Source organism: Musca domestica, unplaced genomic scaffold (genome assembly GCF_030504385.1).
Source record: "Musca domestica strain aabys unplaced genomic scaffold, Musca_domestica.polishedcontigs.V.1.1 115, whole genome shotgun sequence".
NCBI classification, from domain to species: domain Eukaryota; kingdom Metazoa; phylum Arthropoda; class Insecta; order Diptera; family Muscidae; genus Musca; species Musca domestica.
The window spans coordinates 17,731-89,819 of NW_026712145.1; positions in this window are offsets into that span (position 1 = coordinate 17,731).

Consider the following 72,089-nt stretch of genomic DNA (forward strand, 5'->3'; position numbering starts at 1 on the left):
AGCCAAGGTGCCAAATAAAGGCCAAATCAGTTGAAAAACGTGGCCAAGACCACGGTCATAGCTGAAATCAGGGATACATTCATATGAGGGTTACACCAAAACGTAGCCCAAACAAATATTTTCTTGGGGGTTACAAATTCAATAGAATACAAAATTTTCTTTTCTGACCACACATTAGATGTGAGAGTGGACTCATACGATGGTTATATAAATATGAAATCCGTGAGTTATAATTGATATCAAGACCTGCAAAAGCGATTTAAGGCATCTTGAATGTTTGGTAAGAATTTCTGGAAGGATAGAAATCCTTTTCTTACTAAGAGTCCCATTCGCTCTACTAATTTGTACTCTTTAAATTTGGTATTTTACTGATTGTACTCCCAAAGAATTTTGCATTTTGAGCTCTCATTGGACGAATTATTGTCACATGAAAGAAGTAGATCCACGCTTTGAAATGAGCCCCATTTGGCTTTTTCGGTCATTTTTGTTTGTTTAAATGTGTTCGCATCTTCCAGCTGAACCACGATGTAGGCCCTGGAGTTGAAAGGTAGGTGTCAGTTAACATCCTATTTCGCACTTATTTCATTTTTTGGTGAAAAATTGTATATAGTGAAAAATTATTCTTTATTTCGTTCACAAAAAGTTCACTGAATTCAATATAATAATACAAATTGAAAAAAATTGACAAAAAGGGAAAAACAAACTGAAAAAATCTTCAAATTGCTCGCTGATTTTTTACGGCAAATGTTTAAAGATCCTTACAAAGTTTGTCAATAGAATGTACTTTTATTTTAAAATTCGATTCCAATAGAATTTCGATTTTTTCCCGATTTGAAAATTTTTGCAATGAGATCACTTTTTCGTGATTTTTAAGCGATTTTGAAAAAGTAATTATCTTTTAACTTTGGTGTGACCGCGTTAAATTATTTCGATATCATCTATTCCGTTTCGCTACCACATAATTCGGTACTACACTTCAATGTAACCCGCCTTCAATTTCAGTTCAAGAAATCAAGTCAATTAAAAAAATTGGTATAAATATTCGAATTCAAAAATAAAATATAAAAAACACTACAAATGTACATTAGAAAAAAGTAAGTCAAAATTGAAAAAACTCATGCGAAATAAAACATTACTATTGTACATTTCAAAAGTCAAAATGAAAATGTTAATATATCACATTTTTACGCGATTTTTTTTGGATATTATCCTTTTCGGACAGTAGACAATTCAGAATTTGTCTGAATCGTTAAAATCAGATCAGCGATTCCTGAGTTATAAGCGTAGTAACTAACACAACTTTCTTTTATATATATAGATATGTGCCAATTTTTGGAAAATGTGGAAATATGCGTGAGGCACTAGATATAGCGGACCGAAATATTCCATTGTCATACTTCATCTAATACAGATATAAATATTGTTATGTGCAAAATTTGAAGTAAATCAAACATTTATGTCAAATTTTATGTGGAATCATTAATTCCGATAAATTATATATTCATATCAAATTTTTTGTTAAGATAAATATTTAGATATAGCAAGTTGAAAAGAATCGCCGACTTGTATCGCACGATATGGCAGTTATAAGCATTGGAAATTGTGACAATTTGTGTGTGAGGTACCAGAAGGGGTTGGCATATATATATGCCATAATCACAGCAGATCTTGCGTTAGAAAAAAAATATTTAGGTATATAAAATTTTAAGAGAGTTGGATGCTTATTTATTTCTCTTTCTTGGAACGTTTTGTTTATCAAAGTCTTGAACCCTATGTGGCGGAAGTACCAGAAGAAATCGCACGATATTATATAAAAACTATTGTGTTGATGAATCGATGGAATGGAATCGGATGTTAATTTCGCGTTTTATAAGCTTCATGGTTACTCTAAATGTTGACCCCTTGTGGAGGAGGTACCAGAAGGAGTGGACCGATGTTTGCCATCTTCACATCAGACCTTATATTGTGTATGTGTGTGATTTGAAGAGAACCGGATGATTAATTCGGATTTTGTAATCGTTTTGGTTTCTCAAAACTTTGACCCTTTGTGGGGGAGGTACCAGAAGGAATGGTCCGATCTTTACCATATTTAAAACTGATGTTGTCTAAATGGAATCTGGTTTTATGAGCTTCATAAATATTCAAAATTTTACCGTTTGTGGGGGAGGTACCAGACCATTTTCGCACCTGACCTAGTACTGATGCAAATATTCGAATTTGCAAAGTTGCAGCAAAATCGGATGATCCTTTCTCTTTCTCTGCTCCGAACTCGACCTAAGTTTGATAATAATATCACGATGCATCATGTTTTGACGAAATCGGATACTCTCTTCGGATACTCCAGACTGACATAGTTTAATCGACTCCAAATGTCCTGAAACGGATTTGGCCCAAAGGGACTTAGGGTCTAAAATCGTTATTTCGATCAGGCACATTTTGGCCTATCAAATGATATAGACCCTCTGTAGCCATATGGCTATGGGTATAAAAAGTTAAAAAGTATCAATCGGATTCTCGACATATATATACCATCAGTATTTGAATATGTATTTATGTATACTTTTATCGGGCTATACCATAAAGATTGGACCTACCCATCCCATCTTCATATAGGGTCCACCAAATAACTTTTTCATTTTGTGAAACTCGAGTATAGCTTCGGGACCAAACTGTGACGCGTATTGGGTGCATAGGCATTTCAATGTTTGTGTGCGAGAATTCGGCGCTTGTGATAGTTGCTTCAAAAGTCCGCAACCATTCTGCAACATCTCCATGATTTTCAAGGTGATGTCACAATATTTCCCGGCGTCGTTGAATCATATACGCAACCATATTCGTTCAGCCAAAGGATACAATAAATTGAAAACAATAAAGTTAGATGGCGGACGCTTTCCTTAATCGAATGTTAGTACAAATCGTACAAAGCGCAAAACTTTGAAGATAGCTGGGATATATGTTTGAATTTTACATCCGCATCATATCTACCATTTGGACAAAATGGGCATATCGATTCGGATGTTGTGTTATATAGAATTTTGACCCTTTTGGGTCAATCTTAGAGTTAGCAATGTTCAAAAAAAATAATCGGATGATCCTTTCTATTAGGTATATTATTTTCTAGAAAAACTATTATGGGTGAGGTACCAAAAATATGGTCTGATATTTCCTACCTTCGAACTCGATCTTAGTATGATAAATGTTCAAAGTTTGGACCAAATCGGATAATCTCTTAAAGAGTTATCGTGCGCACCAGTTAGACAAACAAACAGACAGGTCGGGCACCCCTAGATCGACTCCGGAGACGGGTTTCGGCCAAAGAGACCTAGGGTCTACAACCGTTTTTCCATGAGGCACGTTGCAATCATATTCAAGGATGTATACCGTCCCAAGTCATATGGCTGCGGGTTTTGTCATGGCCTTAAAAAATCCACGAGTTTTTTTAGGATAAAAAAAATCTACCATTAAAAATCTACCATTTCCGTAAAAGAAGATTTTGAAAAACTGTTCTTAAAAATCTACGATTTATGTCGAATAAGGAAGTCTTCGAAGAATATTTTTTTAAAATTCATATTTTATGACCTGGATTATTTAGCGATCCACCGTTATATCCCCGAGAGTCCATGAAAATATATACCACCCAAAAATATGAAAAAAAAATTGGCATTGACCTCCTGATTTTTGATGTTTTAGTTACAACATTTTTCTGAACATTTCACACAGGCCACGGGTAAAATCTCTCCTTTCAAGAGATTCACTATTGGGCCCTCCATTGAAATAAATTACCTCACCACTGTTAATCATGAGACAAAAAAAAAAAACAATATCGTCTTCACGGCCATTCCATTAAGGAAACGTAATAACCTATGAAAAGCGTGCAGTGTTTGAAACCAATACGGCATTAATAAATAATAACAACAACCACAACAACAACATTGTCACCATATGTAATGCCAAAAATAACAACAACAAGGAAGATCCACAACCACTTCTCATAAAAATATGCGGTGACACATTACTTCCATACTTCGGTTGCGGGTCGTTGAATGCGCATGCGTGTCGTGGCTTTTCGAGGACCAAAGGTGGTTTATTAAAAGCTTTTATCTTTCTGCTTGAATTGGTTGGTGTAGTTTCCTGTCCATTTCTTGGAGGATCGGCGTAGCGAAAGAAGATGCTGGCAGGGAAAAAATGAAACTTGACTTTTAATATGAGTTACATCTCTTAACACCATCTCAGTTTTAGGCGCAGATTTCCATATAAAAAATGATCTTTATTGATAGTAGGTGACAGCAGCAGGACAGTGGTTCGAGGGGGGAAAATAAGTAATAGAGGGAAAGAATGAAACAGTAAAAAGTGAATAACTAAAAATTGAAAGTTCGTCGGATCGCAAAATGCAGTTAAAAAATTAAATTATTGAAAACAAGTTTCAGGGTGAAGGATTCCTCCGGGGGTAGACTTATTGTAGAACTTTAATATTAATGATCCAAGAGCGAATTATTGGTCTTTACTTTATATTATGCCATTTGTCCCTCCATTTAGGCGGAAAACATTGCATACAATTAATTTTATGCAAATCACAGTCCTTACTCACCCTACCTTAAGTCAAATTTCACCCAAAAGTGATTGTGATGGCTTTCCATTTTCTCCCCAAACCCCCTCACCCACCAACCAAATGATTCATATAAATTCACTGACACCGCATTTTTCTCAATCATAAAATTGTTAGGAGAAATACCGCCAAAATAAGCCAGTGTAAATTTGTCTAGTTTCCCATCAACGAACGCACTGAACCCCCAAAACTTCAAAATCTTCAACAAAGTCGACAACAATAACACCGGCCAGTGAAGTGAACAGCTTCCGAATATTGTTCGCAAAAGGTTAACATTTTCATATTAATTCGAAAAGTTCATTTATCACCGCCGCAGCAGCGAAATAGAAACGGTGACCGGTAAAGCAACTAACCAGCAAAAATGCAAAGTGAAATTTTTAACGTCATGTTCCTTTTTTTTCCGGGGGAGGAGAAAGAGTAAAAAAATCATCGAAACAATGAATAAAAAAACAATTGGGGGATGGGATGAATTTACACTGAGGGAAAAAAGGAGATAATTTTGCCAAAAAAGGCTAATAGGTCTGGTTATTTTTAGAAAAGACCACGAAGGACGAGGAGGGCTTCTCACAGAAGAGCTAGAGGTCTTCGCATAGAAGAGCCGGAGGTCTTCTCATAGAAGAGGCGGAGATCTTCTCATAGAAGAGCCAGAGGTCTTCTCATAGAAGAGCTGGAGATCTTCTCATAGAAGAGCAGGAGGTCTTCTCATAGAAGAGCAGGAGGTCTTCTCATAGAAGAGCAGGAGGTCTTCTCATAGAAGAGCAGGAGGTCTTCTCATAGAAGAGCTAGAGAAGGTCTTCTCATAGAAGAGCTAGAGAAGGTCTTCTCATAGAAGAGCAGGAGGTCTTCTCATAGAAGAGCAGGAGGTCTTCTCATAGAAGAGCAGGGGGTCTTCTCATAGAAGAGCAGGAGGTCTTCTCATAGAAGAGCAGGAGGTCTTCTCATAGAAGAGCTAGAGAAGGTCTTCTCATAGAAGAGCAGGAGGTCTTCTCATAGAAGAGCAGGAGGTCTTCTCATAGAAGAGCAGGAGGTCTTCTCATAGAAGAGCTAGAGAAGGTCTTCGCATAGAAGAGCTAGAGAAGGTCTTCGCATAGAAGAGCTAGAGAAGGTCTTCGCATAGAAGAGCTATAGAAGGTCTTCGCATAGAAGAGCTATAGAAGGTCTTCGCATAGAAGAGCTAGAGAAGGTCTTCGCATAGAAGAGCTAGAGAAGGTCTTCGCATAGAAGAGCTAGAGAAGGTCTTCGCATAGAAGAGCTAGAGAAGGTCTTCGCATAGAAGAGCTAGAGAAGTTCTTCGCATAGAAGAGCTAGAGAAGGTCTTCGCATAGAAGAGCTAGAGAAGGTCTTCGCATAGAAGAGCTAGAGAAGGTCTTCGCATAGAAGAGCTAGAGAAGGTCTTCGCATAGAAGAGCTAGAGAAGGTCTTCGCATAGAAGAGCTAGAGAAGGTCTTCGCATAGAAGAGCTAGAGAAGGTCTTCGCATAGAAGAGCTAGAGAAGGTCTTCGCATAGAAGAGCTAGAGAAGGTCTTCGCATAGAAGAGCTAGAGAAGGTCTTCGCATAGAAGAGCTAGAGAAGGTCTTCGCATAGAAGAGCTAGAGAAGGTCTTCGCATAGAAGAGCTAGAGAAGGTCTTCGCATAGAAGAGCTAGAGAAGGTCTTCGCATAGAAGAGCTAGAGAAGGTCTTCGCATAGAAGAGCTAGAGGTCTTTTCATAGAAGAGCCGGAAATCTTCTCGTAGAAGAGCCGGAAATCTTCTCGTAGAAGAGCCGGAGATCTTCTCGTAGAAGAGCCGGAGATCTTCTCGTAGAAGAGCCGGAGATCTTCTCGTAGAAGAGCCGGAGATCTTCTCGTAGAAGAGCCGGAGATTTTCTCGTAGAAGAGCCGGAGGTCTTCTCGTAGAAGAGCCGGAGGTCTTCTCGTAGAAGAGCCGGAGGTCTTCTCATAGAAGAGCCGGAGATCTTCTCGTAGAAGAGCCGGAGATCTTCTCGTAGAAGAGCCGGAGGTCTTCTCGTAGAAGAGCCGGAGATCTTCTCGTAGAAGAGCCGGAGATCTTCTCGTAGAAGAGCCGGAGATCTTCTCGTAGAAGACCTGGAAGAGGTATTTTCATAGAAGACCAGAGGTCTCCTCATTGAAAACCTTGGGAAAGTCTTTATATAGGAGACCTGGAGAATATCTTCTCAACCAAGACCTGAAGAAGGTATTCTCATAGAGGACCTAGAGAAGGTATTCTATTAGAAGATCTGAAGATTGCCTTTTCACAAAAGACCTATAAAAGGTAGTCTCATAGAAGACGTGTAGAAGATCTGATCAAAGAAGACCTGGATAAGATCTGCGCACAGATCTGTGAAAAAGGTAGGTCATCAGAGGAGACCAGAAGGACTTCTCAGAAGAGACCAGAAGGACTTCTCAGAGGAGACCAGAAGGACTTCTCAGAAGAGACCAGAAGGACTTCTCAGAGGAGACCAGAAGGACTTCTCAGAGGAGACCAGAAGGACTTCTCAGAGGAGACCAGAAGGACTTCTCAGAGGAGACCAGAAGGACTTCTCAGAGGAGACCAGAAGGACTTCTCAGGGAAGACCAGAAGGACTTCTCAGAGGAGACCAGAAGGACTTCTCAGGGAAGACCAGAAGGACTTCTCGTAGAGGATAAGTAGGTCCCCCCATAGAAGATCAGAAGGTCTTTAGGCAATTAAATCTTCCACAAGAAGACTAATTTGTCTTCTAATTTTTTCCATACCACAGATCATTATGCCCTCTTCTAGAGGTCTGTGTTCTCATTACAAACCTCATGTTCACAATTTCTCCCAGTGCAGAAAATTAGCGACGTTGTTAACAGACCACTACTGGGTTCATCAGCTACTCTGAAATTCTGACCATGGCTTGTCGCACCATCCATCAACGATAGCTAGACAAACGTTCCGGCACTCTGGCTTTACCACCTGTGAAGTATGACTGGGCCTTTCAGACACTTCAGGGACGACAGGCACTGGTCAAATGCACACTTCCCCTCCCACAAGAGCAGCACAAAAACCTAACAAATGCCTGGCTCAAACGGCATCCTTTCGGTTTAATGTGGATTTTGTTGTTGTTGTTGATGTTATGCTACGCTTGTAAATATCTACCAGTTACCGTTTTGAAGAGATAGTACTTGCAATGTGCCCTCCTTCCCCAGGTACCCCTCTTTCCCATAGTCTTACACATTTTTTAATGTTGACCGCTTCTTGTGAACACCACGGAAGGTGGTGTGTGTGTGTGTCTGATTATGGAATGAGTGTCAAGGGGGGAGTGGGGAGGGGGGTTGGAGGATATTTCGTTCGAAAAGTTATTGCAACATTGCCGATGATTAATTGTCTCTCAAAATTGCTGAAATTGCTAATTTTTTATATAACGCCAAAAACCCCGGCTCTCGCAGTTGCTTGCTTGCGGTGGACGCTCGTACCCGACGTTCGTACCTTTGCCGTAATTAATCACCGCGCACAACAAATGTGGCAATGAAGAAGCGCATATTTTCTGAGCGGTTTTGTCAGTTGTGCGAGAGGTGTGTGTGTGTGTGTGTGTTGGTTTGTCTGTGTGATGGTTCCTTTGTCGTGTTATTTTATTCGTCGGTCTTGTCCATTTACTTGCCATGTTCGGTTTGCATCCATTCTAGAACTAATAACATGCAAAGCTTGTTTCTGTGGTACCCATTTTTTGTTGTTGTTATTATTGTTGTTCTAAAAATACAACAACTTTGCCAACAAGAAAATTAGCCATTCTTTGAATAATCAAATTTGTAAATGTAACACGAAAGCCAGTGGCAGCCATTGGAGGAAATATTAACTGGGGAAATTTTTGGTGACCAAAAAATAATAAAAGGTAATGAGACTTAAATGTGAGCAACGGAAAATCAGAGAGTTCTGATAGTTCGATGATAATTTCTATAAATCTTGGACCATTCAATTTCGGAACCAATGAATAAAATGTCAATTCTGGAGCTTAGAAATTTGGTTCAGTCATTTGTGTTGATTATGAAAAATGGGCTACATCGGTTGGTTACCCCATGTGGTTGTCCTGAATTAGACATTTAATGCCTCGAATTTTGGTTAGAAGATCCAATTAATTAATTTACGGTCTTTAGGCATATTACCCTTGAAAAAATAAAAAAATAGATATTTGTGCAAGAGGAACTTAAAAAAAATATTATTAAGTCCTTAAAAAAATATTTTTTTAACATTTAACATTTTTTATCTAAAATTTCTTCTGAAAATCAAAATCCACGATGTCTTTGACATAATTTTCAAAAACCAGAAATGGGGCAAGGTCCAGTCCTTGAAAAGTATTCTTAAAAAACCATTACGTCTGCTCAAATTTTTACCATGGAAGAATCAGAGAATGCTCAGAATTAAAAAAAAAGTAAAGAAAATCTTAAAGTCGGACGGGGTCGACTTTATGATACCCTACACCACTTTGCTAATTTAGTTGAGCTCCACATAACAATTAAAAGTTTTTATGGGAGAATTCAATCATACACCCTAGGATTATAATTATAATTTAAAGTTCAAAAGACTCAATATGCCGAAGCATTTGTATCTCTTAAATTCGGACTTGTATTGCTCATTTGATGCACAATTAATTTGAAATCGGATAAAGATACATATAGGAGCTATATACAAGTCGGAACCGGTCTCGATACAATTTGGCAAAGATATTTCTGGGTTGTATTTGATATATTTCCCTGAATATCGTTGTTACGGAGTGCATATTACGGCTGTTGGTAACAAATATAAGAAATCGGATGAACAGTATATATAGGAGCTATAGCTATATATGAACCGATCTTCACCAAATTTGACATACTAGCTTCTAGACTCAATTCGGTCGTTAGTGCCAAATTTCATCCCATTTGGGCAAATATTAGACGTTTGGTTCAAAATAAAAGGTAAATCGGACGAATTTATATATGGGAGCTATATCCAAATCTGAGCCGATCTCGATAAAATTTAGCAAATGTATTTCTGAGCTGTATGTGCTATATTTCCCCAAATATTGTTGTTACAGAGCGCATATTACGGCTGCGGAGGACAAAAATGACATATCGGATGAACACTATATATTAGAGCTATAGCTATATCTGAACCGATTTTGATCAAATTTTGCATACTTATGTTCAGTCCTAATTTGATTATATGTGCAAAATTCCACACTATTCGGACTGATATTACACGTTTGGTGCACAATAAAAGGGAAATCGGACGAAGATATATATGGGCGCAATATCTAAATTTTGACCGATTATCTCCAATTTCAATAGGGTTCGTCCTTGGGCCAAACAAATGATTTGTGCAAAATTTCATCTCAATCGGATAATAAATGCGAACTGTACTTTGTTTACAAAAATACATGGACGGACTGACGGACATGCATAAATCGACTCAGAATGTGATTCTATTCAGATCATCAAAAGGAACTATGGGTCTATCTCGTTTCCTTTTGCCTGTTACAAACAAATGCACGAAGACATAATACCCTGACCACCTTGTGGTGTAGTGTATAAAAAACACTTAATATAGCCTTAATATACGACGACGTGGACCTGCACAGACAATTTTCTGTCATAGGCTGTAGTATCCATTACGAACATCATATGCAAAATTTGAAACAATTCCAGGGAATAATGTAGGTAAAATCATTGAAATACCGATTATAGGGACTTAAACCTGCACGGACAATTTTCTGTCATACGCTGTAATATCCATTACGAACTATGAATACCAAATTTGAAACAATTCCGGTGATTAATGTCGCTTAAAAAACTAAAATACCGAAAATTGGGAGGTACCATAATATGGGGACAATACAAAAACGTGGACCTACATGGCCCTTTTTAAATTCCAAAAGTCCTACAGACATAATATACATACGAGTAAAATTTTATCAAAATCATCAAAATGAATGCAATCTGTTCACACGTTCTTTAAAAATTGTTTATACAGGGTGAGCTAAAAAGCTACAAAAAAGTAAATCGCCATAATTTTTACAGTTTCTCTTAAATTTTATTGAATAAGAGCAAAAAGTGTCGGAAATAGCATCAAATTTTAGAATAAGTTTAAATTTGTTCGAATTGGTCACCTTTGGCACGAATTATGGTCTTCCAACGGCCAATGAAGCCGTGACACGCTGCCTAAAAATTGCTCTGCAGTATTTTGGCCCATTCCTGGCGAAGTGCTTGCTTGAGCTGATCGACACCTTGGCATTTTTTAGTGCCAACCTTGCTTTCCAAAATACCCCAGACACAATAGTCCATCGGATTGGTATCCGGAGATTTTGGTGGCCATTGTGCGCTGTAAATGAATCGAGGATCCTCACCTTTTGTAACCATTCTTGGGTGGCGCGTGCTGAGTGCGATGCTGCTGAGTCCTGTTGCAATGTCCAAGGTCTGCGGGCAAAATGTTTGCGTGCCCAAGGCTTTAATACAACCTCCAGAAAATTTTGCCGATAATATTCGGCATTTATATATTCTGATGCCACGGAGCAGAGAGCGACCATCGGCTGTTATGGCGGCCCACACCATCACCATGACCGGCGCTTGGGTTCTGGTGGCCAACCGAATGTGCACATTTTCAGCTGACCTCTTTGGCAAGTAAACACGATCATTTTGTTTGTTTACAAACTGCTGGACAACGAATGTTTTCTTATCGGAGATGGAGAAAATCAAATTCTGCAGTTCACCACTTTCGGCCAAGCGAAGCAACTCTTTAGCTCTTTTGAGTCCATTTTCTTTCCGCTGCTGTTTAAGTTCTCGCTCTTTTTGGAATTTCAATGGCTTTACCCAGATCTCATTTTTCCATATTTTCCGAATGAAATATTGCGATATGTTCAGCTCACGAGTCATTTTTCGGCCAATGCGACGCGGGATTCGATCAAGTCGCTTCCTTAATTTTCGAACCATTTCTGCTGATGTTGCTGTTTTCTTCCGTCCAATTCCTTGACGTGGGGCTACGCGACGTCACTGAGTGATGGTACGAGACACACAAGGTTTATTCACATTTAAATGCTGGGATGCCCTAACGATAGCCACTCGTGGTTTTCCAGCCAAATATAACGAAATCACACTATCACTCTTGAATTTCATTACGAATACGTTTTTTTCTGGAAAATTCTCGCCAAAATGCTTTTGTACGCTTGTAAACAATAGAATGAGCTGTCACTGGAATAATTTTAACAACTGTCAGACGAGTGGCTTAGAAATGTCAGCAGTCTGACTTTGGTTGCAGTTTTTTCGTTTCACTCTGTACTACTTTTCATTTTTCTTAGTATGTATTTTCAGATCCCCTGCCATATGTCAATCAAATCGCACAAAAAGTATTCCTAATGTTCCAAATTTAGTAAAATTTAGTACAGTTAGCACACTTCGAACAGATTTTCATATTCCAAACTTACTTTCCGAACTTGATTCTCATACCAAGTTTTTAGCTCTATCCGTTCAAAAAATACAAAATTGTACAGTTCTAGAAATTTAGTTCCAATTTAGATCTTTTCCTAACCTTAAAGTTTGAATTGCCAAAAACCCGTTGGTACATCTATACTGCACTACCTCAGTGACCATTATGCCAAATTTCAGAATTCCAGCTCATTCAGTTTGTCCAATGCAAAGTATTAAATTTTTAGTACATTTAAGTACTTTTTTAGTAATTTCAGTACGAATTTCCAGCCTTACTAACCAATACTGACCCTCGTGCAAAATTAGCAGATTCTAGAAATATTTGTATTATATAAAGATTACTTTGATCTGGCCTAAAAATCCTAACTAAAACCTTTGGCATTACATGCGCAAGGCGATTTTCTAAGCATTTCAACTTCTTGACATTTTCGTACAACTGAGAAGTTCATAGAGAAAAACAAGTAAAAAAACATTAAGTTCGGCCGGCCCAAACTTTTAATACCCTCCACCTTAGGGTAGGGAAACATTAAAAGAAATGTGGCAAAAACCATCAAAATACCGAATATCCAGAGGTACCGTTATATGGGGACTATATCAAAACGTGGACCTATACATACAATGTTCCGCCACACGAACTAGAACCCATTATGATCTACAACTACCAAATTTTAGACAAATCAGTGAAAAATGTGGCAAAAACCATCAAAATACCGAATATTGGGAGGTACCGTTATATGGGGGCTATACCAAATCATGGACCCATCCATGCAATATTTTGCCACACGTACAAGGACCCATTATGACCTACAAGTACCAATTTTCAGACAAATCCGTGAAAAAATGTGGCATAAATAATCAAAATACCGAATATCGGGAGGTACCGTTATATGGGGACTATACCAGAACGTGGGCCGATATATCTCATTTTCAATACCAACCATCCTAGACACAATACAAATAGCTCTGCTGAATTTTGGCGCTCTACGTCAAATAATGTGGGCTGTATCGTGATTTCAACAGAAAGACGGACAGACAGACAGACGGACATCGTTAAATCGACTTAGAATTTTATGCTGATTATGAATATATATACTTTGTGGGGTCTACGACGAATATTTAAGGATGTTGCAAATGGAATGAAAAAGTTAATATACCCCCCTTTCCAAGGTGGAGGGTATAACTAGAGATAGAGGAGCCTGAACAGCTAGAAAATCTTAATACTGATTAAGTTTATTATAATTATTCAGCTACCATTTTAACCAATCGGCACCGTCTCTGATACATCTCCTTCTTCACATTGCATATGGTCATAGCTGTCCTTTCAATATTTTCACATAATTTTTTTTTTGATTATTTTCATTATCATCCGTTTTTACCCCTGCCTATATGAGCACACCTCAGCCATATAATGACAACCCATTAAGGGTCACCAGACACCCGGTGTAACAAAACAACACCAACAACAAGAACTAACATGCTCCTAATTGCTTTATCTATTAAACGCTAATTGATTCCGTTTCACTCCAGACAACAATTCATCAGCCAGTGATCCACATGGCCGAACAAGGCCCGTCAGCTTCGCATTGTAATCCCAACCAGGAACAACAACTACAACAACACCGCCACCAACAACTATTTAATCGAATATTTGTAATTGACGAGGCCAAGCTAACCAGCCATCCCAAAACCAACTAAAGGCAAATTGATTGTTTCTGCCACCCAGACATGGAGCGGAACACACAACAACATCCCATCACATCCTTAAAAACAAATATCCCCAAAAAAGGAGAAAAAATGTCGACACGACACCAAAAAAATGAGTGTTCAAATGACACGAATCATAACAAATTTCCATTCGGGATTTTGGCTATTTTTGGGTGAAAAACGGATTTGGTGGTGTTCAATTCGAACTGTGGGGTAGAGTAGATGAGTGGTTGGATGGCTGGATGGTTGGCTGGCTTGCTGGCTATTTTGAATGACTGACTGCCGGCCTGAGCCGCAGCTGTAACAGGAGGCAGCCTTTAATCAGTGTGGCACGTTTTGTATAACGAGTTGCCAAATTATTTTCCAGACATTCGGTTGTTGTTGTAACTGTCTAATGGTTGCCAATTTCTGCTGGCGTTGCATTAGAACGGCAGCAGCTATCAACATTTCATTGTTTTTCATTTTAATACCCTACACCACAGAGTGGTAAGGGTATTATGTCCTTGTGCATTTGTTTGTAACATGAAGAAGGAAGCGAGATAGACCCATAGTTACTTTTGAGAATCTCCATAGAATCACTTTCTGAGTTGATTTATGCATGTCAGTCCGTCCGTCCGTCCGTCTGTCCATGTATTTTTGTGAACAAAATGCAGGTCGCATTTATTATCCGATTGAGATGAAATTTTGCAAACAACATTTGTTTGGCCCAAGGACGAACCCTATTGAATTTGGAGATAATCGGTAAAAATTTAGATATAGCTCTCATATATATCTTCGTCCGATTTGGCTTTTATTGTGCACCAAACGTGTAATATCAGCCCGAATAGAATGAAATTTTGCACATACAACCAAATTAGGCCTGAAAATAAGTATGCCAATTTTGATCGAAATCGGTTCAGATATAGCTATAGCTCCCACATATATTGTTCATCCGATTTGTAGTATTTGTTACCCACAGCCGTAATATGCACTCCGTAACAACGATATTCAGGGAAATATATCAAATACAGCTCAGAAATATATTTGCCAAATTTTATCGAGATCGGTTCAGATTTGGATATAGCTCCCATATGTAACTTCGTCCGATTTACCTTTTATTGTGCATCAAACGTCTAATATTTGTCCAAATAGGATGAAATTTGGCACTTACGACCGAATTGAGCTTCTAGACTCAATTGTGTCAAATTTGGTGAAGATCGGTTCAGATATAGCTATAGCTCCCATATATATTGTTCATCCGATTTGTAGTATTTGTTATCCACAGCCGTAATATGCACTCCGTAACAACGATATTCAGGGAAATATAGCAAATACAGCTCTGAAATATATTTGCCAAATTTTATCGAGATCGGTTCAGATTTGGATATAGCTCCCATATATAACTTCGTCCGATTTAACTTTTATTGTGCACCAAACGTGTAATATCAGCCCGAATAGAATGAAATTTTGCACATACAACCAAATTAGGCCTGAAAATGAGTATGCCAAATTTGATCGATATCGGTTCAGATATAGCTATAGCTCCCATATATATTATTCATCCGATTTGTTATTTTTGTCCTCCGTAGCCGTAATATGCACACTGTAACAACAATATTTGGGGAAATAAATCAAATGCAGCCCAGAAACACCTTTGCCAAATTTTATCGAGATCGGTTCAGATATGGATATAGCTCCCATATATAACTTCGTCCGATTTACCTTTTATTGTGCAACAAACGTGTAATACCAGCCCGAAAAGTGTGGAATTTGATACTTACGACCGAATTGAGTCTAGAAGCTAGTATGCCAAATTTGGTCGAAATCGGTTCAGATATAGCTATAGCTCCCATATATATTGTTCATCCGATTTGTTAGTTTTGTCCTCCGCAGCCGTAATATGCACTCCGTAACAACGATATTCAGGGAAATATATCAAATACAGCTCAGAAATATATTTGCGAAATTTTATCGAGATCGGTTCAGATTTGGATATAGCTCCCATATATAACTTCGTCCGATTTTACTTTTATTGTGCACCAAACGTCTAATATTTGCCCAAATAGGATGAAATTTGGCACTTACGACCGAATTGAGTCTAGAAGCTAGTATGTCAAATTTGGTGAATATCGGTTCAGATATAGCTATAGCTCTCATATATATTGTTCATCCGATTTGTTATTTTTGTCCTCCGTAGTCGTAATATGCACTCCGTAACAACGATATTCAGGGAAATATATCAAATACAGCTCAGAAATATATATGCCAAATTTTATCGAATCGGTTCAGATTTGGATATAGCTCCCATATATATTTTTATCTGATTTCAAATTAATTTTGCTCCAAGTCCGAATTAAAAAGATACAAATGCTTCGACATATTTAGTCCTTTGAACTTTAAAATTATAGTTATAATCATAGCATAATAACCCTTAATTGTTATGTGGAGCTCTACTAAATTAGCAAAGTGGTGTAGGGTATCATAATGTCGGCCCCGCCCGACTTTAGGACTTTTTTACTGTTTTTTTTTTTTTTTTTTTTTTTTTTTTGTTTTCGAGGGAATTTGTTGTCTGTGCTGCTCCATTGGCTGGATGACTGGCTGGCTGCTCTAACCGTTTAATGATAAACTCGTCCAAAATGTTGTTAATGTTGTTTGTCTGTTGTGTGAGCCTGGTCATGATACCGACCAACGGAACGTTCAACCGCCCACCCCTCACAACCGATAAACCCTGGATCAGATCCTCCAAAACGGAGGGTAACAATTTTGGATGCGGCCCCGTTTCTGCATGGTGTTGTGTTCTATGGTGTTGCTTGGATGTTGTGTGTGTGATCGTTTGTTTTGTTTGGCATTATTCTCCCCATGTTGTTGTTGCCTGCCGAGGTTTTGTTGACTATTTTTGGTCAGAAAAGCATGAATTTCGCCACGAAAAACCAAATTGGATGACAAGACAATTGTTTTTATGTTTTGTGGTATTTTTTCCGATTTTTTTTTTTTTTTTTTTTTTTTTTTTGGGTTCCGCAATGTTTTTTTGTCCCTGTCGCTGGTGTTTGGCCAAGCTTCACCCCTCCATTTAGCCTCGCTTTGGTTAGTCATCATCATCATCATCATCGTCGTCTTCAGCATCCTCGTCTCACTTGGGCATTCATTTGCAGACCATGATTGTGATTTACGCGGCCAAAGGTGAGTTCAATGTTGCGGCTGCTGCTCCTCCTGCAACAATAACAAAACTACCAAACAATTCGTTACAATAAACTGGGCAAAAACAGCAATTGTTGTTGTTGTTGTTTTTGTTTCCATTTGCTATTTTGGTTTGTGGGGTTAGGGATTTGTTGTTGTTGTCCTCATTGTGATATGGTGATATGTTTTTTTTTTGCCTGCTCTCGAAACAAGAACATGCATACAGACATACCGAACTCACATACTTTGGGAGAGGAGACACATCGCGAACATGTTCGTTGGCGGACTAATGCGGGTTATTGGGCCCCCAAGAGGCACAGAACTAAAAAAAATATTAGAAAAAAGAAGTGCCCGCTACCTCATCAGCGAAAAGTCCACCTTCAAATTTTAGATTTACCATTTAAATTTAGTACTCGAAATGCGAACATGTTCGTTTGCGACTTATGCGGGCTGTTGGGCCCTCAAGAGGTACAGATCTAATAAAATATTAGAAAAAAAACCAGTGCCCGCTACCTCGTCAGCGAAAAGTCCACCTTAAAATTTTAGATTCCACCAGTTCGTTTTAGTACTCGAAATGCATAATTTGTTCATCAAATTTCAGAAATTCAGCTATGTAATTTCCCCCATTACCAAAATTTAGTACCATTTAGTACCTTTTGTACAATTACAGGGTTGCCCATATTTGACGGACCCATCTGGCAACGACATAACTTTTGACAGAGATGTCACATCGCTTAATGACATACCGCGTTTGAAGCGTCAGTCCAAGCAGATTTTTACCATGAACCAGTACACGCCACGCGAGCGCTCTGAAATTTACAAGAAGTCAATTGTGAAAACTCAACGTGCTTCTAAAACATTAAAAAATGTGAGAAGTGCGCCTTCTAAGAACACCATTAAGCGTTTATACGAAAAATGTTCGACTGGTAAGGCTCTTTCTAATCCGAAGAGGCCATATAAAAGTCGACCAAGGCGATCGGCCGAGAATATCGCTGCCGTACGAGCCAGTGTTGAGAGGTCCCCAAGAACATCCCAAAAACGCCGTTCTCAGCAGTTGGGCATGGCTCGGTCCACTTTACAACGGATTATTCGCATTGATTTGCATTTGTTCCCGTACAAAATTAAATTGATGCAAAGAATGTTGCCTACGGACAAGCCTCGTCGTTTGGAATGGGCCCAAAGAGTCATGGGTCCGTCGAATATGGGCAACCCTGTACATACTTTCATAACCACAACGACCACATGAACAGCGACCCTAATATAAAGTTTCAAACTGCAAGAACTACCTGTTCACCCAATATCAAATTGTACCAAATATAGTACCATTTAGTATATTTCGTGCACTTGTAGGATGCCTCTTTAAAACAAATATGTCACCAATAGGGACCTCAATACCAAATTTGAAAATTCCTGCTTCATCTGTTGAGCCTAAACATAACTGTTAAAAATTTTGTACCATTTAGTACATTTCGCACACTTAGTACTCAATACCAAAACCACCTATAATATATAAATTTATAAAAAATATATTTTCCAACCTTGATTCTCATACTGAATTTTTAGCTCTATCCGTTCACATAATACCAAATGGTACCATTTCAGAAGTTTAGTACCATTTTCTAAATTTTCGTAACCTTGAAGTGCGAATTTCCAATAAACTTTGGCACATCTATTCATCACATCTATTCATCAGTGATTCTCATTCCAAAATTCAGAATTTCAGTTCTATCGGCTCAACGCAATTCCCATTTGTACCAAATTTGGTACCATTTAGTACACATAAGTACAAATATCCATAAAAACCTGCATCACACAATCCAATAGAAATCTTATTTCCCAATTTCCGGATTCCAGCACTATCGGTTACCATAAATCCAAATTATATCAAACTTAGTACAACTTAGTATACAGGGTGAGATAAAAAACTGCAACATATTGTTTATTGAAGCAAAGTAAATAAATGTCGGAAATAGCATCAAATATTAGAATAAGTTTAGATTTGTTCGAATTGGTCACCTTTGGCACGAATTATGACCTTCAAAAGACCAATGAAACCGTCACACGCTGCCCGAATGTTGTTCTGCGGTATAATGGCCCATTCCCGGCGAAGCGCTTTGCTTGAGGTGATCGACAATTTGGTATTTTTTAGTGCCAACCTTGCTTTCCAAAATACTTCAGACACAATAGTCCAACGGAATGGTATCCGGAGATTTTGGTGGCTGTAAATGAAGCGAAGAAGCTCATTTTGTAACCATTCTTGGGTGGCGCGTGCTGAGTGCAATGGTGCTGAGTCCTATTGGAATGTCCAAGGTCTGCGGCCAAAATGTTTGCGTGCCCAAGGCTTTAATACACCTTTACATACACGATCGATTAATAGGAGCGAAGAGCTGTTATGTCGGCCTACACCATCACCATGAACGGTGCTTGAGTTATGGTGGTCAACCGAAGGTGCACATTTTCAGCTGACCTCTTTGGCAAGTAAACACGATAATTTTGTTTGTTTACAAACTGCTGGACAACGAATGTTTTCTCATCGGAGAAAACCAAATTCGGCAGTTCACCACTTATTACGTGTGGTTTAATCTGAGCTGAGGTGAGTTCAGTCGTTGTCAGGATCAACATAAGGACCCACAATCCTTAAGTAAAACACGAGTGTTCATAATTTCAGGGTTTTATTATGATTCTCTGGTGTTTAAATTACGACTAATATGTGAAGGATGTGGTGTGATTTTTAGGTTGCTCGCTACGTATGGAGGCGGGTTACTGTTAATTCGAAGCTGTCAGCTGTTCGTGAGTTGTCGGTTCGGGAGTATTCGGGTCCTCTGAAGTTGTCGTAGGTGTGGGCTAGAAAGTATCTCGGTTGATGCCGACTCGGGAGTTGTCGGATTGCTGTCAGCTCGTGGGTATTCGGGTAGATATCGATTCGGGAGTATTCGGGTTGATGTCGATTCGGGTTGCTGTCGGCAGAAACTTTGATTAGTGGGAGCGACAAAGCGCTAGGAGCTTGCCATAAGCCAGGAGGGTGCTATGAGCGTGGAGCTTGCTAAGAGCGTGGAGCTTGCTATGAGCGTGAAGCTTGCTAAGAGCGTGGAGCTTGCTATGAGCGTGAAGCTTGCTAAGAGCGTGGAGCTTGCTATGAGCGTGGAGCTTGCTATGAGCGTAGATCTTGCTATGAGCGTGGAGCTTGCTATGAGTGTGGAGCTTGCTATGAGTGTGGAGCTTGCTGTGAGCGTGGTCGAAGCGTTTCTTAATTTAGCTCTTTTGAGTCTATTTTCTTGTTGTTGCGGTGTAAGTTCTTGCACTTTTTGGAATTTTAGTGGCTTTACCCCGAGCTCATTTTTCAATACTTGCCGAATGGAATATTGCGATACGTTCAGCCCACGAGCCATTTTTCAGCCATTGCGATGCGGGTTTCGATCACATCGCTTCTTTACTTTTCGAACCAGTTCTGCTGATGTTGCTGTTTTCTTTCCGTCCACTTCCTTGACATCGGGCTACGCTACCAGTATCACGGTAATGAGCGATGGTACGAGACACAAAAAAAAAAGAATTATTCACATTTAAATGCTGGAGTGTTCTAACGATAGCCACTTGTGGTTTTCCAGCCAAATATAAAGAAATCACACTATCACGCTTGAATTCCATCACGAATAACTTTCTTTTCTGGAAAGTTCTCAAACTATAACTGATCTAAAGCCAAATGTTGGTAGATGGTTTGATCTACAGAGTGAGATGAAAAAACTGTAACCAACTTCAGACTATTGTCATTTCCAAGCCACTCGCCCGACAGCTGTCACTGGAATAATTTTAACAGCTGTCGGGCGAGTGGCTTGGAAATGACAGTAGTCTGAAGTTGGTTACAGTTTTTTCATCTCACTCTGTAGATCATACCATCTACCAACATTTGGCTTTAGATCAGTTATAGTTTGATTTTAGAGGGAATAAATATATTAGAGGCATATCAAATTCTGAATCTAGACTGAATTCGATCGCATGTAGCAAAATTCAGGACTTTTGGACAGATATTGGCCATTTGGTGCACAATTAACTCGAAATCGGTTGAAGATGTATAAGGGAGCTATATGCAAATTTGATCAATAAAATTTGGCAGAGGTATTTCTGAGCTCTATAAGATATCTGGTACCAAATATCATTGCTGTCGAATGGGTATTACGAATGTGAGGAACTTATACACCATATCTAATGAATCATATATACGGGAGCTATATCTGAACCGATTTTCTCCTAATTCGATGTGCTTACTTCTATACTGAATTTGGTCGGATGTGCAAAAAATTCAGGCCAAAAAATCCACGTTTTTTGGTCCTTGAAAAAAATATTCTTTAAAAAATCCTTGTTTATTTGGTCCTTGAAAAAATATTCTTTAAAAAAATCCAAGTTTTTTGGTCCTCGAAAAAAATTCTTTAAAAATCCACGTTTATTTGATTCTTGGAAAAATATTCTTTAAAAAATCCACGTTAATTTGGTCATTGAAAAAATATTCTTTAAAAAATCCACGTTTATTTGGTTCTTGGAAAAATATTCTTTATAATATCCACGTGTTTTGGTCCCTGAAAAAATATTCTTAAAAAAATCCATGTTTATTTGGTCCTTAAAAAATTTTTATTTAAAAATTTGCGTTTATTTGGTCCTTGAAAAAATATCCTTTAAAAAATCCACGTTTCTTTGGTCCCTGAAAAAATATTCTTAAAAAAATCTACGTTTATTTGATCCTTAAACAAATATTCTGGCCATTTGGTGCGCTATTAACCCGAAATCGGTAGACGATATATATGAGATATTGATAAAATTTATCAGATCTATTTCTGGCGTGGGCTCTGATATCTGGTACCAAATGTTGTTGTGAAGTACTTATTACTCATGTGCGGGACTTAAACGCCAAATCGGTGTTATATGTACCAAAATTCAGATCATTTGGACTTATATTGGCACACAATTAACCTGATATTAGTAAAATATATGTGGGAGCTATATCTAAATCTAATCCGATTATCAGCAATTTCAATAGGGTTCTTCCCTGGGCCAAACAAATATTGTTTGGAAATTTTCATCACAATCGGATAATAAATGCGACCTACAAAATTTGGTTCACAAGGATATATGGACGGACGGACTGACATGCATAAATCGACTCAGAAAGTGATTATATGAAGATCCTCAAAAGTAACTATGGGTTTATCAGGCTTCCTTTTCCCTGTTAAAACAAATGCACAAGGACATAATACCCTTGCCACTATGTGGTGTAGGGTATAAAAATCGACCCCTTAGGCACTCATCCCAAATATTAAAAAAATCCTAAATTCTTGACAGGACCAATTTGTATGCAACATAAATTGAGGCAAAGTTTGAGAAGTTGTTCCCTTTCATATACCATACAGGCCCTTAGATTTTCGAAAGCCTAAGGAGAAAGTCCGTTTATGACAGCATACATGTTGTTGTTTTTGTTATTGTTTCCTCTTTTTACGGGAAGTGAAATGTATTACCCCAACGTATATATTATTCACTTTTCTACTGACATTTGCAGTTTAGTTACGATGAGTGAGCGTTGGGCCAAAACAATTTCCAGATGACGTTTTTTCTGTCTAACAGCATTTTGGCGCTCAAGTGAAAAGCCAACAGCAGAAAAAAAAATGGGGGAAAAATCTCGAGAAAGACAAAAACTCAGTTGAGTGTTAACACAACACGATTATCGTGAGGATGATTACTTTTGTGTGTTTTAAAACAAAACATATTCGAAAATGAAGCGGAACATACGAGTCAGCCAGCCAACCAGCCAGCCAGGCCAAAAACAAATTCAAAATAGCAAATGAAGAAAACAAATCTCATTTCCAAAAAAAGAGGAGAAAAGAAAAACAAAAACTGAAATAACAACAGCCACAAAATGTATGTTGCTGCCAAATGTTGTTTTCCGTTTTGACTTATTTTTCCAGCAGCAGCAGCAAAATAATCATCATCGTCCTCGTCGTCACTCTCAACAACAACAAGCGGCAGCAATTTTTTGGCTATCATCAAGCAAATAGGCATTCAGACATTCAGTCAGTCACTCATTCTGTTGTTGGCCTAAACCCGGTCATTTATTTCCACAAAAAAAAAGCAAAAAAAAAAAAAACAGAATCTGAAAAAATACCAAATCCTTAGCCAACATCCTTCTCAGTGGTCCCATTCATGGCCATCCGCCATCCCGACAAAACAACAACCAACAACATGACAATCTATATGAGTAACAACAAGTCCAAACTAACAATAATCTGAGTATGAATGTTAGTGTGTGTGTGTTTTTGGTGGTGTTGGAACTTTTTGTGTCTGTCTCTGGCCGTCGCGCATCATCATCATCGTCGTTTTTAACTTGACTTTGAATTTAAATTGAAATTTGCAAATCAGTCCAAAAAACTACAAACTACCATGTCATGTTAGAGCCAAGCGAAGAAAAAAAAAAAACAATCTCTCCAGAATAATTCCAAAAAAAAAGAAAACAAAAAAATTCAACAAACAAAATTCCGTTACAATGGAGAAAACGGAATGCAATGATATAAGTCGGGTAAAAGGGTGTTACAGAAGGGGGATGATAAATGCTGGAAGAAAATTTTCATTTATGGCTGCGAGACTCTTCAAAAAGTATTTTGCTGATAGAAATAAGCGACTGATGTTAAATGGAATCAGATTAATTAAAATTATATCAAAGATATATTTTTTTCTAATTCAGGAGTCAATATGCCTTTAATTTTTTTTTATAAAATCCAGATTTTTATAGGCTCCTGAGAAAATATTAAAAAAATTGAAGATATTTATACTTTACACCACAAGGTGGTCAGGGTATTATGTCTTTGTGCATTTGTTTATAACAGGCAAAAGGAAACGATATAGACCCATAGTTCCTTTTGATGATCTGCATAGAATCACATTCTGGGTCGATTTATGCATGTCCGTCCGTCTGTCCATGTATTTTTGTAAACAAAGTACAGTTCGCATTTATTGACCTATCCAGATGAAATTTTACACAAATCATTTGTTTGGCCCAAGGACGAACCCTATTGAAATCGGAGATAATCGGTCAAAATTTAGATATAGCTCCTGTATATATCTTCGTCCGATTTGCCTTTAATTGTGCACCAAGCGTGTAATATCAGCCCGAATTGTATGGAATTTTGCACATTCAACCAAATTAGGCCTGAAAATAAGTATGCCAAATTTCGGTTCAGATATAGCTATAGCTCCCATATATATTGTTCATCCGATTTGTTATTTTTGTCCTCCGCAGCCGTAATATGCACTCTGTAACAACAAAATTTTAGGGAAATATATCAAATACAGCTCAGAAATACATTTGCTAAATTTTATCGAGATCGGTTCAGATTTACAGCTCCCATATATAAATTCGTCCGATTTACCTTTTATTGTGCACCAAACGTCTAATATTTGTCCAAATGGGACGGAATTCGGCACTTACGACCGAATTGAGTCTAGAAGCTTGTGTGTCAAATTTGGTGAAGATCGGTTCAGATATAGCTTTAGCTCCTATATATATTGTTCATCCGATTTGTTATATTTGTTACCCACAACGGTAATATGCACTCCGTAACAACGATTCAGGGAAATTAAAATAAAAATATTTTTGAAAAATAAAACTTAGGATTTGAAGGGCCTTGAATTTTTATACCCTACAACGATATGTGTTGGGGGTATTATAAGTTTGAATAGTCCAAAAAGTTTGAAGCACCTCGAAATATTGGTCCTAAACCCATGACAATCAATAAATGGAAATGGGGTTGATGTAAGGAGGTTGGTAATTTGAGATATGGTATTGGGGTCGCTGTTGCTGGTAGGTTTTGTGACAAAGAGGGGATTTTGGAAATGTGTACTTGAAGTGCACGAAAATTACTAAATGTTACTAAATTTGATATTAAGGTCACTGTTGGTTTCTATTTTTATCAAATTTTCCACTTTAATATAATCCTTGGGAACACGTTTTTTAAAACAATTCTCGATCAAGGGTTCCTTGAAAAATATTCTCCAATAAAATCTACGATTTAGATGTCCTTGAAAAATAATTTTATTTCGGATCATAAATTGTGGCGTATCATTGAGATTTTGTTTTTTAATTCTGGTATGAAGGTCCTTAAAACCATATTCTTTAAAAAAACTCCTCGTTTATTGTTTCTATGGATCATTAACAATATATTTAAAAAAAAAAATACGTTTATTGTTATTATTCTTTAAAGAATCTACGTTTACTTGGTCTTTGAAAAAATATTCTTTAAAAAATCCACGTTTATTTGGTCCTTGAAAAAATATTCTTTAAAAAATCAACGTTTATTGGTCTTTGGGTCCTTGAAAAAATATTCTTTAAAAAATCCACGTTTATTTGGTCCTTGAAAAAATATTCTTTAAAAAATCCACGTTTATTTGGTCCTTGAAAAAATATTCTTTAAAAAATCCACGTTTATTTGGTCCTTGAAAAAATATTCTTTAAAAAATCCACGTTTATTTGGTCCTTGAAAAAATATTCTTTAAAAAATCCACGTTTATTTGGTCCTTGAAAAAATATTCTTTAAAAAATCCACGTTTATTTGGTCCTTGAAAAAATATTCTTTAAAAAATCCACGTTTATTTGGTCCTTGAAAAAATATTCTTTAAAAAATCCACGTTTATTTGGTCCTTGAAAAAATATTCTTTAAAAAATCCACGTTTATTTGGTCCTTGAAAAAATATTCTTTAAAAAATCCACGTTTGGTAGAGGTCCTTAAAAAATATTCTTTAAAAAATCCACGTTTGGTAGAGGTCCTTAAAAAATATTCTTTAAAAAATCCACGTTTGGTAGATGTAATTAAAAAATATTCTTTAAAAAATCCACGTTTGGTAGAGGTCCTTAAAAAAATATTCTTAAAAAAATCCACGTTTGGTAGAGGTCCTTAAAAAATATTCTTTAAAAAATCCACGTTTGGTAGAGGTAATTAAAAAATATTCTTTAAAAAATCCACGTTTGGTAGAGGTAATTAAAAAATATTCTTTAAAAAATCCACGTTTGGTAGAGGTCCTTGAAAAAATATTCTTTAAAAAATCCACGTTTGGTAGAGGTCCTTGAAAAAATATTCTTTAAAAAATCCACGTTTATTGGTCCTTGTATCCCTAAAAAATATTTTCTAAATTGGTCCTTAAAAAATCCACGTTTATTTGGTCCTTGAAAAAATATTCTTTAAAAAATCCACGTTTATTGGTCCTTGTATCCCTAAAAAATATTTTCTAAATTGGTCCTTAAAAAATCCACGTTTATTTGGTCCTTGAAAAAATATTCTTTAAAAATCCACGTTTATTTGGTCCTTGAAAAAATATTCTTTAAAAAATCCACGTTTATTTGGTCCTTGAAAAAATATCCTTGAAAAAATATTCTTTAAAAAATCCACGTTTATTTGGTCCTTGAAAAAATATCCTTGAAAAAATATTCTTTAAAAAATCCACGTTTATTTGGTCCTTGAAAAAATATTCTTTAAAAATCCACGTTTATTTGGTCCTTGAAAAAATATTCTTTAAAAAATCCACGTTTATTTGGTCCTTGAAAAAATATTCTTTAAAAAATCCACGTTTATTTGGTCCTTGAAAAAATATTCTTTAAAAAATCCACGTTTATTTGGTCCTTGAAAAATATTCTTTAAAAAATCCACGTTTATTTGGTCCTTGAAAAAATATTCTTTAAAAAATCCACGTTTATTTGGTCCTTGAAAAAATATTCTTTAAAAAATCCACGTTTATTTGGTCCTTGAAAAAATATTCTTTAAAAAAATCCACGTTTATTTGGTCCTTGAAAAAATATTCTTTAAAAAATCCACGTTTATTTGGTCCTTGAAAAAATATTCTTTAAAAAATCCACGTTTATTTGGTCCTTGAAAAAATATTCTTTAAAAAATCCACGTTTATTTGGTCCTTGAAAAAATATTCTTTAAAAAATCCACGTTTATTTGGTCCTTGAAAAAATATTCTTTAAAAAATCCACGTTTATTTGGTCCTTGAAAAAATATTCTTTAAAAAATCCACGTTTATTTGGTCCTTGAAAAAATATTCTTTAAAAAATCCACGTTTATTTGGTCCTTGAAAAATATTCTTTAAAAAATCCACGTTTATTGCAGTCCTTGAAAAATATTCTTTAAAAAATCCACGTTTATTTGGTCCTTGAAAAATATTCTTTAAAAAATCCACGTTTATTGCAGTCCTTGAAAAATATTCTTTAAAAAATCCACGTTTATTTGGTCCTTGAAAAATATTCTTTAAAAAATCCACGTTTATTGCAGTCCTTGAAAAATACTCTTAAAAAATCCACGTTTATTTGGTCCTTGAAAAATATTCTTTAAAAAATCCACGTTTATTTGGTCCTTGAAAAATATTCTTTAAAAAATCCACGTTTATTGCAGTCCTTGAAAAATATTCTTTAAAAAATCCACGTTTATTTGGTCCTTGAAAAATATTCTTTAAAAAATCCACGTTTATTTGGTCCTTGAAAAATATTCTTTAAAAAATCCACGTTTATTTGGTCCTTGAAAAATATTCTTTAAAAAATCCACGTTTATTGCAGTCCTTGAAAATATTCTTTAAAAAATCCACGTTTATTTGGTCCTTGAAAAATATTCTTTAAAAAATCCACGTTTATTTGGTCCTTGAAAAATATTCTTTAAAAAATCCACGTTTATTGCAGTCCTTGAAAAATATTCTTTAAAAAATCCACGTTTATTTGGTCCTTGAAAAATATTCTTTAAAAAATCCACGTTTATTGCAGTCCTTGAAAAATATTCTTTAAAAAATCCACGTTTATTTGGTCCTTGAAAAATATTCTTTAAAAAATCCACGTTTATTTGGTCCTTGAAAAATATTCTTTAAAAAATCCACGTTTATTTGGTCCTTGAAAAATATTCTTTAAAAAATCCACGTTTATTTGGTCCTTGAAAAATATTCTTTAAAAAATCCACGTTTATTGCAGTCCTTGAAAAATATTCTTTAAAAAATCCACGTTTATTTGGCCCTTGAAAAATATTCTTTAAAAAATCCACGTTTATTGCAGTCCTTGAAAAATATTCTTTAAAAAATCCACGTTTATTTGGTCCTTGAAAAAATATTCTTTAAAAAATCCACGTTTATTTGGTCCTTGAAAAAATATTCTTTAAAAAATCCACGTTTATTTGGTCCTTGAAAAAATATTCTTTAAAAAATCCACGTTTATTTGGTCCTTGAAAAAATATTCTTTAAAAAATCCACGTTTATTTGGTCCTTGAAAAAATATTCTTTAAAAAATCCACGTTTATTTGGTCCTTGAAAAATATTCTTTAAAAAATCCACGTTTATTTGGTCCTTGAAAAATATTCTTTAAAAAATCCACGTTTATTGCAGTCCTTGAAAAATATTCTTTAAAAAATCCACGTTTATTTGGTCCTTGAAAAATATTCTTTAAAAAATCCACGTTTATTTGGTCCTTGAAAAATATTCTTTAAAAAATCCACGTTTATTTGGTCCTTGAAAAATATTCTTTAAAAAATCCACGTTTATTGCAGTCCTTGAAAAATATTCTTTAAAAAATCCACGTTTATTTGGTCCTTGAAAAATATTCTTTAAAAAATCCACGTTTATTTGGTCCTTGAAAAATATTCTTTAAAAAAATCCACGTTTATTGCAGTCCTTGAAAAATATTCTTTAAAAAATCCACGTTTATTTGGTCCTTGAAAAATATTCTTTAAAAAATCCACGTTTATTTGGTCCTTGAAAAATATTCTTTAAAAAATCCACGTTTATTGCAGTCCTTGAAAAATATTCTTTAAAAAATCCACGTTTATTTGGCCCTTGAAAAATATTCTTTAAAAAAATCCACGTTTATTGCAGTCCTTGAAAAATATTCTTTAAAAAAATCCACGTTTATTTGGTCCTTGAAAAAATATTCTTTAAAAAATCCACGTTTATTTGGTCCTTGAAAAAATATTCTTTAAAAAATCCACGTTTATTTGGTCCTTGAAAAATATTCTTTAAAAAATCCACGTTTATTTGGTCCTTGAAAAAATATTCTTTAAAAAATCCACGTTTATTTGGTCCTTGAAAAAATATTCTTTAAAAAATCCACGTTTATTTGGTCCTTGAAAAAATATTCTTTAAAAAATCCACGTTTATTTGGTCCTTGAAAAAATATTCTTTAAAAAAATCCACGTTTATTTGGTCCTTGAAAAAATATTCTTTAAAAAATCCACGTTTATTTGGTCCTTGAAAAAAATATTCTTTAAAAAATCCACGTTTATTTGGTCCTTGAAAAAATATTCTTTAAAAAATCCACGTTTATTTGGTCCTTGAAAAAATATTCTTTAAAAAATCCACGTTTATTTGGTCCTTGAAAAAATATTCTTTAAAAAATCCACGTTTATTTGGTCCTTGAAAAAATATTCTTTAAAAAATCCACGTTTATTTGGTCCTTGAAAAAATATTCTTTAAAAAATCCACGTTTATTTGGTCCTTGAAAAAATATTCTTTAAAAAAATCCACGTTTATTTGGTCCTTGAAAAAATATTCTTTAAAAAAATCCACGTTTATTTGGTCCTTGAAAAAATATTCTTTAAAAAATCCACGTTTATTTGGTCCTTGAAAAAATATTCTTTAAAAAATCCACGTTTATTTGGTCCTTGAAAAAATATTCTTTAAAAAATCCACGTTTATTTGGTCCTTGAAAAAATATTCTTTAAAAAATCCACGTTTATTTGGTCCTTGAAAAAATATTCTTTAAAAATCCACGTTTATTTGGTCCTTGAAAAAATATTCTTTAAAAAATCCACGTTTATTTGGTCCTTGAAAAAATATTCTTTAAAAATCCACGTTTATTTGGTCCTTGAAAAAATATTCTTTAAAAAATCCACGTTTATTTGGTCCTTGAAAAAATATTCTTTAAAAAATCCACGTTTATTTGGTCCTTGAAAAAATATTCTTTAAAAAATCCACGTTTATTTGGTCCTTGAAAAAATATTCTTTAAAAAATCCACGTTTATTTGGTCCTTGAAAAAATATTCTTTAAAAAATCCACGTTATTTGGTCCTTGAAAAAATATTCTTTAAAAAATCCACGTTTATTGGTCCTTGAAAAAATATTCTTTAAAAAATCCACGTTTATTTGGTCCTTGAAAAAATATTCTTTAAAAAATCCACGTTTATTTGGTCCTTGAAAAAATATTCTTTAAAAAATCCACGTTTATTTGGTCCTTGAAAAAATATTCTTTAAAAAATCCACGTTTATTTGGTCCTTGAAAAAATATTCTTTAAAAAATCCACGTTTATTTGGTCCTTGAAAAAATATTCTTTAAAAAATCCACGTTTATTTGGTCCTTGAAAAAATATTCTTTAAAAAATCCACGTTTATTTGGTCCTTGAAAAAATATTCTTTAAAAAATCCACGTTTATTTGGTCCTTGAAAAAATATTCTTTAAAAAATCCACGTTTATATTTGGTCCTTGAAAAAATATTCTTTAAAAAATCCACGTTTATTTGGTCCTTGAAAAAATATTCTTTAAAAAATCCACGTTTATTTGGTCCTTGAAAAAATATTCTTTAAAAAATCCACGTTTATTTGGTCCTTGAAAAAATATTCTTTAAAAAATCCACGTTTATTTGGTCCTTGAAAAAATATTCTTTAAAAAATCCACGTTATTTGGTCCTTGAAAAAATATTCTTTAAAAAATCCACGTTTATTTGGTCCTTGAAAAAATATTCTTTAAAAAATCCACGTTTATTTGGTCCTTGAAAAAATATTCTTTAAAAAATCCACGTTTATTTGGTCCTTGAAAAAATATTCTTTAAAAAATCCACGTTTATTTGGTCCTTGAAAAAATATTCTTTAAAAAATCCACGTTTATTTGGTCCTTGAAAAAATATTCTTTAAAAAATCCACGTTTATTTGGTCCTTGAAAAAATATTCTTTAAAACATCCACGTTTATTTGGTCCTTGAAAAAATATTCTTTAAAAAATCCACGTTTATTTGGTCCTTGAAAAAATATTCTTTAAAAAATCCACGTTTATTTGGTCCTTGAAAAAATATTCTTTAAAAAATCCACGTTATTTGGTCCTTGAAAAAATATTCTTTAAAAAATCCACGTATATTTGGTCCTTGAAAAAATATTCTTTAAAAAATCCACGTTTATTTGGTACTTGAAAAAATATTCTTTAAAAAAATCCACGTTTATTTGGTCCTTGAAAAAATATTCTTTAAAAAGTCCACGTTTATTTGGTCCTTGAAAAAATATTCTTTAAAAAATCCACGTTTATTTGGTCCTTGAAAAAATATTCTTTAAAAAATCCACGTTTATTTGGTCCTTGAAAAAATATTCTTTAAAAAATCCACGTTTATTTGGTCCTTGAAAAAATATTCTTTAAAAAATCCACGTTTATTTGGTCCTTGAAAAAATATTCTTTAAAAAATCCACGTTTATTTGGTCCTTGAAAAAATATTCTTTAAAAAATCCACGTTTATTTGGTCCTTGAAAAAATATTCTTTAAAAAATCCACGTTTATTTGGTCCTTGAAAAAATATTCTTTAAAAAATCCACGTTTATTTGGTCCTTGAAAAAATATTCTTTAAAAAATCCACGTTTATTTGGTCCTTGAAAAAAATGTTCTTTAAAAAATCCACGTTTATTTGGTCCTTGAAAAAATATTCTTTAAAAAATCCACGTTTATTTAAGTCCTTGAAAAAATAATCTTTAAAAAATCCACGTTTATTTAAGTCCTTGAAAAAATAATCTTTAAAAAATCCACGTTTATTTTTGATCCTTGAAAAATATTCTTTAAGAAATCCACGTTTATTTTTGATCCTTGAAAAATATTCTTTAAGAAATCCACGTTTATTTTTGATCCTTGAAAAATATTCTTTAAGAAATCCACGTTTATTTTTGATCCTTGAAAAATATTCTTTAAGAAATCCACGTTTATTTTTGATCCTTGAAAAATATTCTTTAAGAAATCCACGTTTATTTTTGATACTTGAAAAATATTCTTTAAGAAATCCACGTTTATTTTTGATCCTTGAAAAATATTCTTTAAGAAATCCACGTTTATTTTTGATCCTTGAAAAATATTATTTAAGAAATCCACGTTTATTTCTGATCCTTGAAAAATATTCTTTAAGAAATCCACGTTTATTTTTGATCCTTGAAAAATATTCTTTAAGAAATCCACGTTTATTTTTGATCCTTGAAAAATATTCTTTAAGAAATCCACGTTTATTTTTGATCCTTGAAAAATATTCTTTAAGAAATCCACGTTTATTTCTGGTCCTTGAGAAAATATTATTTAAAAAATCCACGTTTATTTGGTCCTTGAAAAAATATTCTTTAAAAAATCCACGTTTACTTATTTGGTCCTTGAAAAAATATTCTTTAAAAAATCCACGTTTATTTGGTCCTTGAAAAAATATTCTTTAAAAAATCCACGTTTATTTGGTCCTTGAAAAAATATTCTTTAAAAAATCCACGTTTACTTATTTGGTCCTTGAAAAAATATTCTTTAAAAAATCCACGTTTATTTGGTCCTTGAAAAAATATTCTTTAAAAAATCCACGTTTACTTATTTGGTCCTTGAAAAAATATTCTTTAAAAAATCCACGTTTACTTATTTGGTCCTTGAAAAAATATTCTTTAAAAAATCCACGTTTACTTATTTGGTCCTTGAAAAAATATTCTTTAAAAAATTCACGTTTACTTATTTGGTCCTTGAAAAAATATTCTTTAAAAAATCCACGTTTACTTATTTGGTCCTTGAAAAAATATTCTTTAAAAAATCCACTTTTACTTATTTGGTCCTTGAAAAAATATTCTTTAAAAAATCCACGTTTACTTATTTGGTCCTTGAAAAAATATTCTTTAAAAAATCCACGTTTATTTGGTCCGTGAAAAAATTTTCTTTAAAAAATCCACGTTTATTTGGTCCTTGAAAAAATATTCTTTAAAAAATCCACGTGTATTTGGTCCTTGAAAAAATATTCTTTAAAAAATCCACGTTTGGTAGAGGTCCTTGAAAAAATATTCTTTAAAAAATCCACGTTTATTTGGTCCTTGAAAAAATATTCTTTAAAAAATCCACGTGTATTTGGTCCTTGAAAAAATATTCCTTAAAAAATCCACGTTTGGTAGAGGTCCTTGAAAAAATATTCTTTAAAAAATCCACGTTTATTTGGTCCTTGAAAAAATATTCTTTAAAAAATCCACGTGTATTTGGTCCTTGAAAAAATATTCTTTAAAAAATCCACGTTTATTTGGTCCTTGAAAAAATATTCTTTAAAAAATCCACGTTTATTTGGTCCTTGAAAAAACTAGTCTTTAAAAAATCCACGTTTATTTAGTCCTTGAAAAATAGTCTTTAAAAAATCCACGTTTATTTTAGTCCTTGAAAAATATTCTTTAAAAAATCCACGTTTATTTGGACCTTGAAAAAATATAATAATAAAAATATTCTATTCAAAATTCCACCTTTCCTTTTGTATCACCCTTTCGTTATCTAAACACAGTTGCATTTTATTTACGCTATTTAGCCTGAATCAAAAGCTGAAAAAAAACTGAACAACTTTGAGAAAACATAAAAGTCACGTTACTAAACTACATATTATTAGAATTAATTTTCGAAAATGTGTTCAGACATTTCCGAAGTTTGCCAAGACGACGACGGATAAGAGTATTACGTGCTGACAAACCGAAAGACAAATGGTGTTTTGGCAAAGTGTGCCAAAAAAAGAAAGAACAACAATTGAAATAGTTTTTTTGAATTAAGTTTCCAGTAGTTCGGAGGTGTAAAGGTGGGAATTTAATGATGCTATAAAAGAAAAATTGGAAGAAATGGAAAATTATGGCAATAATCCAAGATTTTTTTTTTTAAATTTTTGAGCTGATATTTTTTTTTGCCTAGTTTTTCGATTTTTCCAATATTTCTCCTCCTAGAAATTCCAATATTTCTCACTTGCAAAATAATGATACACTCTTGGCAATTAACTGAACCGAACTTGATTAAATTATAAATAATGTAGAACAATTCAGCCAGCAGCAGCCATGACATTGATGAAGAACTTCAAATTAAATTCCGCCTCAACAACGAACATCCTTAACAAGAACAACAAGAATTGCAGCAGCAACAACACGAACAACAACTAAATATCTATTAGCCTAAATATTTTCAGTTGATTGATGTTCATCAACGGCAAAATTGCTTTTTGTTGTTGTTTTCCGGAGCATAATTAAAAGCAAATGTGGTCGGTTACCAAAAATGAAAATTAAATTAAGACCAGACATTAGGAAAACCGAATGAATGGAGCTGTGGAAAGTGCCAATTTAAGAAGCATGCCTGCCATCACGTTGAGTCAAGTCAAGGAGAGGCCTATAATTTATTTAAAACTTGAGAAATTAAATTAATTATTATCAATTTTCGAATGAGGGGAGATGCGATAAGATAAGGCGCAGATGAGGATATTTAATAAAGGAAAGGAAGGATGGGAAAATTCCAATATTTCAACAAAAAAATAAACTTCAACAAAATGTTGTTTAATTGAATTAAATTGAGGTTAGTGTACATTTATTTTTTTTATTGGCATAGATGTGTATCTGTGTGTGAGTGTCTGTTTGTGTAGTTGCCATAGTGAAAGTAAGGATACAATGGACCCCTTTCTGCGTATCATAGCCTTTATATACCTATATGTACATTTGTTTGTGTATTGGATAGGCATTACAGCAGCCCATGATTTATGATAGAATCATCCTTCAGCATCAGGGAAAGGGGTTTAACTATAATTTTCAATTGAAATCCATCAATTAAAGAATACTCTTAAATTAATTGAAATATTTGCAATAAAAATTAAATTTATTCATCAACATTTATTTGCATACACACACGCCTGCCTCGCTGCATAAATAAACATCAAGTGAGGGGGGCGAAATGTTATTAAACAATGTAAAAGTATAAAAAATGTGTATATATATAAAATTGAAATATGAACGGTAAATAAAAGGGTTGTAGAGTCTTTTAAAGAAGAAGAAGAAAAATGCCTATTTTTACATTGAAATAATAAAGGGTGTCTATTTTTCTATTTTCAGATTCATCTACTGGAATTTCGGAAGGAAAGAGGTAAGTCGTAATGTACATTACTACCACAATAGTCTTTAATTGAATAGCTGTGAATTTTATTATCTTCATGACCCACTTTAGGATCAAAATGTACGTATTAGATTATATCTACTATAGTCTTACAGAGATCCACCTAATGTCTCAGAAAAGGGTCATGTGGAATGATAGGAAAATATAGTATAACATCTAGAAACTGAAATTTGCAAATGTGGTTTGAATTTCTAGGCCAAGTTTTTTTTAGAGTATTCTTTGTATTTATGAACCAAAATAGATTCCAATATTTCCACATCTTAAGGATAATCTAGGTCAGGGCGTTAAAATTTAGAAAATGAGTTTTTTATTTCGGAAGATTTATGTTAAGCAGGTGGTTAGGAATACATAACAGGAATCCAAACCACCTATAATGTGGTCCATTTTAACTGTTAACTATTAACCGATGGCCATCTAAAATGCTAGCTGTTTTTCCTAATATTTTACCTCATGCCAAATTCCGCGTCGATTTGTTGTTAAATGTGTTCTGCTGAGTGACTGAAAATTTCGTGACGATCTGACGATAATTGCGACCTTTGTGAAATAATAGTCTGGTAAGGTATAAAAACGAATTAAAATATACAAAAAAAATCTCAAAATATAATAAAAAATATTGACATTTTTATTAGCATATTTTTACGCCACTTTCCAGATTTTATCTTTTTTAGGCAAAAGGCCATTAAGAATTGGTCAGAATTGTCAAAATCAGTCTAGCTGTTCTTGGAGGAGGATATATTAGCGTTGTCATTCCGTTTGTAACTCCTCGAAATATTCAAGATAGACATTCTGTATTTTGATGATTTTAGCGACATTATTCACTGGAATTGTTTCATATTTGGCATTTGAAGATCGAAATGGATACTACAGCCTGAGACAGAAAATTGTCTGTGCAAGACCACGTCTTCGTATACCCCCTTATAACGGTACCTCCCTATTTTCGGTGTTTTGATGATTTTAGCGACATTATTCACCGGAATTGTTTCAAAGTTGGTGTTTGAAGTTCGAAATGGATACTACAGCCTAAGGCAGAAAATTGTCTATGCAGGTCCACGTCTTCGTATAGCCCCCATATAACGGTACCTCCCAATATTCTGTATTTTAATGATTTTAGCGTCATTATTCACCGTAGTGGTTCCAAATTACGTATTTATAGTTCGTAATGGGAACTACAGTCCGTGACAAAAAATGGCCCATGCAGATCCAGGTCTTCGTATAGGCCCCATATATCAGAGTCTCCTTATATTCGCTATTTTGACGATTTTAGGTACAATACTCACCAAAATTGTTTGAGACGTCGTATTTGAAGTTCGTAATGGAAGCTACAGCCTGTGACAGAAAATTGTCTATGCTGGTCCAGGTCTTCGTATAGCTCCTATATAACGGTACCTCCCTACGTACGGTATTTTGATGATTTTGGCTACATTATTCACCGTTTATTTCAAGTTTCGTATTTGAATATGGTAATGGCTTGTGACAAACAATGCCTATGTAGGTGCACGTCGTACACGCCCTAATATAACGGCTATATTCGGTATTTTTAAAATTAACAGAATTTTTGGCGAATGTTATCTTTTTCGAGAACGTTCAAATTCGTTCTAAATGGTGGAGGGTATTCAAAGTTCAACACGGCTGAACTTACTGCTTTTTTACTTGTTTTACATTTTCAAGTTCCTTCCAAATGGTGGGGGGTGTTAAAAATTCGACCCGTTGAACTGATCTGATTTTTTACTTGTTTGTATATATAGAATTTACATATTTTGCTGTATATTCGATATGTTTGCCATCAGAATCAACGTAACGGTCAAAAATGATCTTTTTAATTATTTGATATTTTGCGGGACTAAAAATATTCACGGTTTAATGGAAAGTTGTTTTTTATTTTTGTACACAAAAATTATGGTTCATTTCACCCTCTAAATCTTATCCGGTGACTATTCAAATGGCCATCCAGCCCTTAACTCTAACCCTATGCAAATTTCCGCATCTATTTGTCCATAATTGTGACCTGCAGAACAATAGCAAAAAAAGGAAAATGTCTGTTTTTTTGTATTGAAATCATCTCCAAAAACAATATGCTTCCATTCTGACCCTACCTAGATACATGCGAAATTTCGTGGGAATCAGTCTATAATTATACCCTATAACACTATGTGTTGGGGTATTATAAGTTTGATTGGGCCAAAAATTATGTAAAACCTCGAAAAATTGGCCCCCAACATAGGAAAATATATATGGATCTTCCTATCTCGATCGAGATGAGTCGATCTGGCTATTTATGTCCGTTAGTCTGTCCATGTTAATATGTAATTACTCTATAGGTCCCAATTATGGAATTTTGCATGGAGGTGGGGTTATGGTCAGAATTGAAGCCTATTGCTTTCGGAGATGATCGCATAATATTTAGGGATTGAAATGGACCAAAAACTTAAATAATTCTGGATTTTGCAGTTGCTGCCTGATCACACAATTGTAACCAATCGACACGGTATTTTGCATGAGAAGAGAGTTAAGGACAGCGGAAAAGTCTAGCATTTTGGATGACCATTGAATTATATTTAGCTATAAAATGGACCACAAGAACTAACAACACGACGGAGTGCGTATATATTGGGCAAATGTCCCTGGTCAAAAAACTAAGGGTAATATCTGGGCAGTGCTCCGTGACATAATTTCAAAAGCGAAATCTTCCAAAACTTGATTAGGACATGCGGGGGCTTCTAACATATTGTAGTGTTGTAGGGTATCACATGGTCGGCCCCGCACGACATTGACCTTTGCTTACTTGTTAATAATAATTTATTCGCATGAAATTGGAATTAAAAGTTCGGGTTTTTTTCCAATCAGTATAAGATGAAGTGAATTAATTTGTACCACTATATCCAGTACATTACGCTTTTCAACATTTCTCATATCCCAAATCGATTTGATACGAAGCGGACAACATTGGACCACTTTTTCGAAAACACACCCATAGGGGGTCAACTTTTTGAATATTCATAGCGCAAATTAACGAAAATTGACAGAGGGTATACATCGGTCGGCATAACCGAATAATACTTTTAAATTGTTAAATCCCAATCAAGCGAAAATTAGATAAGGAGCTCCGATAATCAGACCTCTATATATTGAAACCACAGTATTTTCTGGATATGCAGGGTGAGATAGAAAGACTGCAACAAAGCCAAACGCCATAATTTTTGCATTTTTCTTAATTTTATTGAATGAAAGCAAAAATGTCGGAAATAGCATCAAATTTTAGAATAAGTTTAGATTTGTTCGCATTGGTCACCTTTGGCATGAATTATGTCCTTCAAACGGCCAATGAAATCGTCACACACTGCCCGAATGTTGCTCTGCGGTATTTTGGCCCATTCCCGGCGAAGCGCTTGCTTGATGTGATCGACACTTTGGTATTTTTTAGTGCCAATCTTGCTTTCCAAAATACTCCAGACGCAATAGTGCAACGGACTGGTATCCGGAGATTTTGGTGGCCATTGTGCGCTGAAAATGAAGCGAGGAGCCTCATTTTGTAACCAGTCCTGTTAGAATGTCCAAGGTCTGGGGCCAAAATGTTTGCGTGCCCAAGGCTTTAATACACCCTCCAGAATATTTTCGCGATATATTCGGCATTCATTCGGCCACGGTCGTTTAAGACGAGCGGAGAGCGACCATCGGGTGTTATGGTGGCCCACACCATTACCATGACCGGCGCATAATTGCATAATCGTTGAAAAAATCGAGGACTTTCCGAACGAAACCCAGATGTTTTTTTTTGGGAGTTTTTTCTAGGGATCGCTTTACTGAAAATAATGGTTCTCATGATTAAATAACCTCGAAAACCATTGTTTAATTTTTTCTTATCTAATATTACTGGCAAAAATCATGGATTTTTGAAAAATTAGTTTCGGAGAAGTACCTGGTTGTTGGGTTTTGGATTTTCCAGAATTTCTTCGAGGACTTTACGCAAAATAATGCTATGAAATATACCAAAACTCATCATAGAGATTGGAAAGGGAAGATATTTCCGTAATATTTTTAGAATTTTTAGAGGCTGGCCCCATTCGCTAACCCACCTACATCCAATTTCGACTTTCCGGTTTTAGGTAGGTAAAATAGTTGCTAAGAATAATTTTCACGATTCGTCCAGGTTTCCACATGATTTTTTTTATTATAGTACCTTCCAGTGTTAAATACTCCGGAGCGTCTATCCAAAAGATATGCTACGAAATCTATTTTTTTAAGGTCAAACACAAAGTTTAAAGGCTTTTGGCTTAATTTCAAGTGAACATTTTAATCTTTCAAAAAGTTATTGATCTTGCTACGGCCTCATTAAGTGTATGATGATTTGATATAGTCTGAGGCTTTCACTCAGTTTGGCGACATATTTCCGTATCGATTTTCATTAACGTTTTGATGTTTTTAATTATTTTTTTATGAACTTAATTTATTAAGTAAATTACAATGCTAACAATGCAATTTTTTCACTCTATTTAAAATTTCAATTAACAAAATATTACAATTTATAATTTTCTTTAATAGCTCGCCTCATTGGTATGACCACAACGAACACAACAAACAGCCAACACGTTTCTCATACGATCTCTTCATACTTACACACATATGTACATTGGACTAATTAATCAAAAAAAAAACTTGTGTTTTATCTGGCATTTATATCAGCTTTTAATTTCGCCTATATCGGTCGATTGTTAAGCCTTTGTTTTTGTTGTTGTTATTGGAGAGGGATCTCCTTTTGTTAACTCTCTTAACGATGGATAATCAATCTAATTTTTCTGAGCCACTCCCACCGACACACAAAGCAACACACACGCTGAGATTAAGGTATCACTCTCTGTACATACATACTTACATGTATGTACATTTTGTGAGTATGTTGTAATTTGTGTTTGAGGAAAGCGAACAATTATCCTGTATTTAATTTGTTGTCGTTGTTTTTGTTGTGTGTGATTTTTATGCGCAACATTTCGCCAATGAAAGTTGTTGTGTTGCATGTCTGCTAATAGTTAAATGACGAGTTACAACCAGAAAAATAACGCCCATGGAAAAAAAGCGAAATGAAATAAAGGAAAGGAATTGAAATTTTGCAGATTGAGAAGAGGTTAAATGGTTAGGGTATCTGTGGAAGTTGTTGTGTTTCCGTTTTTGGGGAGAGCAAAAAACATTAAAAAACGCAAAAGAGAGATTCCAGATATTTTCTGACAAAAGTGATGATGATGCAACATCATTGAAAAATACTACTAAAAAACTCACGAGCTTATTCTGTTGTTATTATTTTGGAAACTAAAATGAGATTTATGCTTAAACACTGAAAGAAATTTCAAATCAAAAAACATGGATTTTTTAAAGAATATATTTAAAGGACCTAAAAAATCCACGTATATTTTTTAAAGAATATTTTTTCAAGGACCAAATAAACTTGGATTTTTAAAGAATATTTTTTCAAGGACCAAATAAACGTGGTTTTTTTTAAAGAATATTTTTTCAAGAACCCAAAGACCATAAAACGTGGATTTTTTAAAGAATAGTTTTTCAAGAACCCAAAGAACATAAAACGTGGATTTTTTAAAGAATATTTTTTCAAGAACTCAAAGATCATAAAACGTGGATTTTTTAAAGAATATTTTTTCAAGAACCCAAAGACCATAAAACGTGGATTTTCTAAAGAATATTTTTTCAAGAACCCAAAGACCATAAAACGTGGATTTTTTAAAAAATATTTTTTCAAGAACCCAAAGACCATAAAACGTGGATTTTTTAAAAAAAATATTTTTTCAAGAACCCAAAGACCATAAAACGTGGATTTTTTAAAAAATATTTTTTCAAGAACCCAAAGACCATAAAACGTGGATTTTTTAAAAAATATTTTTTCAAGAACCCAAAGACCATAAAACGTGGATTTTTTAAAAAATATTTTTTCAAGAACCCAAAGACCATAAAACGTGGATTTTTTAAAAAATATTTTTTCAAGAACCCAAAGACCATAAAACGTGGATTTTTTAAAGAATATTTTTTCAAGGAACAAAAACGTGGATTTTTTAAAGAATATTTTTTCAAGAACTCAAAGATCATAAAACGTGGATTTTTTAAAGAATATTTTTTCAAGGACCCAAAGACCAATAAACGTGGATTTTTTAAAGAATATTTTTTCAAGAACTCAAAGATCATAAAACGTGGATTTTTTAAAGAATATTTTTTCAAGAACCCAAAGACCATAAAACGTGGATTTTTTAAAGAATATTTTTTCAAGAACCCAAAGACCATAAAACGTGGATTTTTTAAAAAATATTTTTTCAAGGACCAAATAAACGTGGATTTTTTAAAAAATATTTTTTCAAGAACCCAAAGACCATAAAACGTGGATTTTTTAAAGAATATTTTTTCAAGAACCCAAAGACCATAAAACGTGGATTTTTTAAAAAATATTTTTTCAAGAACCCAAAGACCATAAAACGTGGATTTTTTAAAAAATATTTTTTCAAGAACCCAAAGACCATAAAACGTGGATTTTTTAAAAAATATTTTTTCAAGAACCCAAAGACCATAAAACGTGGATTTTTTAAAGAATATTTTTTCAAGGAACAAAAACGTGGATTTTTTAAAGGATATTTTTTCAAGAACTCAAAGATCATAAAACGTGGATTTTTTAAAGAATATTTTTTTAAGAACCCAAAGACCATAAAACGTGGATTTTTTAAAAAAATATTTTTTCAAGAACCCAAAGACCATAAAACGTGGATTTTTTAAAAAATATTTTTTCAAGAACCCAAAGACCATAAAACGTGGATTTTTTAAAAAATATTTTTTCAAGAACCCAAAGACCATAAAACGTGGATTTTTTAAAAAAATATTTTTTCAAGAACCCAAAGACCATAAAACGTGGATTTTTTAAAGAATAGTTTTTCAAGAACCCAAAGAACATAAAACGTGGATTTTTTAAAGAATATTTTTTCAAGAACTCAAAGATCATAAAACGTGGATTTTTTAGAGAATATTTTTTCAAGGACCAAATACACGTGGATTTTTTAAAGAACATTTTTTCAACGACCAAATAAATGTGGATTTTTTAAAGAACATTTTTTCAAGGACCAAATAAATGTGGATTTTTTAAAGAATATTTTTTCAAGGACCAAATAAACGTGGATTTTTTAAAGAATAGTTTTTCAAGAACCCAAAGAACATAAAACGTGAATTTTTTAAAGAATAGTTTTTCAAGAACCCAAAGAACATAAAACGTGGATTTTTTAAAGAATATTTTTTCAAGAACTCAAAGATCATAAAACGTGGATTTTTTAAAGAATATTTTTTCAAGAACCCAAAGACCATAAAACGTGGATTTTCTAAAGAATATTTTTTCAAGAACCCAAAGACCATAAAACGTGGATTTTTTAAAAAATATTTTTTCAAGAACCCAAAGACCATAAAACGTGGATTTTTTAAAAAAATATTTTTTCAAGAACCCAAAGACCATAAAACGTGGATTTTTTAAAAAATATTTTTTCAAGAACCCAAAGACCATAAAACGTGGATTTTTTAAAAAATATTTTTTCAAGAACCCAAAGACCATCAAACGTGGATTTTTTGAAAAAATATTTTTTCAAGAACCCAAAGACCATAAAACGTGGATTTTTTTAAGAATATTTTTTCAAGGAACAAAAACGTGGATTTTTTAAAGAATATTTTTTCAAGAACTCAAAGATCATAAAACGTGGATTTTTTAAAGAATATTTTTTCAAGAACCCAAAGACCATAAAACGTGGATTTTTTAAAGAATATTTTTTCAAGAACCCAAAGACCATAAAACGTGGATTTTTTAAAGAATATTTTTTTTGGAACCCAAAGATCATAAAACGTGGATTTTTTAAAGAATATTTTTTCAAGAACCCAAAGACCATAAAACGTGGATTTTTTAAAGAATATTTTTTCAAGAACCCAAAGACCATAAAACGTGGATTTTTTAAAGAATATTTTTTCAAGGACCAAATAAACGTGGATTTTTTAAAAAATATTTTTTCAAGAACCCAAAGACCATAAAACGTGGATTTTTTAAAGAATATTTTTTCAAGAACCCAAAGACCATAAAACGTGGATTTTTTAAAAAATATTTTTTCAAGAACCCAAAGACCATAAAACGTGGATTTTTTAAAAAATATTTTTTCAAGAACCCAAAGACCATAAAACGTGGATTTTTTTAAAAATATTTTTTCAAGAACCCAAAGACCATAAAACGTGGATTTTTTAAAGAATATTTTTTCAAGGACCAAATACACGTGGATTTTTTAAAGAACATTTTTTCAAGGACCAAATAAATGTGGATTTTTTAAAGAATATTTTTTCAAGGACCAAATAAACGTGGATTTTTTAAAGAATAGTTTTTCAAGAACCCAAAGAACATAAAACGTGGATTTTTTAAAGAATATTTTTTCAAGAACTCAAAGATCATAAAACGTGGATTTTTTAAAGAATATTTTTTCAAGAACCCAAAGACCATATAACGTGGATTTTCTAAAGAATATTTTTTCAAGAACCCAAAGACCATAAAACGTGGATTTTTTAAAAAATATTTTTTCAAGAACCCAAAGACCATAAAACGTGGATTTTTTAAAAAAATATTTTTTCAAGAACCCAAAGACCATAAAACGTGGATTTTTTAAAAAATATTTTTTCAAGAACCCAAAGACCATAAAACGTGGATTTTTTAAAAAATATTTTTTCAAGAACCCAAAGACCATAAAACGTGGATTTTTTAAAAAATATTTTTTCAAGAACCCAAAGACCATAAAACGTGCATTTTTTAAAAAATATTTTTTCAAGAACCCAAAGACCATAAAACGTGGATTTTTTAAAGAATATTTTTTCAAGGAACAAAAACGTGGATTTTTTAAAGAATATTTTTTCAAGAACTCAAAGATCATAAAACGTGGATTTTTTAAAGAATATTTTTTCAAGAACCCAAAGACCATAAAACGTGGATTTTTTAAAGAATATTTTTTCAAGAACTCAAAGATCATAAAACGTGGATTTTTTAAAGAATATTTTTTCAAGAACCCAAAGACCATAAAACGTGGATTTTTTAAAGAATATTTTTTCAAGAACTCAAAGATCATAAAACGTGGATTTTTTAAAGAATATTTTTTCAAGAACCCAAAGACCATAAAACGTGGATTTTTTAAAGAATATTTTTTCAAGAACCCAAAGACCATAAAACGTGGATTTTTTAAAGAATATTTTTTCAAGAACCCAAAGACCATAAAACGTGGATTTTTTAAAGAATATTTTTTCAAGGACCAAATAAACGTGGATTTTTTAAAAAATATTTTTTCAAGAACCCAAAGACCATAAAACGTGGATTTTTAAAGAATATTTTTTCAAGAACCCAAAGACCATAAAACGTGGATTTTTTAAAAAATATTTTTTCAAGAACCCAAAGACCATAAAACGTGGATTTTTTAAAAAATATTTTTTCAAGAACCCAAAGACCATAAAACGTGGATTTTTTAAAAAATATTTTTTCAAGGACCAAATACACGTGGATTTTTTAAAGAACATTTTTTCAAGGACCAAATAAATGTGGATTTTTTAAAGAATATTTTTTCAAGGACCAAATAAACGTGGATTTTTTAAAGAATATTTTTTCAAGGACCAAATAAACGTGGATTTTTTAAAGAATATTTTTTCAAGGACCAAATAAACGTGGATTTTTTAAAGAATATTTTTTCAAGGACCAAATAAACGTGGATTTTTTAAAGCATATTTTTTTCAAGGACCAAATAAACGTGGATTTTTTAAAGCATATTTTTTCAAGGACCAATAGACCATAAAACGTGGATTTTTTAAAGAATATTTTTTCAACGACCAAATAAACGTGGATTTTTTAAAAAAATATTTTTTCAAGAACCCAAAGACCATAAAACATGGATTTTTTATATAATATTTTTTCAAGGACCAAATAAACGTGGATTTTTTAAAGCATATTTTTTTCAAGGACCAAATAAACGTGGATTTTTTAAAGCATATTTTTTCAAGGACCAATATACCATAAAACGTGGATTTTTTAAAGAATATTTTTTCAACGACCAAATAAACGTGGATTTTTTAAAAAAATATTTTTTCAAGAACCCAAAGACCATAAAACATGGATTTTTTATATAATATTTTTTCAAGGACCAAATAAACGTGGATTTTTTAAAAAAATATTTTTTCAAGAACCCAAAGACCATAAAACATGGATTTTTTAAAAGAATATTTTTTCAAGGACCAAATAAACGTGGATTTTTTAAAAGAATATTTTTTCAAGGACCAAATAAACGTGGATTTTTTAAAAGAATGTTTTTTCAAGGACCAAATAAACGTGGATTTTTTAAAGAATATTTTTTCAAGGACCAAATAAACGTCGACTTTTTAAAAGAATATTTTTTCAAGGACCAAATAAACGTGGATTTTTTAAAAGAATATTTTTTCAAGGACCAAATAAAATTGGATTTTTTAAAAGAATATTATTTCAAGGACCAAATAAACGTGGATTTTTTAAAAGAATATTATTTCAAGGACCAAATGAACGTGGATTTTTTAAAAGAATATTATTTCAAGGACCAAATGAACGTGGATTTTTTAAAAGAATATTATTTCAAGGACCAAATAAACGTGGACTTTTTAAAAAATATTTTTTTTTCAAATTTTCCCCGTGTACCAATTAGCTTAGTCGTACATTTTGGTAAAGGTGTGCAAATTGAGTCTTCATTCGGCGTTTTATGAGGTGGATAGAAGGGTTGCGGAATAAAAAAATCTCAGAAACGATTAATTTACTTGTTTGTGCGTAACAAACAACCGGACAACCCAACTCTACTCCACGAATGAAAAGAAACAAATCTTCTGGTGCTCAAACGCTTTGCTCGCAAATGATTAAAATGCAATCAAGGCTGGCTGGAATAGCGCCACAGACACGGACACACGGTGCAACAATGTTGAATTATGTCTCTGCCCCTTTATGTTGTGGCAAAATCATAATTCGCGTGCTAAGAACACATTACTTTCACATTTGCCAAACAATTTTCTGAGGCCGGTTTTTTTTTTTTTTTGCTGCTGTTGTTGTTGGTGGTGTTCAGATTGCAAAACATCACTACAACTTCATGTTGTTGTGGATGGACAACAGCAGAGAAGAAGCACAATTTTCGCCAAACAAAAAATGAAAAAAGTGCTAAACCGTCCAACCAACCAGCGAACCATTCATTCATCCATCCAGCGAACAACCTTCAAGTGCTGCAGGCCTCAAACGAACACCATGCCACAATTTGATGGTGTGGTGTGGTGCGGTGCAGTGTTCGATGATGACGATTTGTTGCAGTTTTTTTGTGATAAAACAAAAAATAATTGTTGCAACTGTTTCTTTTCTCTTCTCAGCTCCATTTGTTGTGAGTCTTTCGTTTTCTTTCAATTCGTTTTTAATTGCTTTTTTATTTGGTTATAATTCTTTATTTGAACTAACAACGAACGAATTACAGCCTTGAGGCTGTAAGTAATTTTGAGCGAAATGAAAAAAAAGTAAAAATGAACCAAGAAAGATGATTATAATGATGATGAAGCTGCAGCGTTGACAATGGGGGTAGGGGGATGGGAGAAAGAGGACCACAAGGACGAGAAAGTGTGCAATATTTTTCGTTTGTTGATTTATGTAAAAAGAGTTTCTACAAAGTCTAATAAACTTCGCCATACAGTTGTGCAGTAGAATTTATCTTCTCATAAATTTTCCACCAAAAAATTAGCAAAGCAATATCTTATTTAAGTTTTCGAGACAATATTCATTTGTAATTAACCGGAGGTTGCCTGGAAGTTAAAGAGATATGTTTTCTTATAATTCTTGAAGATAAAGACCAAAAATTTTAAAACCTATGACACATAAAAGCTGCGTAATTTTCGAAATATCAGATATAGAGTCAGGAAATCAAAATCACAGATAGCCCAAGAGTCAAAGGTGATACAGATTTACTTGAAAACTGGTTTGAAGAGCTCAGAAAAGGAATCAATAGCGGAGGGGTATGTATTCTACTATATCCCTTAAAATAGTCTTTAGTACAAAACAACACGATTTTTGAGCCAGGAAGGTCTTGAATAAAATCAGACGCATGATTTTACTCAGAAAACCCTTGAAATGAAAACGTTCGCACGAAATACTGGATTTTTGTTATAAAACCTTTGAAAAGCAAAGCCACGAATTGTAGTAATAAAGTCCTTGAAAAATAATTTTTACAAAATAAAATATATTTTCGTCAAAAACTGCTAGGCAAATAATTTTTTGTTAAATCCAAAAAAAAAAAAAATGCGTAGATGGAAAACTCTTAATATATCCGCTAATTACGCATTAATCAAAATCCATTTTCCAAGATGTCCATGAAAAGTAATTTTTCAATCCTTTGAGAAATATAGGGTTTTTTTTGCAACGAAATCCATAAATAATATATTTAAGAATTATCCCTTAGAAAATATACGATTTTTCCACTAAGTTCTTCAAAAAACATTATTAAAAATCCATAAATTTGTATCAATTTACTTTTTTTTAGGAAATACTTTTAAATCTGCACACTTTTTTCTAGAAAATCTTTTAACAAATTCACCTCTTTGTCTTCTAATTCTTAAAGAAAAATTCTAAAAAAAATCAAAAACTTCTGTAAAATTCTATAAAAAAATCACAACTATTTGTTTCAAAAAATCACAGATTTATGTCAATAAACACTTAAAAACCATTCTTAAACAATAAGGAATTTTTAAGGAATTTTCTTTATATTCATAAAAATGTTTACTAACTATTCTTGAAAAAAAATATTCTTAAAAATCCATATATTTTTACCAGCCGGGAAGTCCTTAAACATATTCTCCAAAAAGAAAGATTTGTGGCAAAAAAACACAAATCTAAATTTTCGCTCTTAGAGTCCTTAAGAAATAATTCTTACAAAATTGTTTGACAAAAAGTCCTTAAAAATGTTGTTTGTAAAATCCAAAACAATTTGTCAAATAGCATTTAAAAATACTTTCCATTTTTTAACCTTGGATTTTCATAAAACCTATTATTAAAATCAATATATTTTCAGTGGAATTTAGGCACGATTGTTAGGCACGAGGTTCTTCCAAAAAAATGTTTTAAAAATTGCTTAAATTTTACAAGAAATTTTCTAAAAGTCCTTTGAAAAATCCATGATATGCCAAAATGCAATACAAAAATTTCTACGATTATTTCCCACGAGGTTCTTCTTCCAAAAAATATTCACAAAGATCCATCAATTTTCACCAGAAAGTTTTTTAAAAGACCAACATTTTTTTGACCGAAAAGACCTTATTTGTAGGTGTTAAAGCTCTTAAGAATAGATCTAAAAACTCAAAAAATTCTGTTCAACAACAATCTAATAAAATCTGCACAGTTTTTCTAAAGAGTCTACAAGATTTTCGAGAGCAATTTTTAACCAGTACAGAAAATCTTAATGTCGGGCGGGGCCGAGAATTCAATCACACACGCTATGATTATAATTATAATTTAAAGTTCAAAGGACTAAATATGCCGAAGCATTGCCGAAGACAATGCCGAAGACTTGTATTGCCCATTTGGTGCAAAATTAATTTGAAATCAGATAAAGATATATGTGGGAGCTATATCCAAATATAAACCGATCTCGATAAGATTTGGCAAAGATATTTCTGAGCTGTATTTGATATATTTCCCTGCATATCGTTGTTTCGGAGTGCATATTACGGCTGTGGGTAACAAATACAACAAATCGGATGCACAATATATATGGGAGCTATAGGTATATCTAAACCGATCTTCACCAAATTTGGCATACTAGCTTCTAGACTCAATTCGGTCGTATGTACCAAATTTGGACTTATTTGGACAAATATTTGGTGTACAATAAAAGGTATAAAAGGATATCCAAATCTGAACCGATCTCGATAAAACTTAGCAAAGGTATTTCTGAGCTGCATTTGATATATTGTTGTTACAGAGTGCAGATTACGGCTACGGAGGACAACAATAACAAATCGGATGAACAATATATATGGGAGCTATAGCTATATCTGAACCGATTTCGATCAAATTTGGCATACTTATTCTTATATATATACTTCAGGCCTAATTTGGTTGTATGTACAAAATTCCATACTATTCGGGCTGATATTACACGTTTGGTGCACAATAAAAAGCAAATCGGACGAAGATATATATTGGAGCTATATCTAAATTTTTACCGATTATCTCCAATTTCAATAAGGTTCGTCCTTGAGCCAAACAAATGTTGTTTGGAAAATTTCATCTTTATCGGATAATAAATGCGAATTGCATTTTGTTCACAAGAATATATGGACTGACGGACGGACTGAAATACATAAATCAACTCAGAAAGTGATTCTATGGAGATCCTCAAAAGTAACTATGGGTCTATCTCGCTTCCTTCTCCATGTTACAAACAAATGCCCAAAGACATAATACCCTGACCACCTTGTGGTGTAGGGTATAAATGTTCTTTTCATTCATTCATTCCCTAACATTTTGGCAACAAATTCTTTAAAAATTTACGATCCTTTGTCCCGAGGTCCTTGAAAAAATAAAAACATATCTTAAGCTACGCAGGTTTTTACCACTTAGTTCTTACAAAATATCCCATTGTTTACTCGGACGACCTTGAAAAATATAAACAGCAATCTAATTTTTTTTAGCAGAAAGGCCTCCTTCTCAATAGATCCTGTGAAATTATTTTTTTCTTTGTGAAGAAATCTTGAAAAATTAATAATCCTGTCATTAGTTAATTCAGTTTTTTGGTCTTTTAAAAATACTCTTATAAATTTTCGATTTTTGCAAAGACTTTCGAAAAAAAATTCTTAAAAAAAATCGAAAAAAATCTTGTCACCTTGAAAGTAATGAAATTCGTGACTTTGTTTGTAAAAATGTATTGGAATTCTATGAAAAAATTCTTTATTTTTATGCCAGAAAGTTCATGAAAAAATATACATAAAAGTCCATGATTCTCTAAAAATTATTGATTTTACGGCACATATATAAAAAGTCACACATTTTTATCAAAAACTTCCAAGATTATTTGACAAGAAAGCCTAGAAAAATAATCAAAAATATCAACAATTAATAAAATCCTTTAAAGAATCAACGACTTTTAATATTGAGGTCCTTAAAAAATAATTTTTAAAATCTTTTGAACAAAATGTCCTTCAAAGATAGATCTCACAAAATCCACGACTTTTTGTAAAAGGGTCTTTAATAACATTTTAAAAAATACACGACTTTAGACAAAAAAGAAACATTTGATTTTAGTCTATTATCCCAAAGAAATAATTAAAAAATACTTTAAAAAAAAAAATAACAGTCCTAGAAAATATATATTTACAAAATTGACGACATTTGCCAAAAAGTCCTTAGAAACAAATTTTTTAAGATAAATTTTGGAAGATTATTCTTAAAGTCTATGATAATAGTTCTTAAAAATTCCAAGTTTATTTGGCATCAACTCTTTGAATAAATAGTCTTAAGAATATATCAGGTCCTTTCAAAATACAAGATTATTTGCCCAGTTGTCTCAGAGAAAAATGCATAAGAATTATTTTAAAATTAAATATTATATTTAAATTTAATTTAAAATTAAATCATATATACTTTACGAAATCAAAGAAAAAATTTCAAAAATATTCCAACAAAAGTATCGTCTTTTTATTTTTAGAAATTATCTTCTCTTGCCCATAAACTATTCATAAAAAAATTGAAAATTCTTGACCAGAGTGTCCCTGAAAAATATATTTTAAAAATCACAATTCATGCCAGGAATTCCTTGGCAAATAATTCCCAAAGTTCTGCCATTAAAAAAAGAGAAAACACGGAATTCATTGATAATTTACGAATCAACGATTCTTGCATAGGAGGTCCTTGAAAAAAATCTTCTTAGCCAAAAAATCGTTGATAAGACCTTTAGAAGTCCACTCATTTTTTTCAAGGAATTCCTTGTACTATTTTTTAAACACTTCCAGAATATCTATATCAAAATCACGATTCCTAATTAGAATTTCCAAAAAAAAAATTTAAGATGTCCATGATAATTGTCAATTGGTCAACATTTTTAAACAAGTAGAAAAGCCCGTCCGAACTTTTTATACCCTCCACCATTCGGAAGGAATTTTAAAATTAAAAAAAAATCCGTCGAAAAATTCCGCTCAAATAAAAATCTATATATGAGGGCTATACGAAGGCTAGGTGCTGGATAAGTAATTTTTTGTCATAGGCTGAAGTAACTATTCCGAACTTCTAATATTTCTAATCGAAACAATTCCGATGAATAACACCGCTAATATCATCAAAATACCGAATAAATGGAGGTACGATTGTATGGGGGCTATACTAAGACGTGCACCTCCATAGACAGTTTTGCTTTATAGGTTGTAGTACCCATAACGAACTTTAAATACGAAATTTGACGCAACTCCGCTGAATAATGTAGCAAAAATCGTGGTCCTACATAGAAAATTCTATATCAGGAGGTAAAGTATTTACAGAGAATTCCTTGTGGACGATTTCAGACAATGCCATTGAAAAATGTGACTTAAATCATTAAAATAACGAATGTCGGGAGGTACAGTTATATGGGGGATATACGATATCGTGGATCTATATTGACAATTCTCTCTCAAGAAGTAAAGTACTCAGAAGGATGAGTTACAAACTTAATGAAGAATTTAATATACCCTCCATACTATGTATGGTGGAGGATATAAAAACAATTGGAACAATTCCGCTTAAAATATGATTAAAACATCAAAATACCGAATATCGGGAGATATATATTTAAAACTTAACCTAAACCGTTGGGCTTTCCTTGCATATTACATCAACCTGAAATTCTTTTGCTCCGATCCGCATATAACAGTAAACTATTTTCAATTGTCATACATTTTCCTTAAAATACAACATATTGCGAACATTTCTGCAGACGATCGAAATGAATAAATTTAATATCAATTATGGATTGACAACGCAGAGCATCGACGACATCTCCATTTATAACTGTCGCTTAACTTTGATATTTCAAATGAAAACAACAGAAACTACGCAACAACAACAACAGCAATAACCACAACAACACTGTGGATATCTGTGGAGGAAACAACAGAGCCCCCACAATGACAACAACCACAACAATCTGTTGTCAACATTTAAATATGAATATTGTTTTTATTGACGACTATTGTTGTTGGCATGGGTGAAGAGGAGGATGATTGTGATGGTGTTGTTGTGGATGGTGCAAAGTGGTTCCGAACTCAGAAGTATCAGGTTACGAAATATCTTTTCAAGAACGAAGTGGATTTATTAAAAATATTTTTTCAAGGACGAAACTTGGATTTGTTAAAAATATATTTTCAAGGACGAAATGTGGTTTCGTTAAAAATATATTGGATTTATTAAAAAATATCTTCTCAAGGACGGAACGTAGATTTATTCAAAATATATTTTCAAGGACGACACCTGGTTTTGTTAAAAATATATTTTCAAGGACGAAACGTGGATTTTTTAAAAATAAAGGACGAAATGTCGTTTTTTTTAAATAGAGGACAAAATGTCGATTTTTTAAAAATATTTTTTCAAGGATTAAGCCTAGATTTTTTATTAATTTTTTTTAAGGACCAATCGTAGTTTTTTTTGGAAATATTTTTTCAAGGACCAACCAATTTTTTAAAAATGAAGGACAAAACGTCGATTTTTAAAAATATTATTTCAAGGACCAACCAATGTATTTTTTAAAATATATTTTCAAGGACGGAACGTAGATTTATTAAAAATATATTGTCAAGGACAAAACGTTTATTTTTTAAAAATATTTTTTCAAGGACCAAGCGTAGATTTTTAAAAATATTTGTTCATGGATCAAGCGTAGATTTTTAAAAATATTTTTTCAAGGGCGGAACGTAGATTTATTAAAAATATATTCTCAAGGACGGAACGTGGATTTTTTAAAAATATATTTTCAAGGACCAAACAAGAATTTTTTAAAAATATATTTTCAAGGACCAAACAAGAATTTTTTAAAAATATATTTTCAAGGAAGAATCGTGGATTTATTCAATATAATGTTTAAGGAACTCTACCAAACGTGGATTTATTCAATATAATCTTTAAGGAACTCTACCAAACGTGGATTTATTCAATATAATCTTTAAGGACCTCTACCAAACGTGGATTTATTCAAAATAATCTTTTAAGGACCTCTACCAAGCGTGGATTTTTTTAAATAATTTTCAAGGACCTCTTCCAAGCGTTGATTTTTTTAAAATAATTTTTCAATGACTTCTACCAAGTGTGGATTTTTTAAAATAATTTTTCAAGGACCTCTTCCAAGCGTGGATTTTTTAAAATAATTTTTCAAAAACCTCTACCAAGCGTGGATTTTTTTAAATAATTTTTCAAGGACCTCTACCAAGCGTGGATTTTTTAAATAATTTTTTAAGGACCTCTGAAAAACTTAGATTTTTAATGTGTTTTTCTGGACCTCTTTTAAATTTTTGTTTTTAATTTTTTTTCATCACTTTTTTAATCTTTTTTAAAGATATTTTTCAAGGACTTCTATCAAACGTGGATTTTTAAAAATATTATTTCAAGAGCCTCTATCAAAGGTGGGTTTTTTTTTTTTTTCAAGGACGTGGAATTTTTAAAAGTATTTTTTCAAGGTCCAATAAACGTTTATTTTTTATAAATAATTTTTCAAAGACCTTTATCAAACGTGGATTTTTTAAAGGATATTTTTTTAAGGATCAACTAACGTGAATTTTTTAAAGGACATTTTTTCAAGGACCAACTAACGTGGATTTTTTAAAGGACCAACTAACGTGCATTTTTAAAAGATGTTTTTTCAAGGACCAACAGAATATAAAAATAAGAACGTGGACTTTTGGACACATGGACCTTTACTAAACGTGGATTTTTTAAAAATATTTTTTCAAGGACCTCTACCAAACATAGATTTTTTAAAAATATTTTTTCAAGGACCTCTACCAAACGTGGATTTTTTAAAAAGTATTTTTTTCAAGGACCTCTACCAAACGTGAATTTTTTTAAAAATATTTTTTCAAGGACCTCTACCAAACGTGGATTTTTTAAAAATATTTTTTCAAGGACCTCTACCAAACGTGGATTTTTTAAAAATATTTTTTCAAGGACCTCTACCAAACGTGGATTTTTTAAAAATATTATTTCAAGGACCTCTACCAAACGTGGATTTTTTAAAAATATTTTTCAAGGACCTCTACCAAACGTGGATTTTTTAAAAATATTTTTCAAAGACCTCTACCAAACGTGGCTTTTTTAAAAATAATTTTTTAAGGACCTCTACCAAACGTGGCTTTTTTAAAAATAATTTTTTAAGGACCTCTATCAAACTAGGAGTTTTTTTAAAATATTTTTCTAATGTCCTCTACCAAACTTTTATTTCTTTTAAATATTTTTGAGGGACTAAATATCGACTTTTAAAATCGTATTCTAAACCACTATGCCGTGTTGTCGGTGGGTGCATTCAAATCGAAATATTTTCTCGCCACACAACGAATGTCGCCAACAGAAACATACTGCAGAACTGTATAAAAATACAATAACAACAAGAAAATCCCAACCATCCAAGTCGACAACACACTGTCAATTGCAAACAAATAAACGCTGCAGGACCCCTTTCCCTGGCAATAGTGATGATGATGTTGTTGTTTTTATTATTGTTTGTTGTATTTATTGACAATGAATTGTCAGTATGTGTACGTCTATGACATGTGGATGTGTGTGTGTGTTCGATTGGGTGGAAACTGCATCGCCCTCCTTGCAATTTTTTTGGGACACTGAAACCACTCAACCAGTACCCACTTCTCCGTCCTCTATTGATGGGACACTGTTGGCCTTTGGAGAGATACCCAACAACAAAAAATAGAAGAAAAAATAACAACAACAAAACAATTGACAATAGAGGAAAACCACCAACCAATCGACCATGTGAGGGAAGCAACATTGAGCATCATCGTCATCATCATCACCAACAGCCTTTTGTTGCAACAAATATTGAGATCAATATCCAGGGCCACTATGGCAGCAACAACAATGGCATCAAACGGCAAACAAAACCAATATCAAGTTAAAGATTTTAACACTGGAAAATCCCTTTTGTTCCTCTGTTAAGAATGCCTCAAGCCCGGGTAGGCAGTCAGCGGGCCAGTCACCCAGCCATTGGAAAACAATTCATAACCACAGTATGTCACGACATTGTCGATTAATGCAACAGCACCAACGGCATTGGCAACAAACAACATCGATAAAAATAAACACGTGTTCATTGCTAACAACAATATTCGAATACCAATCAGAAAATATCAACGACGGCGACGGAGAGGGCTGGCTGCAACATCACCCACCAATGCCGTGGATGGCATTACCGGTGATGATGGCAAAAAATGTATCCAAATGTGTCACTTTAACACCCGCCCTCCCATTTAGGCCATGTGATATGAAATAATACCAAACACCGGGATAATGGAAATTTGTAATAATTTAAATATGTAAGTGTGTCATAAGGTGAAAATGACAGTCGAGAGACCAACACAAAAACTTAGATTTTAGAATTTTTTTCCAAGGACCAAATAAACGTGGGTTTTTAAAGATTATTTTTTCAAGGACCAAATAAACGAGGAGTTTTTAAAAAATATTTTTTGAAAGACCAAATAAACGTGGATTTTTTAAAGAATATTTATTCAAGGACTAATAAACGTGGATTTTTTAAAGAATATTTTTTCAAGGACCAAATAAACGTTGAGTTTTTAAAGAATATTTTTTTATTCAAATAAACGTGGATTTTTTAAACGAATATTTTTTCAAGGACCAAATAAACGTGTAGTTTCTAAAGAATATTTTTTCAATGATCAAATAAAAGTGGATTTTTTTAAAGAATTCTTTTTCAAGGACCAAGTAAACGTGGATTTTTTAAAGAATATTTTCTTCAAGGACCAAATAAAAGTGGATTTTTTAAAGAATATTTTTTCAAGGACCTTCGGAGCAATGATCGTGACTTTTTTAAAGAATATTTTTTTCAAGGACCTTTGGAGCAATAAACGTGGCTTTTTTAAAGAATATTTTTTTCAAGGACCTTCGGAGCAATAAACGTGGCTTTTTTAAAGAATATTTTTTCAAAGACCTTCGGAGGAATAAACTTGGCTTTTATAAAAAATATTTTTTCCGAAGACCTTCGGAGCAATAAACGTGGCTTTTTTAAAGCATATTTTTTTAAGGACCATCGGAGCAATAAACGTGGCTTTTTTAAAGAATATATTTTTTCAAGAACCTTCGGAGCAATAAACGTGACTTTTTTAAAGATTTTTGTTTTCAAGGAGCAATTGTCGTGACTTTTGTAAAGAATATTTTTTTCAAGGACCTTTGGAGCAATAAACGTGGCTTTTTTAAAGAATATTTTTTCAAGGGCCAAAAGACCAATAAACGTGGCTTTTTTAAAGAATATTTTTTCAAGGGCCAAAAGACCAATAAACGGGATTTTAAAGGAAATTTTTTTAGGACCTCCTGTCCAATAAACGTGAATATTTAAAGAATATTTTTTCATGAACCTCCTGTCCAATAAACGTGGATAGTTAAAAGAATATATTTTCTAGGACTTCCTGTCCAATAAACGTGGATTTTTAAAGAATATTATTTCAAGGACCTCCTGCCCAAAAAACGTGGATTTTTAAAGAATATTTTTCAAGGACCTCCTGTCCAATAAACGTGGATTTTTAAAGAATATTTTTCAAGGACCTCCTGTCCAATAAACGTGGATGTTTAAAGAATATATTTTCTAGGCGGAGGTCCAATTAACGTATATTTTTAAAGAATATTATTTCAAGGACCTCCTGCCCAAAAAACGTGGATTTTTAAAGAATATTTTTCAAGGACCTCCTGTCCAATAAACGTGGATTTTTAAAGAATATTTTTCAAGGACCTCCTGTCCAATAAACGTGGATGTTTAAAGAATATATTTTCTAGGCGGAGGTCCAATTAACGTGTATTTTTAAAGAATATTATTTCAAGGACGTCCTGCCCAAAAAACGGAGATTTTTAATGAATATTTTTTCAAGGACCTCCTGTCCTATAAACGTGAATTTTTAAAGAAAAATTTTTGAAGGACCTCCTATCCAATAAACGTGGATTTTTAAAGAAAATTTTTTGAAGGACCTCCTATCCAATAAATGTGGATTTTTAAAGAAAATTTTTTGAAGGACCTCCTATCCAATAAACGTGGATTTTTAAAGAAAATTTTTTGAAGGACTCTAAGACCATTAATTATAGATTTTTAAAAGAATATTTTTAAAGGTCCTTCAGATCAAAAAACTTGGATCTTTTTAAGAATATTTTTAAAGGTCCTTCAGATCAATAAACTTGGATTTTTTAAGAATATTTTTAAAGGTCCTTCAGATCAATAAACTTGGATTTTTTAAGAATATTTTTAAAGGTCCTTCAGATCAATAAACTTGGATTTTTTTAAGAATATTTTTAAAGGTCCTTCAGAAAAATAAAAGTGGAGTTTTTAAAAAATATTTTCAAAGGTCCTTCAGATCAATAATCTTGGATTTTTTAAAGAATATTTTCACAGGTCCTTCAGATCAATAAACGTGGATTTTTGAAAGAATATTTTTAAAGGCATGTGTACCCTCAACCATTTAGAAGTTTAGTAACATTGTAGGACTTTTCGTAATCTTAAAATTTGAATTTCCGATAAACCTTTAGTACATCTATCCTGCACTCCATCAGTGACTCTCATTTGAAACTTCCGAATTCTAGCTCATTTCCTTTTTCCAATGCAAAGTATCTAATTTTTAGTACTTATTGTACCCTTTCGTTCCACTATTTCTTGTCCCACTAGAGAATTCTGTGCATCATCATCAGTCCCAAAATGCAACGTCGCCACCACCAATAGGTATTAACGCCTCTTGACACTGAGCTGGTATTTAATATTGTTGCCATTGTTCGCTGCGGTCGCTCGCAGTGGTGGTATTTTCATCATTTGTTTTTCCAACATTTTCTATTTGCTTTCCATAGTTTTCAGTTCGAACTAAAAATTGTCCTCCGCCATAGCACTAACGTTTTTTTGCTTTTCATGGAAAAATTTGAATCTCTCAAAGTATTTTGCATGTTATTTGTGCAGAGCAGTGCTTGACACATGTCTGTGGGGTTTTTGTATTTGTTCGAGCATTGAAAGGCTGTTCCATGGCTGGTGGGTGGGTGGTTGGATTGGGTGTTAGATGGTGGCGTCGAACAGACAGGCATTTTGTAACAGAGAATAACTCCAAACTCACTGTGGAGTCATAGCTGTTGGCGTAGTTTTTCTCCCACCACCAGTCACTCCTCTGGACTGCATCACTGGATTCCTCTGTAATGGATGTTAATATTTTGATAGAACTCTTTTCTGATGTTAGTTTAGCCTGGTTCGGTTTTTGGTCTGGTCTCGTTTTTTTTTCTAATGGAAATTGGGTCATATTTTCCAATTCAATTTTGTTATCATTTGAGACACTTTCTCGGTTTTACATTTTGATGGAATTTCTGTGTGAGTGTGAGTGCGAGTGAGTGGGTGGGTGTGTGTGAGTGACTGCCTGTGTTTTTTCTGTTGAATGACCAATCTGATGAGGATGAGGACGATGATGATGATGCCTGGCACAACGACTAAATTCCATAAACTCAATTTGAATAGCACATCGAAGTTATGAATAAATGAATGAAATGCTGTGCCCCTCACACCGAATGAAATCTGTTGACGCACTTTTTCTGCATTTGAATGTGTCGGAGTAAATCAATTTCCGGAATTTATTTCATAACAGACGTTTGGTCTGGGGGGGATTTTTTTTCTATTTTTGTTCTCTTTTTGCATTGCGTGAATTTTTATTTTAAAATGTGGAAAAAAATGAACTGAAATGGAAAAATTGTGGAGTTGAAGGAATGTTATTTCAAAAAATTCACATGTTAATATTAGTTTAAACATCATGCGAAAAAATACGCTTTTTTGTCTCTGCTTCGGAATAGAAAAATGATTTTAAATATCCAGAATTTTTTGGCCCAGGCGTCTCTAAACCATGTTTTTGGTCCTGATTGTTTAAAAATATTCTAAACATAGACCTGATAGACTTTGAACTAATTCTTAATTACTTATCCTTCAAATACTTTTCATAGATATCCCAGTTTGAGACTAAATCAATTCACAAACATGTGCACAATACAGACTCTGGTAATTCAAAACAAAAAAAAAAAAAAACAGTAAAGAAAGTCTTAAAGTCGGGCGGGGCCGACTTTATGGTACCCTTCTCCACTTTGCTAATTTAGTAGAGCTCCACATAACAAGTTTTTATGGGAGAATTCAATCATACATGCCATGATTATAATTATAATTTGTATATTTTAAATTCAGAATTGTATTGCACATTTGATATATATGGAAGCTATACCCAAATCTGAACCGATCTTGATAAAATTAGGCAAACATATTTCTGAGCTGTATTTCATATATTTCCCTGAATATCCTTGTTACGGAGTGCATATTACGGCTGCGGAGGACAAAAATAACAAATCGGATGAACAATATATATGGGAGCTATAGCTATATCTGAACCGATTTCGATAAAATTTGGCATACTTATTTTCAGGCCTAATTTGGTTGTATGTGCAAAATTCCATACTATTCGGGCTGATATTACATGTTTGGTGCACAATAAAAGGTAAATCGGACGAAGATATATATGGGAGCTATATCTAAATTTTTACCGATTATCTCCAATTTCAATAGGGTTCGTTCTTGGGTCAAACAATTGATTTGTGCAAAAATTCATCTGGATAGGGCAATAAATGCGAACTGTACCTTGTTTGCAAAAATACATTGACAGACGGACGGACGGATGGACGGACAGACGGACGGACGGACGGACATGCATAAATCGACTCAGAATGTGATTCTATGCAGATCATCAAAATCATCTCGTTTCCTTTTGCCTGTTACAAACAAATGCACAAAACCATAATGACCACCTTGTGGTGTAGGGTATAAATAGCTGTTTCTAAGAATAGTAAAAATCTATTTCTATGGCTCTGCTAGTATTTTTTATACCCTCCACCATTCAATGTCGATTTATCGAAATCCGTCGGTCTATTCATCTGTGGAAATCACTCTAGCTTCCGAACGAAACGAAGTAAATTGATAAAATTTTACTTAAATGTCTATTATGTTTGCAGGACTTTTGGTATAGAAAATGGAAATGGTAGGTCCACGATTTGGTATGGCCCCCATATAAAGATACCTCCCTATTTTCGGTATTTTGATGATTTTAGCAACATTACTCACCGGAATTGCTTCATATTTGGTATTTGAAGTTGCTAGAGGATACTACAGCCCTTGACAGAAAATTGTCTGTGCAGGTCCACGTCTTCGTATAGCCCCCATATAACGGCACCTCCTTATATTCGGTATTTTGATGATTCTAGCGACATTATTCACCGGAATTGTTTCAAATTTGGTAGGTGAAGTTCGTAATGGATACTACAGCCTAAGATAGAAAATTGTCTATGCAGGTCCACGTCTTCGTATAGCCCTCATACAACGGCACCTCCCTATATTCGGTATTTTAATGATTTAAGCTAAATTTTTCACCGAATTTTTTTCTGGTTTCGGATTTCAATATTGTAATGGCTTATGACATAAGTTGCCTATGCAGGTCCACGTGGTCGTATAGACCCTAATATAACGGCTACATTCGGTATTTTTAAGATTTTAACACAATTATTAACAGATTTTATTTATTTATTAATTTATTTATTTATTTTTTTTTTTTTCTTGAAAATTGCCAGATTCGTTCCAAATGGTGGAGGGTATTCAAACAAACGGCTTTTGAACTTGTTTTTAAAATTGCTTGTTAAGAAATCTATATTATGAGGGTGGTGGTCTTCAAGAATATCCAAAGATTTTTCAAAGACCACTGGAGTCGTTTAATGAAATTTAGATTTTTTTAAGGAATTTAGATTTTTTCATGGACCAATAGATGAACTAAATCCTGATTTTCCAAGAGTTTTTTAAGATTCAGGTTTTTTTAACTTTTTTCAAAAAAATATAGATTTTCGTTATTTTGTTTAGGAACCAATAAAATCGCTTAACTCGGAATTTTAAGAACTAATTTCAAGGTTTCAAACTCAAGCCATTAAGTGTAAATTTTTCGAGATTTTTCCGAAGGATCAAGAGAGCCGTGGTAATTATATATTAAGTCATAAGGCTACACAGGGCATACATAATTTGATGTGGGAAACATGTCTCATCCAAATAATAGTTTAAAGCCTGGACGAAATCCGTTTAATGACATTTTGAGTCGATCTAGTTGTGCTCGTCCATTTATAGGGGGTATCTGTTTTTGCTCCAAACTTGGTACATTCAATATAATTACCAAACATAGATCGACTTCGGAGATGGGCAAAAAAGTCACAAAATTTGGAGTTTTTACAGTTCTCATTTTCAGGACAATACGGGGAACTAACATGAATTTTAACTAATTTTTCAAGGACCAATAGATCAACAAAAAATTGAGTTTTGTAATTTTTTTTCTGATGTCCAATAGATACGCCAAATGCGATTTTTGAAACACCATCCAAACCTTCAGAGATGATTTTTTTAAGATCTTCATTTAAGGACCAATAAAGGTACCAAAGTGGATTTGTAAAAATGTTGTTTTAAAAACCACGGAGTTACAAACGTGGAGTTTTTGAGCTAATAGAGTCACTGAACTTGGCTTTTGTTATGGATCAGCAGAGTTACAAACGTGTAACAGTGCGGAACAGTAGAGTCTCCATCCTGAAAGATTCAAGGAGTTAATGAAGACACATGATGTCCCCAAAGAGTATTATGTAAATATTTTAGCAGACCTGTATTTTTTATGATTTCAGATAGCCCTGAAAAAACTTAATCCTAGCTTCTTAACTCGTCCTTAAATAATTGAAAAATATCCTTAAAAATAACAATTTTTGTTAACATGTTGCTTCTTGAAAAAAAAATATCATAACCCAATTTTTTGTAGGCCAACTTGTCCTTGACAAATATCCTTAAAATCTGCACGTATAGTTAAGCAAAGAGGCTTTGTTCGTTTGTTTGCGTAACAAATCAAATTTGAAAAATACAATTAAAAGTACACCACCAAAAATAAAAATTTCATAAAAATGTCGCTTAATCTCACTGTGGCCCTACAGCTTTTTAACAAAATACCCTTTTAAACTCAAGTTTAGGTATTCAAATAATCATTGGAAATACATCCTTAAAACTCCACTTTACAGTTACTCTAGAGGTCACAATTATGGACCAATCGGAATGATGCTTATATAAATAGATTAAGAGAGGGCAGAATCCTATTAATTTAGATAGTCGTAGGAAAGTGTTTAGACGGTAAAATTGACCATATCTTTTGTGTAAAAAATACCAAAATTTCCTCGAGGAATTTTTAATGGTGGTTGGGTTAGGGTCGAAGCAGAGGTTTATTGTTTCTGAAGATTTTTGAAAAATATTTAGGTTTTGAAATGGATCAGGAACTGAAAATTTTCTGATTTTCAGTAGCTCCACTTTTTTGCATGAGGTTAGAATTTGAGACAGAGCCGGAGCTTAACATTTTGAATGGCTATCAGGTAGCATTTAATAGGTAAAATGGACTACAACTTTTGTGATTTTTTTAATTCCCACCAGCCCGAAAAGTAACACTTTTACAGGAATGTATGGCATTATTAAAAAAAATCAACCAAAAAGGGGTTTAGACCTTAGGAGGATCTCCAATATGTTACAATGTTGTAGGGTATAACATTGTCAGCTTTGCGCCAATATAGCCATGCTAAATTGTTTTAAATGTCTTAATTTTGTAGGGGTTCTAAAAAATATATTTTTTTAAAATTTCACTATTTTTTTTAAATCCATATTTTATTTATCGTGTCTTCAAAAATATTCTTTAAAAATCTATTCATAAAGGCATAAATTATCCTTCAAATTACTCATTAAAAATTCACGTCATGTCCTCAGATAATCATCATAAAAACCACGTTTTGTCTTTTAAAAAAATATTCATAAAAAATAACTATTGCTTTTAAAAAAGTTATCAGCATTTCTTTAAAAATATTCACAGAAATCTTATTCTTGCGGAAACATTCTTTGGAGTTTAGTTCTTAAAAATTTTTAACCACTACAAATTCAACACTTACCCTTAAAAATATTCATAAGAAGTCCGTGTTTGTGGTGGTTCTTGAAAAGCATTTTTAAATTGTCCACATTTGTCCGGTGCCTTACAATTCTCTATTTGCTTTTAATTTTCCCTTCCTCTCCAAAGCATTATTACCTTTGTCCTTATCAAATAAATATTACGCTTTTTTAATTTTATCCCAAGAGCAACAATAAACTGATGACATTTTCTATCACCAGACATCATAGATCAAAAAGCTAAGGAAATTGTTGCTGGTTAGCTTTTTAGACCTTTGTCTCTGGCATTGAGTGTGTGTGCGTGTGTATCTGAGTTGGCCCCATAGGAACAAAGAACAAAGGCCATACCGAAAAGGGGTTTAATTAACAAATAAACCAAAAAGGAAATCTAATAAAAATGCATATCTTTTAATTGATCTCTCTCTGTGTGTGGCTGGCCAGAGTTCATTTTCCATTTGTTCCATAAACCATAAAAAATGGGAATTTTCATAGCGACAATAAACGTTTTGTTCCGGCTCTAGGTTTTTTTGGTGGTAACTGTTTGAAATTCTTTGTGCATAATTCAAAAAGAGCGGAAAATAAATCCAATTCCCCAAAATTATTTGCAAATTTTCACTTGAATACGAAAACAATTGGTATGGGTTATGTGAAATGTGAGAGTGTGTGTGTCGAAATCTTTTTAGTTATTCGCAGCTGTTGGCTTGTCCTTTGACTTTTTTAACCATGGGGTTTATGATACGTACATTTGTACGTAAAAGGAAGGTACATGTGTCGATTTGTCGCTCTGTAGATTTTTCATTTCTTTGCCAGTGATTCAGTCAGTCCGTCTGTTACAATACAGTGGCGAATAAAGTGCTTCAATTTATTTTTATGGTAGCTACTATAAAGTTGAAGGTATACTCAAAGTGTCAATGAATTTGGATATTTTAGGATAATTTTTTCAAGGACCTCCACAAAACGTGGATTTTTTTAAGGATATTTTTTCAAGGATCTAATAAACGTGGATTTTTTAAGAATATTTTTTCAAGGATCAAATAAACGTGGATTTTTTAAATAATATTTTTTCAAGGATCAAATAAACGTGGATTTTCTAAAGAATATTTTTTTAAGGACTAAAACGTGGATTTTTTAAAGAATATTTTTTAAGGACTAAAACGTGGATTTTTTGACGAATTTTTTTTCAAGGACTAAAACGTGGATTTTTTAACGAATATTTTTTCAAGGACCAAAAGCCAATAAACTTTTTCAAGGACTAAATTAAACGTGGATTTTTTTAAAGAATATTTTTTCAAGGACTAAATTAAACGTGGATTTTTTAAAGAATATTTTTTCAAGGACCAAAAGCCAATAAACTTTTTCAAGGACTAAATTAAACGTGGATTTTTTTAAAGAATATTTTTTCAAGGACTAAATTAAACGTGGATTTTTTAAAGAATATTTTTTCAAGGGCTAAAGTAAACGTGGATTTTTTTTAAAAATAATTTTTCAAGGACTAAATTAAACGTGGATTTTTTAAAGAACATTTTTTCAAGGACTAAATTAAACGTGGATTTTTTTAAAAAATAATTTTTCAAGGACTAAATTAAACGTGGATTTTTTAAAGAACATTTTTTCAAGGACAAGAAAAAAATAAATTTGGATTTGTTAAAGAACATTTTTTCAAGGACAAGAAAAAAATAAATTTGGATTTTTTAAAGAAATTTTTTTCAGGGACCAAGATAGCAATAAACGTAGATTTTTAAAAAAATATTTTCTCAAGGACCGAGAGAGCAATAAATGTGGATTTTTTAAAGAATATTTTCTCAAGGACCTTTAGACCAATAAACGTGGATTTTTTAAAAGAATATTTTCTCAAGGACCTTTAGACCAATAAACGTGGATTTTTTAAAAGAATATTTTCTCAAGGACCTTTAGACCAATAAACGTGGATTTTTTAAAAGAATATTTTCTCAATTAACCAAAGACAAATAAACGTGGATTTTTGAAGAATATTTTCTCAATTAACCAAAGACAAATAAACGTGGATTTTTTAAGAATATTTTTTCAAGGACCTTCATATCAATAAACGTGAATTGTTTAATAATATTTTTCAAATTTCAACAGAAATTTTTTTAGTAGAGTAAAGGGTATTCATTTTTCGTTTCGACCTTCCCTTTGTATATCCACATTTCTTTCACATTTGCCTTCTTGGATTTTAAATTGTCTTCTGTTGATGTTCTTCTTGTTGTTTTTATTGTCGTTTTCATAACTCCATATAAAGTCATTGGTAACATCATCAAAATAATGATGTTGTTTCATTTTGGGTTGTTGGCAATTTTTTATTTCAGCTGTTTGGTGGCACTGCTGCTTCTACTGCTTGTCATTGCATTGTTCGCCGTGTTGGGGATCCCTTCTTCCAGTCGTTTTTGGTATTGAATATTTAATATAATTTTTATGTTGATATTTTGTTTCTTCCTTTTTATGTGGTTCTTGGACTGCGGATTATCCATATGAATTGTGGTTTTTTTTCTGGTCCCTTAAAGAAGGGTATTAACTTTCTCTAGATCGCTGGCGTTGTTATCATTACACGCTTGTTACGATCTTGCGAAATCCTTCTGAGACATAATATTTTGGTGAGGAACACTGGGCTACAGGAAATTAAGAATAATATTCTTTAAGAAATCCACTTTTTTTCCTTGAAAAAATATTTTTGAAAAATACAAGTTTATTGGTCTAAAGGTCCTTGAGAAAATATTCTTTTAAAAAATCCACGTTTATTGGTCTAAAGGTCCTTGAGAAAATATTATTTAAAAAATCCATGTTTATTTGGTCCTTAAAAAAATATTCTTTAAAAAACCCACGTTTATTTTGTCCTTGAAAAATATTATTTAAAAAGCCCACGTTAATTAGTCCTAAGGTCCTTGAAAAATATTATTTAAAAAGCCCACGTTAATTAGTCCTAAGGTCCTTGAAAGAATATATTTAAAAAATCCACGTTTATTAGTCCTAAGGTCCTTGAAAATATATATTTAAAAAATCCACGTTTATTGCTCTAAAGGTCCTTAAAAAAATATTCTTTAAAAAATCCACGTTTATTGGCCTTTTGATCCTTGAAAAAATGTTATTTAAAAAATCCACCCTTGGTGGTCTTTAGGTACTTGAAATAATATTCTTCAAAAACTCCCCGTTTGTTGATCTCAATGTCCTTGCAAAAATATTCGTTAAAAATCCACGTTTATTGGTTGGAAGGTCCTTGAAAAAATATTCTTTAAAAAATCCACGTTTATTGGTTGGAAGGTCCTTGAAAAAATATTCTTTAAAAAATCCACGTTTATTGGTTGGAAGGTCCTTGAAAAAATATTCTTTAAAAAATCCACGTTTATTGGTTGGAAGGTCCTTGAAAAAATATTCTTTAAAAAATCCACGTTTATGTTAGTCCTTGAAAAAATATTCTTTAAATAATCCACGTTTATTTTAGTCCTTGAAAAAAATATTCTTTAAAAAACCCACGTTTATTTTAGTCCTTGAAAAAAATATTCTTTAAAAAACCCACGTTTATTAGTCCTTGAAAAAATATTCTTTAAAAAATCCACGTTTATTAGTCCTTGAAAAAATATTCTTTAAAAAATCCACGTTTATTTTAGTCCTTGAAAAAATATTCGTTAAAAAATCCACGTTTATTTTAGTCCTTGAAAAAATATTTTTAAAAAATCCACATTTATTTTAGTCTTTAAAAAATATTCTTTAAAAAATCCACGTTTATTTTAGTCCTTAAAAAAATATTTTTTAAACAGTGCACGTTTATTGGCGTTTTGGTCCTTGAAAAAAAAAACAGTTTTTAAAAAATCCAAACTTATTGGTCTTTTGGTCCTTGGTTTTTAAAATTCCCACATCCTGTCGCCTAGTGTTGCTGCCCAGCCAAAATGAAACAATCCACCACCATCGACAAAAAAAAAATCTTTTTCTCCCAAAAATAATCTCATAAGAATTGCGAATAAATAAATTCATTCAGTTATCCTCGGACTGACAGTCACTCAGTCATTCCATATGTTTTGTTTGTTTGTTTGTTTGTTTGTATTTTGAGCTATGTTAACATTCATTGTTAACAAGCAGAAAATACACAACCGAAAAATGTTGTTAGCCGAGTGTGTGTGTGCATGTGTTTGTACGTTCCCCATTTTTTTTGGTCCTCCATCGGTAAGGTTTTTAGTTATTTTTTCGGCAGTCATTTTTTGCTGCAGCAAATTGCAAAGGAAAAATATTTTTTCTTGCAATTTTGTTCGGCTACCCTGACTTTTGTCAATAAAGCAATGCAATGTGACTTTGTTGCCGATTTTTTTTTTGTTCGGCAGCTCCCTGCTGCATTCATTCAATGCAAATTTATCGAATTTATGATCAATGATGTTTTCTCTTTAGTTGTTTGTTGTTGCTGGCCATATTGTTAGGTAGTGGCCCCAGAGTTGTTGCAGCAACTGTAAACAACGCATGCAGTTTGAAGTGATGAAGTATTTCGTTCGTTTTTTATGAAATATTCAAACTTCGTTTATACACACAATGTCATAGCTGGTATTCAGAGAAAAGGAAACAAAAGGTTCAGAAATAGGAGGTGGGTTTCGGAATAGTGACCACAATGGCATTACGAGGTCTTCCGAGGACACTTGGTGAGAATTTGACAGAAAAAAGTTATTCGTGATGGAATTCAAGCGTGTGATTTCTTTATATTTGGCTGGAAAACTACAAGTGGCTATCGTTAGAGCACTCCAGCAATTAAATGTAAATAAATCTTTTGTGTCTCCTGCCATCGCTCGTTACCGTGATACCGGTAGCGTAACCCGACGTCAAGGAAGTGGATGAAAGAATACAGGAAGCGACTTGATAGAAACCCGCGTCGCAGTTGCCGAAAAATGGCTCGTGAGCTGAAAATATTGCAATATTCCATTCGGCAAATATTGAAAAATGAGCTCGGGGTAAATCCATTGCCATTCCAAAAAGTGCAAGAACTTACACCGCAATAGAAAGAAAATAGACTCAAAAGAGCTAAAGAGTTGCTTCGCTTGGCCGAGAGTGGTGAACTGACAAATTTTGTTTTCTCCGTCTCCGATGAGAAAACATTCATTGCCCAGCATTTTGTCCAGTAAAATCGTGTACTTGCCAAAGAGGTCAGCTGAAAATGTGCAGCTTCGGTTGGCCAGCAGAACTCAAGCGACGTCCATGGTGATGGTGTGGGGCGCCATAACAGCCGATGGTCGCTCTCCGCTCGTATTAATCGACCGTGGCATCAGAATAAATGCCGAATATTATCGCGAAAATATTATGGAAAGTTTATTAAAGCATTGTGCACGCAAACATTTTGGCCGCAGACCTTGGACATTTCAACCGGACTCAGCTCGCGCCGGGTGTGGAAATCACTCTAGCTTCCGAACGAAATAAAGTAGGTTGATAAAATTTTACTCAAATGTATATTATGTCTGCAGGTCTTTTGGTATTGAATATAGGTCATGTAGGTTTACGTTTTGGTATAGCCCCCATATAACTGTACCTCCCGATATTCGGTATTTCGATGATTTATGCGACATTTTTCACCGGAATAGTTTCAAATTTGGTCTTCGAAGTTCGTAATGGACACTACAGCCTAAGACAGAAAATTGTCTGTGCAGGTCCACGTCTTCGTATAGCCCCCATATAAGGGTACCTCCCAATATTCGGTATTTTGATGATTTTAACGACATTATTCACCGGAATTGTTTCAAATTTAGTACTTGAAGTTCGTAATGGATACTACAGCCTGGGACAGAAAATTGTCAGTGCAGATCCAATCCTTCGTGTAGCCTCCATATAACGGTACCTCCCTAAATTCGGTATTTTAATGATTTTAGCGACATTATTCACCTGAATTGTTTCAAATTTGGTATTTGAAGTTCGTAATTGGAACTACAGCCTGAGAAAGAAAATTGTCGGTGTAGGTCCAGGTCTTCGTATGGCCCCCATATTACAATACCTCCCGATATTCGGTATTTTGATGATTTTAGCGACATTATTCACCGGAATTGTTTCAAATTTGGTGTTTGAAGTTCACAATGAATACTGCAGCCTATGACCGAAATTTGTCTGTGCAGGTCCACGTCTTCGCCCCAATATAACGGTACCTCCCTAAATTCGGTATTTTAATGATTTTAGCGACATTATTCACCAGAATTGTTTCAAATTTAGTATTTGAAGTTCGTAATGGATACTACCGCCTGAGACAGAAAATTGTCGGTGTAGGTCCAGGTCTTCGTATAGCCCCCATATAACGGCACCTACCGATATTCGGTATTTTGATGATTTTAGCGGCATTATTCACAGAAATTCTTTTAAATTTGATATTTGAAGTTCGTAATGGATACTACAGCCTATGACAGAAAATTGTCTGTGCAGGTCCTCGTTTTGGTATAGGTCCCATATATGCCTATGCAGGTCCATGTCGTCGAATAGATTCTAATATAACGGCTACATTCGGTATTGTCTGTGCAGGTCCTCGTTTTGATATAGGTTCCATATATGCCTATGCAGGTCCATGTCGTCGAATAGATTCTAATATAACGGCTACATTTGGTATTGTCTGTGCAGGTCCTCGTTTTGATATAGGTTCCATATATGCCTATGCAGGTCCATGTCGTCGTATAGATTCTAATGTAACGGCTAAATTCGGTATTTTAAAGATTTTAACGGAATTTTGAAATGATTTTATTTTTTTGAAAATTGCCTAATTCGTTCCAAATGGTGGAGGATATTCAAAATTTGGCCCGACCGAACTTACAGCTTTTTTACTTGTTGCTATACTTTTTTCATGATTCAAGATGTCGGTATTTCTTTAAGAAGGCTTTCCTTTTTTTGAAAACCTTTAGAGATCCCTTTTTCTTCAAAATTCCAAAATTTTTGTTACCTACCTATTTGCCCCTCGTCAAGTGCTTAATATAGGACATTCAAACAGAGCCTTTTTGTTGTATGACGATTTCATTATTTGCATTTCTTTAACTGTTCGAAAAATGCAGGCAGCAGGCAAAAATTGTTTTCCCCTCACTTTCTTTCTTTGGTCATCAAAAGGTCAATCGAAATGGGTGGGTCGTTTGGTTGATTTGAGCAGTTGTTAATATTAAAGTTAATATTTTCATACGAAACGAAGGTAAGATAATAAAAAGATGCAATGCAAATAAACAAAAGAAAGCAAAAAAAAGGACGGGGAAGAGGCACAAACTCCCAGCCATTGTATTGACCATTTTAGAATTGAAAAATAACTTTCTTTGGCAATGCAAGGCAGCTCAAGCGAATGGCAGGCAAAAGCAAGGTGAGGCTTTAATGGTTGCTCCATTACATATCCTCCAAAAAAAGAAGAAAAAACAGTCCTCATGCAGACAGATTTCCTTTAGGTAAATGCCCAAAGCCAGCAGAAATTTTACCTTTTTGGCCTCCAAGGCCCCCAGCAGCCGTTGCCGCTGCCAAATCCCCAAACAATAATTTATGATTTTATTTACATATTTTGTTCGCATTGCTCTTCTATGGCCATGGAATCCAAATATTCGTTATGCACCATGCCCCGTTTGATGGTTATGGTCGGTCGGTCGGTCTGTCAGTTCGTCAGATTTCCTCGTCCGCTGGACATAGATAAATAAATATGTCCCAGCTGAATGATGGAATGAATAAGTATTATTGCGAATGTTCGAAGCATTCCGTTCATTTTCAATTTTTGTTGGTTCTGGCATTTTGCAGTATTGGATTTCCTTTGGCTTTCAAATTTCAGTATTGGATTTCCTTTGGCTTTCAAATCGGTTTTTTGTTCAGCTTCGACTGTTATTGGTTAACGTAGTTTGCATTTGAGCATATTTGATGGACAATCTATCATTTTAACGAACGCCATCAAACAAAGCCAAAACGCAAGAGTTTTAGAGGAGACGAAGAAGAAATATGCTTTGGCTAAGACAAAAAACCGGCAAGAGTATGGATATTGGAAAAACATTCAAAACGATTTCAAACGATACGCTTTTATTGCCATCATCATCTGCTCAGAGCATATCAAAGAGATTTTTATCAGAAACGATTCACCTAGAAAATGAAAAGGGACAGTGGTTTTGGAATAGAAGAATACTTTTTTCAAGGACCCAAAGACCAATAAACGTGGATTTTCAAAGAAATATTTACAAGGACCAGCCAACCAATAAACCTGGACTTTTTAAAGAATATTTTTCAAGGATCAAAAGGCAAATAAACGTGTTTTTTTAATTTATTTTTTACAAGCACCCAATGACCAATTAACCTGTACCAACTAAATGTGGATTTTTTAAAGAATAATTTTTTTCAAGGGCCAACTGAACGTGGATTTTTTAAAGAATATTTTTTCAAGGATCCAAAAAACGTGGATTTTTTAAAGAATATGATTCAAGGATCAAAACACCAATAAACGTGGATTTTTTTAAGAATATTTTTTCAAGGACCAAATAAACGTGAATTTTTTAAAGAATATTTTTTTCAAGGATCAAAAAATGTGTTTTTTTTAAAGAATATTTTTTTCAAGGATCAAAAAACGTGGTTTTTTTAAAGAATATTTTTTCAAGGATCCAAAAAATGTGGATTGTTTAAAGAATATTTTTTTCCAGGATCAAAAAACGTGGATTTTTCAAAGAATATTTTTTCAAGGATCCAAAAAACGTGGAATTTTTAAAGAATATTTTTTCAAGGATCCAAAAAACGTTGATTTTTTAAAGAATATTTTTTCAAGGATCCAAAAAATGCAATTTTTAAAGAAT